Source organism: Microcaecilia unicolor, unplaced genomic scaffold (assembly GCF_901765095.1).
Source record: "Microcaecilia unicolor unplaced genomic scaffold, aMicUni1.1, whole genome shotgun sequence".
Taxonomy (NCBI): Eukaryota; Metazoa; Chordata; class Amphibia; order Gymnophiona; family Siphonopidae; genus Microcaecilia; species Microcaecilia unicolor.
In genome coordinates, this window is record NW_021963685.1 from 354 (window position 1) to 63,368 (window position 63,015).

At 45.8% G+C, this 63,015-nt stretch overlaps 1 protein-coding gene across 1 annotated transcript; it reads left to right on the forward strand.

Annotated features, from left to right (window-relative positions):
• The first annotated feature begins 22,004 nt into the window (after positions 1 to 22,004).
• Positions 22,005 to 60,601, forward strand: LOC115459566 (atlastin-2-like). Its single transcript, XM_030189377.1, has 3 exons — positions 22,005 to 22,253; positions 28,802 to 29,233; positions 60,479 to 60,601. Exons 1-3 carry the CDS (start codon positions 22,005 to 22,007, stop codon positions 60,596 to 60,598), a joined length of 801 nt encoding a protein of 266 aa, XP_030045237.1. The 3' UTR covers positions 60,599 to 60,601.
• Positions 60,602 to 63,015: the final 2,414 nt, after the last annotated feature.

Genomic DNA, 63,015 nt, shown 5'->3' on the forward strand with positions numbered 1-63,015 from the left:
GGTTGTTTCCAAGCCGCTGCTAATACCAGCTTGCCTGCCACGAACAGTTGTCCAGCAAACTGATGTATTGGTTTTGGAACTCCTTCGGGTTTAAAATGTAGCAAACAGTAATCCATCTTCATTGGGTAGGTTATCCCAGTGACCTCAGTCAGAAATTTCAAAAGCATTGTTCAGTATGTCTGAGCGTGTGTGCAGGCCCACCAGATGTGGAACATGTCCCCTATTCCATCGCACTGTCGCCAGCATGTAGCTGAGCATCCTCTAAACATCTTTGCAATGCGATGCGGGGTATAGTACCAGCAGTATAATATCTTATGTCCATTCTCAATCATAGAGCTAGAAATCGAGACCTTAAGCAGAGATTTAAATGCTAATTTCCATTGTTGAAAAGTATATGTTTCCTTCAAGGCTTCATTCCATATAGCTAAATAATGTTCTACGGGGTTGGAGTATAGAAGCAATGCTTCATAGAGTCTTGATATGCTCCCCTTACCTCCCCCTTTCATCATACACATTTCTATCTTAGTTTCTGATAAGTTAAGCTCATCTCTTGCCCTTCGCTTTACAAAGTCCTGTACTTGGTAATATTGGAAAGCCTGTAAGGAGGATAAACCATGTTCCCTGCAGAGCTCTTCAAACGCTATTGTCGTATTCTCTTCCCACATTTGGCCCAACGTACACAGACCCATATCTTCCCAGCCACAGTAGGCCGTGGTATGCCTTCCCGGTGTAAAGTGCGGAGCAAATCTAAGGTACATGTGCCGAAAAAACTTACGTCCTGGAAAAAACTGCTCTCACACCCCACTCCAGGTGTGCAAGGGCCACTGCATCAGCGGCGGACATCCCTTGATGAGTTCATCCAACTCCTGTTTAGCTAGCCATGGAATAGCCCTAAGCGGGAAGGGGCCCACCCAGCCCTGCTCCATCCTGACACTTAATTTTTCTGTGTCTGTGAACCAAGCCGCTATTGTTCTAAGATGTGCCGCCTGGTAATATAGGGTGATAGAGGGGACCCCCATCCCTCCCTGCTGCCTTGGTTGGTACATAACTTCTCTTCTAACTCGCGGTGGTCTTTTTTTCCAGATAAATGAGAAGATGTCCCTCTGGAGGCCTCGTAAAAAGCTATCTGGGATGGAAATTGGTAATGCCATAAAAAGATACAGTATCCTTGGGAGTACTACCATTTTTACTGCACTTATCCTCCCAACCCAGGACAACTGTAGACCCCCCCATCTTTGCAAGTCTTGCAGCAAACGCTTCGCTATCTCGGGGAAATTAACCTGGTATAACTCCTTGATGTCTCTGGGAATATTAACCCCCAGGTATCGAATGTATCGCGATGCCCATCGGAACGGAGTTGCCTGCTGTAGACGGGATTTTTGTTCAATGGGAATATTTATGTCAAGCACTTCAGATTTGTCTAGATTAATCTTAAACCCCGAGACTTTCCCGTATGCATTTAGCATCTCTAGTATTTTCAGAAAGGAGGTCTCAGGATCTTTTAGCATCAGCAAGACGTCATCTGCAAAGAGAAGCGTCCGCGTTTCGATTCTGCCCAATCGTGGCCCCTTTACTTCTGGATGTGCCCTAAGCCTAACCGCCAACGGCTCCATTACAATGGCAAAAAGCAGGGGGGACATTGCACATCCCTGCCTTGTTCCTCTATATAAATTGAAGGGCTCTGTCAGTCTGCCATTTATTCTAATGGAGGCCTGAGGGGTTTTATAGATTAGACGAAGCCAGTGGAGGAAACGCCCAGTGAATCCCATTTTATCTAGCACTCCAAACAAGAAGGACCAGCTCACTCTGTCAAACGCCTTTTCGGCATCTAGTGACAGAATGCATAATGGAGACCGCGTGTCCTGTGCATGGTATACCAAATGTAGTGCTCTACGTATATTATCGAGTGTCTGTCTCCCATGCACGAAGCCTGCCTGATCCTCATGAACTAGAAAGGGTAAATGTTTTTGCAGTCGTGTTGCCAAAATCTTTGTGAAGATCTTAGTCTATCCCTAACAGTGAGATAGGCCTATAAGATCCACAGAGCTGTGGGTCCTTCCCTGGCTTGTGGATGACCATAATATTAGCCAAATTCCAGGTTGGGGGGAGCCCCGGACTGTCCTCTAGGGAATTAAACACTTGCAATAGCAATGGGGCCAGGAGCTTCCCAAATGTTTTATAGAATTTGCCAGTGAAGCCATCAGGTCCCGGAGCCTTACCTGCCGGGAGCTCCTTAATAGCGTGAATAACCTCTTCCATTTCAATGGGGTGCTCTAGCATCTGAGTGGCACTAGATGTCAGTCTTGGAAGCTCTAACCCCTCTAAGTAATCTGTTATCTCTATGTGATCTGTCTCCTCGCCTCTGGTGTATAACTTCTCATAAAAGTCTTTGAATGCTAACTCTATATAATCAGAGTCTGTGTGGGTGTCCCCTCCCTCATCCCTTAGGCTCGCAATTATGTTTCGGTTCGCTTGCTGTTTTAGCCTATAGGCCAGAAGACGGCTAGCCTTATTGCCAAATTCGTAGTGAGTCTGTTGAGCCTTCTGAAGACTCTCGGAGATATCCGCTAGCTCCAAATCACAGATTTGATCCCGCAGCCGGCGAGCCCTATCTAAGCTCGCCTGCTTATGTTCCGATCCACCACTATGAAGCCTGGCTTCTTCCTGTTCTAGTTGTTTCCGGAGAGTCGCCTCTTTTGACATTCGCTGTTTCCTAGTGTGTGCCTTCAGCGCTATGAGGTGACCCCGCATGACTGCTTTAAATCCCTCCCAGACTATTATCGGTGAAACTGTCCCATTATCATTGAATTGGATATATTCTTTGATATTGGTTTCGATGCTAACTAGATTAGCCGGATCCTGCAAAAGAGCATCATCCAGACGCCAGCTTTTCTGTCTCCCTCGCGTATTGGGTAATGTCAGCTGCATCAGAACCGGAGAGTGGTCTGACCAGGTTCTAGGTAAAATCTGCTGTGTCCCTGTCAATCCTGCTATCGCTGCTTCTCCTAGCCAGTAGTCAATCCTGGAGGATGACTTGTGTACTGCAGAGTAGTAGGTATAGCTACGCTCTCTTGGGTGTACTTGCCGCCACAAGTCTATTAGGTGCCAATGATTCACAAATTCATGCAATTTTGCTCTATCTCTTCGGCCATATTGTATGCTACTCGAGGAGTTGTCTAGATGAGCCTGCATGGTAAGGTTAAAATCCCCCCCCACCAATAGGGAGCCCTCTACATGTTTCTGGAGCAGTTGGTCCAACTCTGAGAAAAAACCTTCTTGCTGTGCATTCGGCCCATATACGTTTACTATAGTAAAGATCTGTCCTAATAGCGACAACACTACCAGGAGGTATCTTCCCCCCTTATCTCTGGTCACTTTAAGTATGTTCCAGGGTTTATCACCCACAAATGCCATCATTACCCCTTTACTCTTTGTGTTGTCGCTATTGGACGCAAAATATATATGGGGATATTTCTTATGGTGGCACAAATATTCATGTCTGGATAGTAAGTGGGTCTCCTGCACCAGGACCACATCTGCTCGCAAACGGAGCATTTCTCTAAACAGGAGTTGTCGCTTTCTCGGGATATTCAACCCTCTGGCATTAATCAGTAGTAGGTTAATATCTGCCATGAGATGTCATAATAAGTTGCTCTATTGCCTGCTAATCTCTGAGTCATTATGCTTCTTTGCCTATTTCCTATTGGTTTCCTCTGATGAGCCCTCCCCTTAGCATCCTGATAGGCCTCTTTCTTGTCCCTATCCCAGGGTTTCCCTCCCTCCCCCCTCCCCCCTCCCCTCATTAGAAAGCTGCCCCTGTATATCACTAAGGGCATTCTAGAAGGAAGTGTAAGCTGTTCAGTCCATATTTCCGCGGAGGCTCCTGCATCTTTGAATAAAGCCTTGTCTCTTTGCAATTTTAACCTTTCTATAAAATTAAGTGACAACAGAACAACATAACAGGTGTTTGCATAGTATTAACAAAACAAAATACATCACCCAATCACTTCCTAAGGTCCAACTTTTTTTTTTTGCATCATTGCCACTGAGCGCACGTTCAATCAACTTCTGTCTTTTTGCTGATTCAACAGTTGCTCCTTAACCGAGGCTTCCCAGTGAAGTGCTTCTCATTCAGGTCACTTTTGTTGCCGACTGTTGACGTTTTAGGCGTCGCTGACCATTGCCTACTCGTTGCCATTTAGGCGGTATCACCCGGGATGGGCCTCTCTTTGTTGCTGTCGTCGGGGTTGATGTCTCCATCTCGACTTCCTCCGGTAGCACTTCTTTCGCCTCTGCAAGTGTTCTTATGTGCTGCATTTTACCCTCTTTATAGAATACTAGCGCAAATGGATGCCTCCACTTGTACCGGATCCCCAGTTCTTGAAGTCTTCTAGTGACTGGTTTGAGTTCCGCTCTGCGCTTCAGTGTAGTGGCTGCCAGATCTTGATACACTTCAACTGTGTATGTATCCCACTTAAAATTTGGGGTCTGTCGTGCCGCTTTTGCCACCTGCTCCTTCATCTTAAAGTCTCTAAAGCACACTATTATGTCCTTAAGCAGATTGGCTCGTGGAGAGCTGAATGCCCGGTGAGCTCTCTCAATGAGGATCGCGGTTGGTTCTATTGCTGTACCTCCAGCTGTTAGCAGATCACTCGTCAGCCTTTGTATAGTATCCTCACAGTCAATGTAGGCAGGGGACTCCGGCAGGCCACGAAACCGCAAATTGCATCTGCGACTACGGTTCTCCAGATCCTCTAACTTGTCGAGGACCTGCTGATGGGCTAGCTGGCTTTCCGTGGTTCGCTGATCTAAGGTCTCGAGTGCGTCTGACTGGGCATCAAGCCGATTTTCTGCCTCCTCCAGGCGAGAACCTAGCTCTCTTATTTCACCTTTGAGATCTGCCCCCATATTCACCAGCTCATTTCGCATTGCCTTCAGGTCTGCCCGAATCTCCTGCAGCCACTTCTGCCACTCCGGACCCATTTCTTCTTCGGGCTCCTCCTGGTCCTTATTGGTGTGTGTTTCCCCTGAGGGTGCTGATTCTGCAAGTTCCGCTGCCGCGATCGCCCGTTCCGGGCGGTTCAATGTTGCGGCCGCCATTTTGTTTTCTCCGCGCGCCAACGATGTAAATGCGAAGCGGGAGAAATTCACTCTCTCCGTCTCCGTCTGCATCGGGAGTTTAATCCCGCTGTGTTACGCTCTCCTCTGCTCGCGTTTTGCAATAATTTCTTCGCTTGAAACAGGCTTTTTAGCTTGTAGATCTCCGCGGGTTATACGGAGCTCAGCTAGCATGCAGCCATGCCGTTTCGTGACGTCACTTCCTCTAGGTAGAGTAAAGTTGCAAAGCATTTTCTTAATCAGAAAAAAAATCTGTGGCAACAATTCTATAAATTGCACCTCCTTTTTGGTCCCCTAATGTTGTTAGAATTGGTGCTCCTTGTGTTGGCTAGTGCACCCTGATACTATTAAAAATTTCGAGCACAAGCACACATTGGTGTGTCAAAAAAAGGTGTGCCCGCTGTCACCACTAGGGGCACCCTAAGGTGCAGGTCCCGGAACTGACGGCTTGTTAAGGTGTGTGAGCAGTCTGACTAAGTCTTGCAGACTTACACGGTCTGTGCCCTGAAAAGGACAGGTACAAATCAAGGTAAGGTATACACAAAAAGTAGCACATATGAGTTTATCTTGTAGGGCAGACTGGATGGACCATGCAGGTCTTTTTCTGCCGTCATTTACTATGAACTGGTGGGTTGTATCCACCTACCAGCAGGTGGAGATGGAGAACACTGAAAGAAGGCAGTGATCCTGGATGTCCAGCCCCTCAGCCCTTCAGTATATCTCCTGCAGGTGGTGGATGGATTCCTTCCAGCTCCTGGATTCTCCTGGGGGGGTGGGGGGGAGGCTCCTGGGCTAGGTTGGCCAGTTGAACTTGAGGGTTTATGGCCAGAGGAGCTAGGTTTGAGGGCATAATTGGTCTCCAGGTCCCTGCGTTACCCCGCAGTTTCCCTCCTCCCAGGACTTTCTAAGTGTTTCCTTACCGTACTGCTCTGACCTTCCTCACAAAAAAAAAAAAACAAACACCATATAGGAACCCTGTATTTGACAAGAATTCCTTTGGAGAGCTGTAAGTGCCGTTTAGACTCCTGGGAGGCCCCGTGGTGAACGGAGGGCTATGGAGGTCCGGTGGTGAGTGCTACCTTTTGTTTGGCAGTCGCCATGTGTCACGCTTTTTCTGGCAGCACAAGTGCTACAGAGGTAGCGTAACACTGTTCCCGCTGCAGGAGTAATCACTCCGCAGCAGGTATTTGCAGTGCTCGTTGCACTTTTGTGTTTCCTGACGGTGGGATTTCCTGCATGGATATTTTTGGCATGTGCACCATTTTTCCTGCCACCACAGATTTTCTCCCTCCCCTAAGCTGTTGTCTGGGATTTTGATGCACTTTGCTGGCTCATTGAGTGACAGCGTTGGTGAGGGCTCTGTGGCCTCGGGGGGCCTGATAACTGTGGGTTCAGAGTTGACTGGAGAGGTTTTATTTGGGTTTTTTTTTTTTTTAATCTCCAGATTTTCTTTTGTTTATGTTTCTAGCTTTTGAAGTGGTCTCCTTGCAGCAGCCAGCTGTCTTGCCAAAAACCTCATGGGCTGCTTCTGAGGCACTTGGATAGCTCTCTTGGACCATTGAGGTGGTTCCCGCGCTCTTGAACAGGCACTTTGAAGCCACGTCTGAGGTGGAGCCGTCGAATCCCCTTTCCCTCCCTCTCCTTTTCACTACTGGCAGGTTCAGGGAGTCCTCTAGGCTGGAGGAAGTGGAGGAGGGTGAGCTCCAGGTGGAACTGGATGTCCCCATGACCGTCCGGTTTGTTCACCAGGACGAGCAGCTGCCAACGTTTCAGGGGACTTGGAGATGTTTGATTTTTTTTTTTTTTTTTTTTGGACCCAAGACACAAGTGTCTTATGCTTTCAATCCTATAATGGCGAGCATTCGGAGGCCATCTAGCCTTCCGGTACATGAAGCCAACCAACCTATATTTTGGTGCTGTAGTCTTATCCTTGTGAGCCTTTAGTTAGTGAATGCTATGGATCGCTTTTTACCAGTCTTTTTGGCGCTTTTTCTTTTCCCTAAGTCAACGCTTTGGTGATGGCGGTCAACAAGAACTACTACTACTACTATTTAACATTTCTAAAACGCTACTAGGGTTACGCAGCGCTGTACAATTTAACATAGAGGGACAGTCCCTGCTCAAAGAGCTTACAATCTAAAAGACAAGTGAACAGTCAGTCTGATAGGGGCAGTCAAATTGGGGCAGTCTGGATTTCCTGAACGGTAAGAGTTAGGTGCCGAACGCAGCATTGAAGAGGTGGGCTTTAAGCAAAGAGTTGAAGATGGGCAGGGAGGGGGCTTGGCATAAGGGCTCAGGAAGGTTGTTCCAAGCATAGGGTGAGGCGAGGCAGAATGAGCGGAGCCTGGAGTTGGCGGTGGTGGAGAAGGGTACTGAGAGAGGGATTTGTCCTGTGAACGGAGGTTTCGGGCAGGAACATAAGGGGAGATGAGGGTAGAGAGGTAGTGAGGAGCAGCAGACTGAGTGCATTTGTAGGTAAGAAGGAGAAGTTTGAATTGAATGCGGTATCTGATTGGAAGCCAGTGAAGTGACCTGAGGAGAGGAGTGGTATGAGTATATCGGTTCTGGCGGAATATAAGACGTGCAGCAGAGTTCTGAACAGATTGAAGGGGGGATAGATGACTAAGTGGGAGGCCAGTGAGGAGTAAGTTGCAGTAGTCAAGGCGAGAGGTAATGAGAGCGTGGACGAGAGTTCGGGTGGTGTGTTCAGAGAGGAAAGGGCGAATTTTGCTGATGTTAAAGAGGAAGAAGCGACAGGTCTTGGCTATCTGCTGGATGTGCGCAGAGAAGGAGAGGGAGGAGTCAAAGATGACTCCAAGGTTGCGGGCAGATGAGACGGGGAGGATGAGGGTGTTATCAACTGAGATAGAAAGTGGAGGAAGAGGAGAAGTGGGTTTTGGTGGAAAGACGATGAGATCGGTCTTGGACATGTTCAGTTTCAGGTGGTGGTTGGACATGCATGCAGCAATGTCGGATAAGCAGGCCGATACCTTGGCCTGGGTCTCTGCGGTGATGTCTGGTGTGGAGAGATACAGCTGGGTGTCATCAGGATAGAGATGATACTGGAAACCATGAGATGAGATCAGGGAGCCCAGGGAGGAGGTGTAGATTGAGAAGAGAAGGGGTCCAAGGACAGATCCCTGGGGGACACCGACAGATAGCGGGATGGAGGTGGAGGAAGATCCATGAGAGTGAACTCTGAAGGTGCGGTGGGAGAGATAGGAGGAGAACCAGGAGAGGACAGAGCCCTGGAACCCAAATGAGGACAGTGTGGCAAGAAGTAAATCATGATAGTGTCAAAAGCAGCGGATAGATCGAGGAGGATGAGGATGGAGTAGTGGCCTCTGGATTTGGCAAGGAACAAGTCATTACAGACTTTAGAGAGTGCTGTTTCTGTCGAGTGTAGAGGGCGAAAACTGGATTGAAGTGGATCGAGGATGGCATGAGAGGAGAGAAAGTCGAGGCAGCGGCTGTGAACAAACGCGCTCAAGTATCTTGGAGAGGAAGGGTAGGAGGGAGATGGGGCGGTAGTTGGAGGGACAGGTAGGGTCAAGTGATGGTTTTTTGAGGAGAGGTGTGACTACGGCGTGCTTGAAGGTGTCAGGGACAGTTGCAGTGGAGAGAGAGAGGTTGAGGATATGACAGATTGGGGGGGGGGGGGTGACAGTATGAGAGATGATGTTAAGTAAGTTGGTGGGGATGGGATCAGAAGAGCAGGTGGTGCATTTCGAGGAGGAAAGAAGGCGAGCGGTTTCCTCCTCGGTGATGTCAGGAAAGGAGGAGAAAGAGGCCTGGGTTGGTTGGTTGAGGGAGAGGGTTGAAGGGTGAAGAGGAGGAGATGGCTTGGAAGTGTACTCAAGGTTGATCTTTTGCACCTTGTCGTGGAAGTAATCGGCCAGTGATTGAGGAGAGAGCTAAGGGGGTGGGAGCGGAGGACACTTTGAGGAGGGAGTTAAGGGTGGCGAAGAGACGACGGGGGTTGGAGCTGAGAGAATTGGTCAATTGGGTATAATAGTCCTGTTTGGCAAGGAATAGGGAGGAGTGGAAGGAGGATAGCATGAATTTGTAGTGAAGGAAGTCAGAATGGGTGCGACATTTCCTCCAGAGGTGTTCAGCAGATCGGGCGCAGGAGCGAAGGTAATGGATGCAAGGGGTCAGCCAAGGCTGGGGATTAGTACGTTTTGTGGGATGGGAGATGGATGGTGCGAGGGTGTCCAGAGCAGAGGAGAGAGTGGCATTGTAAGCGGAGACAGCCTTGTCGACAGACTCGGAGGACATGATGGAGGGGAGGAGATTAGAAATACTAGAGGATAGGGTGGGAGGGTCAATAGCCTGGAGATTCTTGGACGTAGTGGTTAAAGTTGGACGGGGCTGAGGGGGGGGGTGAAGAAGTGTGAAGGTGATCAGGTGATGATCTGAGAGAGGAAGAGCTGAGGCGTGGAAATTGGAGGGAGAGCCGGAAGAGGAGAGGACGAGGTCAAGACAATGGCCGTCTCGGTGAGTAGGGGTGGTGGAGCATAGCTGGAGGTTGAAGGAGGATGTTAGAGTGAGGAACTGAGAAGCGTGAGGGTCGGATTGGTCATCAACGTGTATGTTAGTCTCCAAGAATGAGGGACGGAGATGAGGGTTCAAGAAAAACGGAAAGCCAGGCATCGAAGTAGGTGAGGAAGGAAGAGAGGGATTTATTAGGGGGGCGGTAAATGACTGCCACTCTGAGTGGCAATGGGTAGAATAGCCGGATGGAGTGTGCTTCAAAGGACGAGAAGCAGTGAGACTGCGGTAGGAGGAGGGGTTGGAAACTACAGGAGGGCGAGAGTAATAGCCCGACGCCTCCACCGTGGCCAGCTGTGCGGGGAGTGTGGGAGAAGAGAGAACCTCCATGACAAAGGGCAGTGACTGAGGCAGAGTCATCAGGGGAGAGCCAGGTTTCAGTTAGGGCGAGCAGTTGAAGGGAACAAGAGATGAAGAGATCGTGGGTGAAGGGCAGTTTGTTGCAGACCGAGTGGGCATTCCACAGGGCACATGAGAAGGGGAGGGAAGGTGGGGGAGGAGGGGAATGGAGACGAGATTGGAGACATCACGGAATCGTTTGCATGGATAGGAGGAGGACAGGTGAGGGGGGCCTGGATTAGGATTAATGTCTCCCACGGATAGCAGGAGGAGGAGCAAGAGAGTGCGGAGGAGGGTGGGGGAGGTCGGGCGACGAAGACGGGATGCACTTAGGAGAAATGGTGATGGGTTAATAGCAGGAAGGAAGTGTTGAAGGTTAAGAGCTAGGAAGGAGGAGGGGGACAAGAGAGGTGGTGAGGGATGGGGGTGAATAGGGTATTGCCGAAGCGAGCAGAACGGGAGGGGACATGGGTGGGCAATGAGTTCCAGCAGTAGATAGCAGTAGGGGAGGGGGGAAAAGATTAGGAAGGGACAGGGCAAGGAAGAGACTGTGGACGGGGGCCATAAGTAATTGTTACAAGAAATGATTTATCTTGGGGGAAAGAGCTCTAGAGCACTCGCTACTGTTTATAATTTAAGAGCAGGCGCTGTATTTATAAGTTTTAGGATATTAATTTCTCCACCAATCACCAAAGGTGATAATTGCAATAAATTAAATAAATTAAGTATATATATAAGATACCATATACTCAGAACACAAAGAGACCGTATTTTTAGCTTCAAAAAGGTTGATTTAATATACAATTGCACACGAGAGGTAGGTTTTTAAAAGGATCTTAGAACAGAGAATTTGTGCATAAAATAGAACAAAGTAGCAGGTAGGTTAACTTACAAGTCCTTGTTACAAGCATGCTGTGGTCCAGCTGATTGATGAGCACATGTTTCAGGAGCAAGGCATCAGCAGACCCCAAAGAGAGCAGCAGGTCCCAAGAGGAGGCAGGTTCCAAGAGAGCGAGCTGGGCTGTTTCCAGGCCTTTTATAATGTTAGCAGAGAAGCATGGTGTGTGCATGTCATGGATATTTTGCAAGGCATTATGGTTAATGTAGTCTGTTCACATGACCACATAAGTCCTTCCTTTCTGCACATGTCTGAAAGCTGATGGGAGGGGCAGGTATACCTTTGACAAGCAAATGTCCTGTTTATGGTTTCCCCTCTGAAGTCTTTGGCTTCAATGGGTTTCTCCAGACTTTCGGTCTCTTGGGTCTTTGGTTTTCAGAGATGTCCTGATGAGCGTCCAGGTACCCGCCTTAGTCATGCTTTTGTTCAGTCCTTTTAGGTGGGAGGGCAGAGAGAGTTATATATCTCTCTTTTGTCTTTAAGTGTTTGTAATTAACTATCCCTGCTATCAGAAGTTCCCAGAAAAAGGGATGGGGAGAGAGGGGCTTGAAATGAAACTATTCTCTCTGCTGCAGTGTCAAATATATATATTTAAAAGCTGCACAAATATATTGGTGTATATATATGTATCTGATAATAAACTGATACCATTACATAATGATTGCGGTGTAACAGGTGTATGTGTAGTGACTGAGGTGATAAGCAGATAGAGCGGAAAAGCTGGATTGGAGGCTTGGAATTGGTGGAATTGATGGACTGGAGAGCAGGTAGGTCAATGGCTGACAAGTTAGCAAGCAGACAAGTAAGGCAATGGCTGCCAAGCTAGCAGGCGGGCTGGAGCAAGCTGGTGCAGATGGACAGGAACGAGCAGGGAGAAGCTGGAGAGCAGGTAAGTCGATGGCTGACAAGTTAGCAGGCAAGTAAGTCAATGGCTAACAAGCTAGCAGGTGGGCTGGAACAAGCTGGTGCAGATGGACAGGAACGAGCAGGGAGAAGCTGGATCAGGCGGGAACAAGATGGTGCAAATGGACTGGAACGAGCAGGGAGAAGCTGGATCTGACGGACTGCGGCAGGCTGGAGCAGGTAGCTGGAACAAGCAGGGAGAGGCTGGATTAGGCGGGCTGGAACAAGCTGGAGCAGATGACTGGAACAGGCAGGGATAAGCAGGATCCGATGGACTGGGACACGCTGGAGCAGGTAGCTGGAACAGGCAGGGAGAGGCTGGACGAACTGGATCATGCGGGCTGGAACAAGCTGGAGCAGATGACTGGAACAGGCAGGGATAAGCAGGATCCGATGGACTGAGACACGCTGGAGCAGGTAGCTGTGGTCAAAGAGGCTCAAATCCTATGTATTGTTTTAATATGAGGGGTTCAGAGACCCCCAAGAAGGCTGGAGTGACCTTAAATCTGACTCCATCTCTAAATAGCACTAGTACTGGGGTAATCAAGGAGTTGTGAAGTTCTAAAAGGAATTGCCACTAAGAGAGATGTTAGGTCTAAGGAAAAGATACCAGCCTTATGACAAACTGGATTTAGATTACAAGTTATACAATGCAGCGAAAGATAGCCTGATACAGCAAAAGCATTTATACTTACAGCCTTTCATCATAAAGTGAAGCCCACAAATCATCATTTGGAATGAGTTTATTTGCCAAGGTACAAGTCAAATCAGTGATTGACAACAGGCACGTACAATCAATTAATTATAGGAATATAATCAGCTGCAAACAGGTGTTAATTAGTTCCTAATCTTTTATAATTTCTTTTACCAATTAAAGGTTTTACAAGGGAAAGCAATTAGGTAATTTGTCAATTCTGCTGGACACATTGGTTTCCCTTGGAGAGAGAGAGTGGCAACCCTTCTCTCTAGCTCAAACCAGGAAATACTCTGATTTTTATAGGTGCCCTCAGGATAAGGATAATATGACAATAGATATACCTGATTGGATCTATGCTAATGTCATGGTTGTCACTGATTGGGGCTGGAGTTTGGGAGGCGGGGATAGGGCTGGGCAGACTTATACGGTCTGTGCCAGAGCCGGTGGTGGGAAGCGGGACTGGTGGTTGGGAGGCGGGGATAGTGCTGAACAGACTTGTACGGTCTGTGCCAGAGCCGGGGTTGGGAGGCAGGGCTGGGGAGGTGAGGATAGTGCTGGGCAGACTTATACGGTCTGTGCCTGTGCCAGAGCCGGTGGTTGGGAGGTGGGGCTGGTGGTTGGGAGGCGGGGATAGTGCAGGGCAGACTTATACGGTCTGTGCCCTGAAGAGCATAGGTACAAATCAAAGTAGGGTATACACAAAAAGCAGCACATATGAGTTATCTTGTTGGGCAGACTGGATGGACCGTGCAGGTCTTTTTCTGCCGTCATCTACTATGTTACTATGTTACATGCTAATGAGCAGCTTTTATCTTGCTAACATGGTTTTGTCTCTAGCTCGCTTGACCATAAATCTTAAGCAAGACCCTGCATCCAGCTACACCTTTCCTTTCTCACACCATAGCTGACCACAATCCTGCTCACAGGAAAGTCTCCCTCCCCTCTTGGACAGCTAGTTCCCTATTTTCTTTGCACCTGGCATGACTCACTCATTTCTCAACTTGTTTTTCTAACTTACATTAGAGAAAATTCCACTTTGTAACAGATACGGTTTCCATTTTGTGCTGAAATCCTCCATTTTGTTTCCATATCTATTGTCCTAACTTTTCCTAATTTAGCTTATTTAGGCCTCAATCCGGGCTACAAACTAGGCCATACTTTTCCAGTAAGCTCCCAGTTATGTCAGCCATCAGATTTCTGACTCAGCCAAAGTCTGTAATGGCCTGAGCTCTATGACTGGGCCCGCCACCATTCCAGTGGGGGGGTCTCTGGCTGTACCATAATTATATAGTATTCATCATTCGGAATAATGGGTGAGATTACCTTTATTCAAGCGCTAGAAGACTCGTGCCGGATGAGCAGACGGGAGTTCCTCGCCTCCTCCTCTCTGTCCGTCCGGGTGCAGTGATCTGGATCGGCCTCTGCACTCGGGGCAGCAACAGCGTTCATTCAGCTGGCTGAGCACTCGGCGCGTGGAGTGCAAACGGGAATTCCACCTCCTTGCTTCTAACCGTCCGAGCGTTGTGATCTGCTCCCACTCTCATGGCAGTAACAGGCGTTCACTCACCTAGTCGATTGCGCGGCACATGGGGTGCAGCAGAGTGATGGTCTCTTGTTTTCAGTGGCCCGCAAAGGAGAGTGCGTCAGAGTTGCTGGCGGGTTCACGGGTGTGCAGTTTCGCGGGTATGCAGCCTCGCGCTTCCCTCCCTAGTGGTCCGCTGGAATCAGGGCCAAGGCCGCTGGCTGCTAGCGGACAGATGGGCCATTCTTCCGGAATAGGGAGGGGTGACAATGAAGGATTGCAAGGAGGCTCCTTTGAAACGTTCATTTGAAGTGTTGACGCTGGCGTTGCAAGCCTCTAATTGTTGCTCGTACGGCCAGAACTTTTCTTAGTTGGCTACAGCAGGCACTAGAGCAGAAACTGGAGTTCCTCGAACCGTTGGCAACTGTAGCACCCCACATGCAGTAGGGTCTGATTTCTCTGGTTGATGCCCTGCATAATTTTGATGTGGGCCTCGGCCTAACACATGGCTTTGACAGTGACTTTGTGCCACTTTTTGTGGCTTCGCATTTGGGCAGCAAACATGGCATCCAAGCTGCATTTTCCTAGGCTACCCTTTAGAGGGATGTTTCTCTTTGGGAAGATCTGGAGAGGATTGTGAAGGATTTGGTGGAATCCAAATTCCAGCAGCTTCCAGAGGACAAGTCCAATTTGGTTGGTAGGGCTGCAGCCTCACTTCGGCGATTCCGGGAGGTTCGGCGGTACTGGCTGGGCCGACTGTCGGTACCTTTTCAGCATCCCAGTTCCTTTCGTAGTGAAATGTTGTCCTCTGGATCAACAGTCGAACTGGGTGCAGCTGGTCACTCCATACTTGATGGGGCGTCGGTCGACTTTTTGGTGTCTCGTGTAAGGGGTCGGCTGACCCTTTTCTATTTGGAGTTGGCTGAGGTGTCTTCATGGATTCTCTATCTTTTCAGAGGTAGGTTCAAGCTAGAGTTCTCCCCTCTCATTACAGAAGGTTGTTTTTTTTTTTTTTTAGTCTCGGTGCGCCATTTCCAGCAAAAGTGTGGCTATCGCCAGCACATTGCGGCCCTCCTCAATATGGGGGCAGTGGAACCTGTTCCACTGTCTGAGGTGTGCTCAGATCAGTTTTCCTTTTACTTTGATGTCCTTCTTTTTGGAGGTTCTTTCAGACCGGTTCTAGAGATCCAGGACGTGAACGAGTCCCTGAGAGTCCAGGTCTTCCGAATTGAACTCCGTAGTGACAACAGTGCAGCTGGGGAAGCTCTTCTCCTTCACTGGACCTGACCAGGCCTATTTGCTCTTCCCTTGCACGTTTTCTGAGGTGATGGTAGTAGTAGCGGTGTTCCTTCGGAGGGAAGGTGTCTCAGTTTCCCCTTTCTCGATAATTGCTTATTTCGACCAAAATTGGATTAAGACAGCCATCTGACCCTTGTCAACATTCTAGCCTTTTTTGCTTTCTTTTGATAGGGTGTTCCTCTTTCCGAACAGTTTTCTCATAGTTTCTTTCCAGACACTAGAGCTTCTGGGGGTGTGCTTCGACAGGAAGGGGTACAGAAGGATTGGACTCCGCTCTCACGTGCAGAGTCTGTTGAGTGTCCTGAGTCCATGGGCCTGGTTTAGTGTGCAGCTGCTAGGATCCATGGCAGCCTCTTTGGAGCTTGTACTGTGGGTGAGAGCTCTTATGCGTCCCTTGCAATTTTTTTCTTGGCTTCATATGGTCTCCACTGTTCCAGCAGTACCAGTGAAGCTTCCCTTGGCTACTTCAGGCGAGGCCCATTGGGCACTGGTGGCTTGACATAAACTACCTCCAGCAGGGAATGCTTTTGGTGTCTCCTGTATATTTTTCGGCTACGTCCATGCCATTAGCCACAGAGGACTGACCTCTGTGAGTAAGGACGAGGAAGTGCCAGGCTGCAAGTTATTCTATACTAACTCCTTTACCTGATAGAATTGTGGATTAAACCCAGCTAATTAGGGAGCTAGATAAGGATAAATAGAGAATGAGAGGCTTTTCTTTTAAAGTTTATTACTTATCAAAAGCAAGCCATACAAGTGGATTATAAGAATATGGACATATTCTTAGGGAGATCCATGGGACAGAGTGACCGGGGTCTGACATGTCCTGGACTTCTCCATTTGCATATGAGCTGTCAGTTTTGGTGTATTCATTCTTCCCTGGATAGTGGACATACCACTAGGCAGAGATGAATGAAGCACCACAGGATATGAGAAATTAGCTCCCAAGTTTATTACAGAATATTTTTACATGAAATTATTTCTATATCTGAGACTCCAAAGAATATACAAGTAGCATGTACAGTCAATTAGTTATGGGAATATAGCACCCCAGCTATACACAGGTGTTTTCTGGGCCTGAGTCTTTTATATTTTACCACTTAAAATTATTCATGAGAAAGCAATTGGGGTTATTTGCCAATTCAGATGCACTAGCTTGGTTTCCCATGGAGAGAGCCATGGCTGTCTCTCTAGCTTGAAGTAGGAAGTACACTCATTTTTATATCTCTACTCAGGATACGGATAATATGACAGTAAGCACACCTGATTGGATCTATGTTAATGTCATAGTTAACACTGGCTATGGTATTGAGTGTTTACTAGAAAAGCTAGCAAAAGACCACCCCTTACTGGAAGACTAAGTCATGTTCTTGCAAGACCCCTCATTTCTACATTTTTGACCACATCTTCCTTAAAACACTTTCTGTGACACCTGGTCATCTTCCCATGAAGCCATCTTTGTTGTTTTTCAAGACCATCTGTTACCACCATATTGCTACATCCATGCAACTCTGTCAGACCCCCACCCATGTGGTTTTCTGTTTGTTCTGCAGTGTCCCAAAGGATTGTGCCTTTGAGCAACACTGAAGTTCAAGTCAGAGACACAGGCCTGCAAGTTTTTATCTCATTTTAAATCCTGACCCAAAGTCAGGCCTGGGACCCAATAATAATATTATTCACTCCGCAGGGGGGGGCGGGTAATTGTCACGGATGCTGGCCTCACAGGATGATGAGCTCTTCATCTCCACCGGTATGCGCTGGGGCATTGGTAGTGATGGAAGCAGCATGGCCCTTCCATCTCCTAGAGCTGCGGACGGTTGTGTTTGCATTGCGGGCCTTTCGGATCATTCTGATAGGTTGAGTGGTACGCCTTCTCTCACACAGCATGACGGCAGTGGCCTCTTCTACTGTCAGTGTGGTACACAGAGCTTTGCACTGGCTGTGGACGTTATCAGTCTGATGGATTGGACGGAGATCCATATTACTTTTCTGTCTGCAGTGCACGTTGCAGGTCAGAGCACTGATCAGGTGGATTTTCTTAGTTGTCATCTCCTTGATCCAGCAGAAGTGGAGTTGGCGTTTCTTCTGCTGTGTCAGAAGTGTGGCTTGCCGGAGATCGACCTCATTGGTACCAAGGAGAATTTCGAGGTGAACAAATTCTTCAGCGGATGAAGAGAGCTCAGGTCTGCAGAGTTGAGCGTCCTGCTGCTGCTTTAACCGGACTTACCGCTCCTTTATATATTTCTACTGTGGCCTTTTCAGGCGGGTCTTCCTCAGGGTAGGGTGCCACCTGGGACCAGGTATTCGAGTGGCACCTGATTAGCTGTGCCATCCTTTGTACGCGAACTCGGGGCATCTGTTGGTGGAGGTGCCCTTTCGGATTCCGGTGGTGCTGGAGCTTATGGAGGATTCCTTCCGTTTTTGGTTTTCTGACCTAGTTCTTGAGCAGTCAGGATTTAAAAAAGGGGGGGGGGGGGCTATTCAAACGTGGTGGTGATGGTCTCTTTACATTGGGCACACTATCGGTCTTTTACCACGGTGTATGCCCGAGTATGGAGAACTGTCTGAGGCATGGTGCAGGATTCATGCGTAGTCACCTTTGAAGGTGTCGGTAATGCAAAATTTGACCTTTCTTCTTTAAGGTTTGCAGAAGGGTTTGACCTAAATCTCCCTCCGGCTTCCAGTTGCAGCAGTGGCCTGTTCCGGGGGCGAATATCAGGTTTGTCCCTGACTGTACATTCTGATGTGGCACGATTTTGGAGAGGCAAGCTTCTTCTCCAGCCGCTGTTCCTGCCCGCCTGGGATCTTGGACTTGGTTCTGGGTGCTTTCCAGAAAGCGCTGTTCGAGCAGTTCTGTCTCACATCTGTTTATGGTCTTTCCCTGAAGACGCTGGCTAGTGGCAGTGTCTTCCGCTCATCAAGTATCTGAGTTTCATGCTCTGTCATGCAGGGATCGGTTTCTTCTATACTCAGATGCAGGCGTGCCTTGTAGACAGTGCCGTCCTCTCTGTCGAAGGTTCTTTTGGCATTTATGTTAACCAGTCTCTGTTTCTTCCCTCATTTTGGAAGGATGGTTTTCTGAAGGATTTTGCTGGTGGGTGTTTGTTGAGTTCTGCTCACATATTTACGGATTTCTATGACTTCAGTAGTTCGGATCCTCTTCATCCTGTCTGGACCCCGGTGGGGCTTGGCTGCGTCTTCAGCAGCTATAGCTTGGTGGTTGAGGAGGCTGTGGTCCCACAGTTCCCAGAAAGCACTCACAGACCCAACATACAAACCACCAGGATTCTTAGCAGTCCAGACAAGCAGAGCGAACAAAAAATTTTGTTCTCATAAATTGAACAGTGGAACAAAATAGTGCAAATAGGTAAACAATAACAGGTTGGTAACTGAAATATGGATCAATTATAACACACTAAGTAAACATTTGTATACTGGTAAAACAGTACTTGGGAAGATCAGGACATCACCGAGCCTCAGCAAAGAGATCTCTCTCTCTTTCTGGCTAAGACTGAAAGCAAAATCAGTACATTCTAAAGGAAATGAGCTCTTGGGCCAATCAAAGCCCAGTCAACAAGATTTGAAAGTATACTGCTGCTTGCTTCCTGCTTGAGTTAAAGAAAAAGAACATTCAGTTCCCTATAACTGATTAACAGCAAAGAAACACCACCTGCTGGCCAAATAGAAGAAATACACTTCAGGACATAATTAAAATAGGAAAATATCTAATAGATTTTACTGGCTGAAAACACACTATTTCTTCACACTGGGGTTCAGCCTACTGTTTTGCAGAGATCTTAGCTTTGGCCATGAAAGAACACTGCATGCTTCACTGTCATCTTTGTTGGCAGAAAGGCATTAAATCAGGGGTGTCAAACTCCTTTCAGTGTCGAGCCACGTTGGGATAAGAAGTTTAAGTGGACCATCCAGAAGAGGAGGGTTCCATCTTAATGCAGACCATAGGAGGATACATTTAATGATAAATTATATGAATCTTAATTTTGCTTTAGTAAATGGTCATTTTGCTGACTTGTGTGTCCAGTTAATTTATATGGTCTCTTTTTGGGGCAGGAAATGGTCTTAGTGATCTATATTGGGAAGGGTGGACAGGAATTGAGCCCATACTTTGCACAGAAACTAGTTATCATTGAACTTGATGCAGAAGCAAGAGGTGCTGAGTCAAATGGACCATAGTGTCATGTGAAGATGGACTATACTATTTAACACTCTTATGGCCTCCCTAGGCTTTTTATGGAAAAGGAGATGGTAAACTGCTTCGCTTATGCTGCAGTGGGACTTTTCCTTTGATAAGGAAAAGGATGATGTTAACCAAATGATATCTCATGGTGTCACCCTAGTGGAGAAATGGGTGTCGAATTTACGTCTCAAACTAAACTGCAACAATTGTTACGGCACCCAACAGTGGTATTTCAAACTTACATGTACACATCAATGGAGCTCCCATTAAAATAGATACAGAGTTGAGAATATTGAGCCTGCAAAGAGGTGGGAAAATGTGGGATACAAATGCAATAAATAAATTAAGAATTATTGTGAATAGACAACGCTGGAAAACCACTGTCAAAAAAGGTTGTCAAAAAGACGTTTGTCATGTGAAAGTTAAGGCAAGTACGTCACTGTTTCAGTGTCGACAACTTCAGACTACTGGTAACAATACCTCATTTTAACACATCGATTTTTAAATGTATTATATGTAGGCTGCTGCATGCTAATAAGAAAAAGACTGCAATCAGTGCAAAATGTAGCTGCAAAATTAATATTCTCAGACTAAATTTGAAAGTTTCCCCACTACTTATCACATTACATCATGGCTTTCGTTGGAGTCAAGAGGAATCTTCAAACTTTGTACAATGATTTATCTTACACTGTATGGCGATTTACCTAAATATGTAAATTAATGGGTACTACTACCTAAACAAAGGAATAGGAGACCAGCCGGTAATTTCTTGGAGCTGTCATATCCCTCACCTAAAGGTATTAGATTCAAATCCCTACACTCACTAACACTACCTTGTTTAGCCGCAAAATACTGGAACAATTTACTGGTGCAGATAAGGTCCATGACTCAATTTGCAGCATTCCGTAAACTTCTGAAAGCCTATCTGTTTGAAAGACAAGTCTTAAGAAATTTTCAATAACTAATGTTCGCCAGTAACTAAGCTCATCAGACAACCTTCAACCTCTACCACCTCCTACTGTAACAAAAAAAAAAGTACTTTGTTTCTTGATGTAAGTTGCAGTGAAGTCTTTATGGGAATATTGGCGACTAATAAGAAATAAAGTAAAGTATCGGACAGAAGCACTCACCTGAGTCCAAGCAACTTTGGAGGTGCTTTTACACATAATTTATAAGGACTTATCCTTGATTCAGACATTGAACATAACACTTTTCTAGTTGTAACAACATACATCCAATTCAAGTGACTCTGTGGGCCAAAACACAGCTTGTGTCAAGTCCTGGATATTCAATAAAGTGGAATTTTCTACATCATCTGCTGTCCCACCCGATTTTTTTGTCGCCCTTGTTGTGACTGTTTTGTCGCCCTTGTTGTGACTGTTTTGTTTGCACGGCTACAAGGGTTACTGTTCTGTATGTTGGAAGTTCCCAGAAGTTTCAAGTGCTGTACCTGTTGCAGTCGGACCATCTCTGGCAAGGACACCCATTCTTGGTGTCTTCAGTGTTAGCTCTGCTAACTTATCTTTGTATGAAAAAGCAGACCCAGATTGCCAGAGGCTGAACACAAGGATTTTTGAAGCCGGTCCAATGCATCTGCATCAAGGTCAGTATAAACGTTGAGTACTGCACCAGTATTAGGAACATTGGTATGTATGGCTGCTACTAAACCTGTAGACACTGGAAGCAGTGGTGCACTGAGTGGGTCTCCACCTGTCTCAATGCCAACTGCTATGCAGGACCCCCGGTACCAGCCAGCATCAGACCTGACCCCAAGGCGATTCGAGGATTCAATGTCTGCACTGAGGAGCCTCGATGACTGGCTTCGGGCGAAGCCAAGAAGCATCAATATTGATCAGCCTCAACACACAGTGCTGGGAGCTCCAGGGCGTCGAGGGATTTGGCACCCGAGAAGCGTCAGTACTGGGAGGACCACTCCCCTTCCATGAGGTGCCAGTGCATGTCTGTCTGTCTCTTCTAGCAGCCAAGACCAGGCTCCTGTGTCAACTCCAGCAGCTCTTGTCAGCCCTCAGTGAGTGCATCCAAGCCTTGCTGCCTGAGCTGCTGGATGGCCTCTTGCAAAGGTGTGCATCTGCATAGGGGGTGCCTCCCATTTTGACCCCACTTGGCTCTCAGCCTGCTGCACGATCTCAGATACCAGCATCACTTGCGACCCTGGTGTTGACTGCCACCCAAATCTGTACACCCTCAACGTCTGTAGAGGAAGCTTCATCAGTGTCAAGGCGGGAATAGACTCCTCGACACCCTTCTCGAGGACATGAGTAAGTTGTGGCAGGCCCAGTCTCAGCCCTCCCATGAGGAGCTCTTGATTGACACCGATGAGGTGCACTCATGGGAGTCAGAGGAGGATCCTGTGTATTTTTCGGAGGATGAATCCTATGGCATCCCCTCTGAGCCTCTCCCCTCCACTAGAAAGGCCAAAATCTGCACCTGAGAGCCTTTTCATTCTTTTGTGAAGAAAATGGCAGCTGCTATTCCATTTCCTTTGGAGGTGGAGGACGATCTGTGGGCCAAGATGCTCGAGGTCCTGGACTACAAATTTCCTAGGAAGGCTGTGACTGTCCCTCTGCACGAGATCCTTAAGGACATTCTCATGCAGAACTGGGAGTCCCCTCTGTCTGTTCCAGTACTGCCCAAGAAGATTGATTCCATGTACCGGATTCACAGCACACCTGGATTTGGTAAGCCTCAGCTGCCTCATCATTCCATGGTGGTGGAATTTACTCTCAAAAGAGCCAGGAGTTCTAGAGACTATGCTTCTGCGCCCCCAGGCAGAGAAGTTAGGACGTTGGACTCTTGGGAGGAAGATGTTTCAGGCCTCTATGTTAGTGTCCCATATACAGTCTTGCCAGCTCTTCACGAGTGTTTACTTGTGGGACTCCATGCATAAATTGCTCGGCAGACACTCTCTCCCATTGATGCAGGCCGAGTTGGTTCACCAGTTGACCAAGCAGCAGAAGGCATGTCATAAGTTCTTGACCAGGGGCGTCTGACACTATTGAGGTGGCATCCAAAGTATGTGAAGAATCTCATGGCTGCGTGTTTCTGATTTGGAACAGTCTGTTCAGCAGAAGTTGGTGGATTCCCCTTGCCGGTGGCATAACCTTTTTGGAGAGAAGATTGAGGAGTTCACTTACCAAATCAAGAAGCTTACTGATGCCATCTCTTCTCTCCCCTGCTGGGTGCCTTCTGCATCTGCCTCCTCATCCAGGAGGCCTTTTGGCAAGTTGAGTAGAGGTGCCTTTATTATTCTGAGGCATAGGTACGTCACCTCCTGTCACCAGCCTTCTCAGGCTCAATCCCAGCGCACTCATCAATAGCATGCGCCCAAGGCCCCTGCTTCTCCCCAGTCAGACAGCAACAAGCTTTTGACTGGCTCCAGCAGAACATAGCCTCTGTCAGTGTCTGTCTCGGACAACTTGCTGGTCGGGGGGAGGCTGAAGTTTTCCCATGAATGGTGGCCCCTTTTAACCTCTGACCGGTGGGTTCTTCAAATAGTCTGTCTCGGATACGCCCTAAATTGGCATCAGAAACCTCCAAATTGCCCACTGAGAGCTCATTACCTCAGCTCTCCACATGAGCCGGTACTTGCAGAGGAACTCTCCACTCTTTTGAAGGTCCATGTAGTCAAGCCTGTTCCACCAGTGGAAGAAGGGCATGGATTCTATTCCAGGTACTTCCTCATGCAAAAGAAAACAGGGGAGGTGCATCCCATCCTAGATCTAAGGGCCCTGAACAAATTCCTGGCTTAAGAAAAGTTCAGGATGGTTTTCCTGGACAAGCTTTTATGCATGATTCAGAAAAATGATTTTCTATGCTTTCTGGACTTCATGGACTTAATGGATGCATGTACACATAGCACACCAGAAGTATCTATGATTTCGGCTGGGAACACATCACTACCAGTACCATGTGTTGCCCTTTGGTCTCGCGTCAGCTCCCAGGGTATTTACCAAATGTCTAGCGGTAGTCGCAGCATTGCTACACAGACTTTGGGAATCCATGTGTTCCCTTATCTTGACAATTGGCTTGTGAAGAGCACGTAGGAGGATGGTGCTCAGGAGTCCATGCAGAGGACTGTTTGGGTGTGAGAGCTACTAGGGTTTGTGTTAAACTACCCCAAGTCCCATCGTCGCCCTGCCTAGCAGTTGCAATTCATTGGAGCACTGCTCGATACATAGAAGGTTTGAGCCTTTCTCCCGGGGCCACACTGGCTTCTCAGGTTTGAGCCTCTCAGCGGGTCGCAGCTCGGCAGACGTTGAGGTTGTTGGGCCACATGGGGTCCACAGTTTATGTAACCAAATAAAGGAAGGGCCACACAACTTCCACAGAGGAACCAAGCAGGGGTGGTCGGAAGATGTTCCAAAACGCTAAGGCAAAATGAAAAACGTCTATTGGTCAAATTCCACATATAATAATCTATAGTCATTGAAGAGGTTACCACATGGCTATACTGAGGCATGTGAGGCTCAAAGAAACAGTCAAGCCCTCGACAGCAAAGGAGGAGAAAGATGTGGCCCAATGTGCAGCTGTGTACCATCACCTCCTTGCAGCATCATTGGGTAAAAAGGTCATGGATTTGATATACCACCTTTCTGTGGTACAACCAAAGCAGTTTACATTATATGGAGGTACTTTCTCTGTCTAGTGGGTTCACAATCTGTTTGGGGGTTTTTTTTTTCCTTTTTTTGCCCAAAGTCACAAGAAGCTGCAGTGGGACTTGAACCCAGTTCCCCATGTTCTCAGCCCACTGCACTAATAATTAAGCTACTCTTCTACTCATTTTGAGGGAGAGAGTGGGCAGGAGTAGCCTAATTAGTGCAGTGGGCTCAGAATCTGTGGAACTGGGTTCCAGTTAGAATTGCACGGGGACAGAAATGTGACCCGTCCCCACCGGAATCAAACCCATCCCCACCAGAATCTAACCCGTCCCCATAAAAAAAAGGAAGTATAAAGTACTGAGTGCAGTGGACAGGGGGCACACAATGCGGAGTAATACATTTAAAACGAATCAGAGAAAATATTTCTTCACTCAGTAATATACTGAATCTTAGAAAAAATGCAATAAATACATAAAACAAACAAGTTTTTTCCACACTAAAATAGAATTATTGGTCACCCAAAAAGCCCAATGCCCTCAACAAAAGAAACAAGTGGGTATGCTAATGCTTTAGCTGCAGTAAAACAGCTCACAAACAGCCAGTTCCCACCATGAGAGAAATAAACTGACTATACATATATAAAAAATAAAAGTAGTCAGCTGAGCTCACCTCTGTGCAGTTCTCTTCTGTGGTTACCGAGGTCTGGCAGTGCCTGGAAGACTCACTACATACAACTTGAGCAAATCTCCTGCACGTGTTGAACTTGAGTTGACAGAGAGACCTGGGTGAAAAAGTGCAAGTGCTCGTCAGGGACGTCCTTTTTTTTTTTTTTTTTTTAGATTATGGATGAAGGACGTCTAAGTGTTAGGCACTCAAGTCCCACCTTCGCTATGCCTCCAATACCCCTTTGAAGTTTGGCCATCCCTGCAATGGAGCAGTTAAGGACGGCCAAAATGGACGTTTCTCTGAGGACATCCACGCGCCTTTGCTATGCCCGACTCCCCCCTTGAAATTTGGCCCAGTTGAGGGCGTCCTTCTTTTCCCACTGGAGGAGAGCTTGGTGTCTCTGCCCACTAAAAGAAGGGGCGATTGGCGAACCAGCACTGCAGCATGATTGATGCGATAGGGGCACACAGATCAGCAGAAAAGCAGCGGCTCTCACACGCGCGTCCCCATGGGAATCCCACCAGAATATCCTCCATCCCCACGGGATTCCCGCATGTTTGTTTCCGTCCCCACGGCACTCCCGCTAACCCGGAGGGTATTCCCGCGGGATTCCTGTGGACTCTGCGGGATCCCCGCAAACCCTGTTCCTGTGCAGACCTCTAGTTCAAGTCCCACTGCAGCGTCTTGTGACTCTGGGCAAAAAAAAAAAAAACAAAAAACAAACTTAGATTGTGAGCCCAATATGGACAGAGAAAATACCTCCATATAAATGTAAACCACTTTGGCTGCACCATAGAAAGGCAGTATATGAAATCCATGACCCTTTACCTAGTGATGCAGCAAGAGATGGTGGTGCACAGTTGCACATTGGGCCACATCTTCCTCCTCCTTTGCTGTCCCTGGGTCTGACTGATCCTTTGAGCACATATGCCACAGTATAGCCTTGTGGTTTAAAGAAACGGCCAGACTCAGGACATCAAAGGAGGCTGCCCAGTGTACACCCCTTGATTATGGGAGGGGGAGGAAGGGAAACGGAACTCAGCTCTGCCACTCTGCCTAGTCATTACAGCTGCCTGCACGGAATTCTGCACAGGTGAGGAATTCTACACAAATTTTGCATTGTTAAACTGTTCACAATTCCTCCAGGAGTAATATTGTGAAACAGAGAGCATTCTTATTTTCAAACTGCCTCTTCCTTTTCTCTACTGCCCCTACACTATTCAACTGTCCCCAGCTTAAACTCTACTCACAAAAATAACCCCAAATTATCACCTCCCCCACTCTAACTTTGCACCCTCAACTGATCTTACAGCTACCTCTACCCACAAAACTACGTCTTGAAAAACACTGCCCCCTCCTCTCTAAACGGATACAGACAGCACTGCTATACAGACCCAGACAAATGGAGGTATTGGAAAGAATTCCCTTAGCCATATTCTATATGTTTTGCCTACTTGTTAAAAGAAACTGAGGCACAGACTAGATGGCCTCAGATTATGCTGATAGTCTGGATCTGACACCTTTGTACAGAAATCACATGAGATGTTGGAAACGCTTTCAAACGGCTTGAATCTTTAGTGTTTGATCCTGATAGAGACTGGCTGCTTAAACTGTATTTTAGGCAATGTGATGCCCAGTGCCTTACAATGAAAGATCAAGATATTATGTGATGTATCAGAGTACACAGTAAAAATGCAGACAGTTTCTGTTAGTGGTCCAAATTACTTCTGTTGGGACAGACTTTTCTTTTCTTTTTTCTTCTTTATTTAAGTAAATACTAAGGGGTAGATGCACTAACAAAACGTTAGCCCTTCCCTTACCGATTCCTTAGCGAATTGGTAAGAAACGGGTATGCATCAAGGAAATCGCATGCAAATGAGGTGCTCGTTGCTAGTTCATTTGCATGCGATTTCCTTCCAAGCCAGTCGGCCAGCTGAGCATGCGCAGAGCAGCCAAGCATTATACTGGCTGCTCTGCGCATGCCAAGGATGTCATTTATGGATGTCCTTCACTCAAAAAACAACAAAAAAGGACATCCCTGACAAGCAGGACGGGCTTTTCTTCAGACTCAAGGGTACCCGAAATGACCACCGCCGGAGAGAATCGGGGATCGGGGCATGTGAGGACGTCCAAATAAAAACTATTTGGACGTCCCTTTCGATTATGCCCTGATCTCTCAGCTGAGAGAGAGATCGAGGCATAATCGAAAGGGACGTCCAAATAGTTTTTTTTGGATGTCCTCACGCCCCGATTCTCTCCGGTGGTGGTCATTTCGGGCAACCTTGAGTCTGAAGAAAAGCTCATCCTCATCAGGGACGTCCTTTCTTTTTGTTTGTTTTGGTTTTTTTGAGTGAAGGACATCCATAAAGGACGTCCCTGACAAGCACTTGGACGTTGTTTTTTTTTTGTTTTTAATTTATAGAAGTCTTTAGAGGCGAATAAATCCCTCGCAGCCCCAACAAGAGGTGCTGACCTAACGTTAGGTTTTCCACGGTGCTGGGGTCGGAAAACGGCTGTGTATCTCCTAATTACCGTATTTTTCGGACTATAAGACGCACTTTTTTCCCCCCACATTTGGGAGGAAAATGGGGGGTGCATCTTATATTCCGAAGGTAGAGATTTGGCAGGCCGCCCACCCGCCCTCCCTCCGAGTTCGAGATCGCCCTCCCTCCGAGTTCGGGATCGTCCTCCCTAGGGTTACCTCCCCTCCCCCCAGCCCTGTCACCACCTCTCTCCTTACTCACGCGATCTTCCCTGGTGGTCTAGTGATGTCGGGGCAGGAAAGAGCCCCCTCTTTCCTGCCCAGCGCGCTGCTCTGCATCCTCCTGTATGCTGCCTATGATGACGGTCTCGGCGAGATTCAAAATGGCCGCCGAGAATTGAAGTCTTTTTGAATCTCGCCGAGACCGTCATCACAGGCAGCATACAGGAGGATGCAGAGCAGCGCGCTGGGCAGGAAAGAGAGGGCTCTTTCCTGCCCCAACGTCACTAGACCACCAGGGAAGATCGCGTGAGTAAGGGGAGAGGTGGTGACGGGGGGGGGGGGGGGGAGGAGGTAACCCTAGGGAGGGCGATCCCGAACTTGGAGGGAGGGATTCGGACAAGACGCACCAGAGCACTCTAGGTTTTAGAGGAGGGAAAAAGTGTGTCTTATAGTCCAAATTTTTTTTTCCCTATTTCCCTCCTCTAAAACCTAGGTGCGTCTTATAGTCCGAAAAATATGGTAGCTCATTATAATAACCTGTAGATCATTTGCATTCTGTTTTAGTTAGCTGCTACCGTGACAGGAAAATGGCTTGGAGAACCCTTTTGTGCATGTTCTGGTTTGCTTGGAACAAAGCATTGCAATAATCTAAATGTCCTAAAACTAATGAATGAAATATAATAGTGTGTTTTTTATTAAAGCACAACCTGAGCGTTTTTCCTCCAGTTGAAAAAGGTGACTTTTTTTTTTTTTTTTTTTAAACAGTGGATGAGATGTGCAGTTGAAATTCCAAGCCCAAGAATTTGAATTTGCACTCCATAAATTAATAACAGCCTTTGCAGTATTACATCCGATTTTGTGTGAAAAAAAAAACAGAGCATTGATCTTGACACAATTTAATTTTAACCTGTGGAAGTGTGGCCAATCTGCAATGGTATCCAACTTTTTATTCAGGGCTGAAACTGCTTGAAGAAAAGAAGCTGAATGTTGTCTGCATAAATGAAGTCATTTCTAATGTTTGTATCAATGTTGCTAAGGAAGACATGCCAAATTGACCCGTGTGAAATCCCATAGATGGGTTAAGAAACTGTATATATGTGTATATATATAATCTCTCTCTCTCTCTCTCTCTCTCTCTCTCTCTCTCTCTCTCTCTCTCTCTCTCTCCGCCAGTGACAGATTTAATATCACAGTTACCATTTTATAAACATAAGTATTTTTTGTGGTTTGTGTATAGTAATCAATTATATTGAATTTCTTTTATAATAAGAGTTATCGTTTTAACAGATATGTGGTGGAGATAAGCCTTATATTGCACCTTCAGACCTAGAACGAAAACATCAGGATCTCAAAGAGTCTTCTATCAAACAGTTCAGATCCGTGAAAAAGATGGGAGGAGAAGAGTTCTGCCATCGCTATCAGGATCAGTTGGAAGTGGAGATAGAAGAAATCTATGCAAACTTTGTAAAGCACAACGATGGCAAAAATATCTTCTATGCTGCTCGTACCCCTGCAACACTATTTGCTGTTATGTTTGCCATGTACATAATCTCAGGGCTGACTGGTTTCATTGGCCTGAACTCAATAGCTTCCTTATGTAACCTCATAATGGGGGTAGCACTTTTATCCCTCTGTACTTGGGCATACGTTAAGTATTCAGGAGAGTTCAGAGAAATTGGAACAATCATTGATCAAGTTGCGGAAACACTATGGGAACAGGTTGGTATCCTTATGTTTTTTTTCCCTCTCCTCCCCTGTCCTTTTCTTAAATACTTTGTGATCCTGAATTGAATAGATGCCAGTGAAAGGTGAAAGTATGGAAACTCAAATGAAGCCACTGTGGTTGAGAACTTCCATGTGCAAAAATGTTTTACACATTGTTTCAGCCTGGTCTGTGGAGTCTCAGTAGCAAATGTGTGCTGTTGAATCACATGCTGGTGGCTGGTTAAGACAACATTTAACTGGAAAGATTTTATTCTGTTCATCAGAGGGTGTATATATGCTGCAACTTGGGAAGAGGAGAATGAAAGTGAAGCAACTAGTCCCAGTGGTGGCCCTACCATTCGGCTACCTGAGACGGGGGCCTCAAGCGGCACGCTCCAGGGAGCAGCACTCTCACCATCCCTCCTCAACCTTCTTCCCTAAAGTTACCTTTATTTCTTTTGTTTCCAAAAGGCGGCAGTGGCAGCGATTTCCATAGGCTTCCCTGCCGCCGGCAATGGCCTCTTCTCCCTACTGCGGCCCACTTCTTGACGTAATTTCCTGTTTCCTCAGAGGCAGTACACACAGTAAAGAGGCCAGTGCTGGTGGCACCATGACAGCGCAGCCTATGGGAATCATTTCATTCCGCCTTTTGGAAAAGAAGAAAATAAGGTAAATGGCATGGGGCAGAGGGTTGAGGAGGGAAGGAGGAAGATGCCAGAGCGGGCAGGGGCAGCATCTCATCCCTGCGTTGGGCAGCAGATTGCCTTGGGCCACCCCGACTAGTCCTTAATGACAATGTACATATCCTAGAGTGCACCTACACTTCTGAGTCTGTAAGAATTTATCAAATAGGCCTGATTTCATCCAAGTTGAAAGCCTTCTTTGAGAGGGATATCTATAGAGATGACATGGAAGTTACCGTATATACTCGTCTAAGTTGATCTCATGTATTAGTGAAGGGCAGTTTTAGGATTAAAATTGGCCAAAAATGCAGTGACTGTGTAAAGTCCAAGCTGGTTCCCACATTGCTTCCTTTCTCTCCCTCCCCCACCTCCAGGTCCAACATTGTTTCCTCTCTCTCCCTTCTCTCCTGCATCTCCCCTGCCTTTCCCAAACCCCCCATCCCCCATAGCACACAGCTTCACAGATTTCAACAGGGTCAGAACAGACAAAGCCAGAAGGAAATGGCTAAATGATCAGACTTCAGTATTTGAAAGTTATATATTTATCCCTCACTTGATAAGTCTCTCGCTGATAAACTTTGGCAAGTTCGCTAAAGCAAAATGTATTTCCTTGTCATCTATACCAGACCAGTCCAGACTAATGGGTTGTGTCCAGTGGTGTGCTGGAGCCGACTTGCAGGACTGCGAGAATAAACCTGCTGTTTGGATACACATTTGGTCTACCCCTTACTTCTCTTTTTTTTTTTTTGGGGGGGGGGGGGGGGGGGGGAAAGAAGATACTACATGAGCTTTCTGAAACTACATGCTGTAGTGTATGTATTAGAACAATTTGGTTAGTCACTGATTTCTGAAGGCCTTTAAAGCAATCAAGTTAGTTGCTTTCTACCTGATCAGGCCATCTTTGTGTGGAGAAGTATAGAACTAGGCTTTCTGTCATGCATCAAACTTAAGAGTAACATATCCGGAAAAAGAACATCCTTTTAGACATATTTGGTCAGGTTTAGACCCTTCTATTGGTTTCTGGATCAGGATGTGGCAAACAAGATATATCTTAGAAACAGAGAGAATGTCAGCATAAAAGACATGTTCTGGACAACCCAGTCTGCACACTTGTACCTCCCTGCTGTTTTGTCACAGGTCTTACTAATTTTGTTGTCATTCCCTTGCATTGTTACTTAGGTTCCTATCAGGCTCATTTTCGAAAGAGAAGGACGCCCATCTTTCTACACAAATCGGAAGATGGGCGTCCTTCTCACAGGGTCGCCCAAGTCGGCATAATTGAAAGCCAAGTTTGGGTGCCCCCAACTGCTTTCCGTTGCGGGGATGACCAAAGTTCACGGGGGCGTCAGAGGCGTTACGAAGGCAGGACTTGGGCGTGCCTAACATTTGGGCATCCTCGACCCATAATGGAAAAAAAAAGGGCGTCCCCGATGAGCACTTGGGCGACTTTACCTGGTCCTGTTTTTCTTACGACCAAGCCACAAAAAGGTGCCTGAACTGACCAGATGAATCGGGGATGACCTCCCCTTACTCCCCCAGTGGTCACTAACCCCCTCCCACCCTCAAAAAACCTCTAAAAATATTTTGTGCCAGCCTCTATGCCAGCCTCAGATGTCATACTCTGGTCCATCACAGCAGTATGCAGGTCCCTGGAGCAGTTTTAGTGGGTGCAGTGCACTAAAGGCAGGCGGACCCAGGCCCATCCCCTCCCCCCCCCCCCCACCTGTTACACTTGTGGTGGTAAATGTGAGCCCTCCACAAACCCACTGTACCCACATGTAGGTGTCCCCCTTCACCCGTAAGGGCTGTTGTAGTGGTGTACAGTTGTGGGTAGTGGGTTTTGGGGGGCTCAGCACACAAGGTAAGAGAGCTATGTACCTGGGAGCAATTTGTGAAGTCCACTGCAGTGCCTGGTTGGTGTCCTGGCATGTCAGGGGGACCAGTGCACTACAAATGCTGGCTCCTCCCACGACCAAAGTGCTTGCATTTGGTCGTTTCTGAGATGGTTGTCCTTGGTTTCCATTATCGCCGAAAATTGGAAACGACCAAGTCTAAGGATGACCTAAATTTCAAGATTTGAGCGTCCCCGACCGTGTTATCGAAGCGAAAGATGGATGTCCATCTTGTTGCCCCTCCACCAGGACATTTTGCGAGGACGTCTTCAGCAAAGCTTGGGCGTCCCTTTCGATTATGCCACTCAATGTCTATTCCATATATGCTTGAACTCTCCAATGCTTTGGATCTTAGAACCTTCACTTTCTCACTAAAGAGGGTAGTGGATATCTATTTTCTCACATTTGTTTCCCACTCTTAGTTTCATACGATCCCTCATTCTTGAACTGTCCATTCTATGGGGTAAAAAAACACCCTGAAATTTTGATGCCTGCTAGATATTCGAATGTCTATTTTATGTCACCTCTTTCCCTTTTTACTTCCCAAATATACATTTTATTTACCCCCCCCTAACATGCCTTCTCTGGAAGCAGCTTTCATTTCTGTGAAAGGGACTATTTCTCTCCCTCCCCCCCCCCCCCCCCCCCCCCCAACCTTCTAATCTTTCCCCTATGTTGCTTAAAGATATTGAAGTGGCTTTGGCCCAGCAAAATCCCTGGCACTCCATTGGTTTCCTTCTCTTGACCATTGACTTCCACTTTAAGTTCTGTTACTCAACCAATTTCTCACCCCGCTTTGTTGGCAAGTTGAAAGAAAATTACAATCAAGGTGAACTGTGTTAGGGACTTTAATGAAGTCCAGATTTGCCACATTTACAGCTATCATTTCTATGATCCTATAAGTCACTCACATCGAGGTTCTGCATGGTGCCTTCCTTCAGTAATGTTTGCATTACTTTACCTACCATCAGTGTTGAGCTAACATCTTCAGCCCTGTAGTGTAGCACCACATATCCAGTCTGCTGGAACATCTGTTCCAAGAGATAGGTTGAACAAAGATATAAGATGTGTGGTCAGAATCTCCAAAGTCTACTTCTGTATTCTAGGATAAACCCCATTGTGTTTCAAGGTGTGGTTTACTTTCAGTTTTGCCAGCATGTTGAATTCTGCCAGATAAGTGAACAGCAATACGTTCACCTCACAGTCTTAAGTCCTTGTCTTTGGCTCATCCTCCTCTTGTAGTGTGAATACAGAGTACAAATTTAAAATATCTTTATTGTGATTCTATTCTTTACTAATCCCATTCTCCTGTTCTATTCTTTTCTTAACTGTTTGACACTCTTTGTACATACGTATCTAAGGATAGGTAAAGTCTTGTGTCTTTGCACTCCCTTCTCTTCTTGTATTTCTACAACTTTATATTTGACTTTTAATACTACTTTTAGGCCCCTGTTTGCAAAGCCATGCTAGCGGCACTTTGTGTGGGCATTGTTGGCATTGCCACGCAGTAACTGCTAGTGCAGCTTTGTAAACGGGAGTTAGTATTTTATAATTTTACAGTTGCTACCTGGTGTGTTTCTCTAGATCCATGATATTCCCCTTTTTAGTTTATTTTATATTGTAAACTGCTTAGATGTGTTTGCAGTATATCAAAGTCAAAGTTGATGAAAATATTTCTCTGTTCAAGCTTTTGCTTTCCTTTACTACTACTACTACTACTACTATTTAGCATTTCTATAGCGCTACAAGGCGTATGCAGCGCTGCACAAACATAGAAGAAAGACAGTCCCTGCTCAAAGAGCTTACAATCTAATAGACAAAAAATAAATAAAGTAAGCAAATCAAATCATTCCTCAGCGACCCTCCAGACCTGTCAAGACGTGTGGGTTATGTACTCCTACCAGCAGAGGGAGACTGAGAAAACACTGAGCTTTGAACACTGACTATATAACCTGTGCAGTACATACAGTAGCCAGTATTTTCTCAGTCTCAGCAGAGGTAGGACAGCCTGTGCAGTCTTCAATAGTCTGGTGAGGTAGCTTTGATTTTAGGGATTAAGGATTTTGGGTTTCTTTCAAAAGATTTCTATCCTTTAAGTACCCTGTACGTGGTTTGCCAAAAAAAAAAAGTGCTTCGGGACCCTGAGTCCGGTGGGGCCCAGTAGTTCCCCCTAGGGTGTCACACCTGCTTTGTCGGGTCCCTCCCCCTGTGCTGCTCTCCAGTACTGTGTTACTGGCAGCTTTGTGCCTCGGCTGCTTTCTGTGTACTGTAGCCTTGAGAGCCTTAAAATTTTCAGCTGCCAGAATTGTCTTCTGTCTCTTTAAGGGAGATATATTTATTTATTTGGTGCGGAACGAACGGGAGTTCATTTCCGTCCTAGGAGCGAGAGAGCAGTGCTTTTGGGGCTTGCCTGACCTTGGGGCCGGGACGGGGTAGCGCTGCCTTTACCTTTGAAGTTATGGTGGGCAAACTCCTCCGTTGTTGCGCGTGCTCGCGCCGGGGCATCGAATCGCCGGGCGGTCAGTGTCGTCTTTGCGGAGAACCTAAACGTTTGGAGGCAGTTCCCCCAGAGTTATCGGCGGCCCCTTTGTCAGCGGCAACTCAGTCAGGCCCGGCGGGGGCGCTTTCAGTTTCGGCGGGAACGGCCGCCATTTTGAATTCAGCGTGTTCTGCAGATGCTGCTGTGGTTATAAGTACATAAGTAATGCCATACTGGGAAAAGACCAAGGGTCCATCGAGCCCAGCATCTTGTCCATGACAGCGGCCAATCCAGGCCAAGGGCACCTGGCAAGCTTCCCAAACGTACAAACATTCTATACATGTTATTCCTGGGATTTTGGATTTTTCCAAGTCCGTTTAGTAGCGGTTTATGGACTTGTCCTTTAGGAAACCGTCCAACCCTTTTTAAACTCTGCTAAGCTAACCGCCTTCACCACATTTTCCGGCAATGAATTCCAGAGTTTAATTACACGTTGGGTGAAGAAAACTTTTCTCCGATTTGTTTTAAATTTACTACACTGTAGTTTAATCGCATGCCCCCTAGTCCTAGTATTTTTGGAAAGCGTGAACAGACGCTTCACATCCACCTGTTCCACTCCACTCATTATTTTATATACCTCTATCATGTCTCCCCTCAGCCGTCTCTTCTCCAAGCTGAATAGCCCTAGCCTCCTTAGTCTTTCTTCATAGGGAAGTTGTCCCATCCCCGCTGTCATTTTAGTCGCCCTTCGCTGCACCTTTTCCAATTCTACTATATTTTTCTTGAGATGCGGCGACCAGAATTGAACACAATACTCAAGGTGCGGTCGCACCATGGGAGCGATACAATGGCATTATAACATCCTCACACCTGTTTTCCATACCTTTCCTAATAATACCCAACATTCTATTCGCTTTCTTAGCCGCAGCAGCACACTGAGCAGAAGGTTTCAGTGTGTTATCGACGATGACACCCAGAACCCTTTCTTGGTCCGTAACTCCTAACATGGAACCTTGCATGACGTAGCTATAATTCGGGTTCTTTTTTCCCACATGCATCACCTTGCACTTGCTCACATTAAACGTCATCTGCCATTTAGCCGCCCAGTCTCCCAGTCTCGTAAGGTCCTCTTGTAATTTTTCACAATCCTGTCGCGAGTTAACGACTTTGAATAACTTTGTGTCATCAGCAAATTTAATTACCTCGCTAGTTACTCCCATCTCTAAATCATTTATAAATATATTAAAAAGCAGCGGTCCTAGCACAGACCCCTGAAGAACCCCACTAACTACCCTTCTCCATTGTGAATACTGCCCATTTAACCCCACTCTCTGTTTCCTATCCTTCAACCAGTTTTTAATCCACAATAGGACATTTCCTCCTATCCCATGACCCTCCAATTTCCTCTGTAGCCTTTCATGAGGTACCTTGTCAAACGCCTTTTGAAAATCCAGATACACAATATCAACCAGCTCCCCTTTGTCCACATGTTTGTTTACTCCTTCAAAGAATTGAAGTAAATTGGTCAGGCAAGATTTCCCCACACAAAAGCCGTGCTGACTCGGTCTCAGTAATCCATGTCCTCTGATGTGCTCTGTGATTTTGTTTTTAATAATAGCCTCTACCATTTTCCCCGGCACCGACGTCAGACTCACCAGTCTATAATTTCCCGGATCTCCCCTGGAGCCTTTTTTAAAAATGGGCGTTACATTGGCCACCCTCCAATCTTCCGGTACCACGCTCGATTTTAAGGATAAGTTGCGTATCACTAACAGTAGCTCCGCAAGCTCATTTTTCAGTTCTATCAGTACGCTAGGATGAATACCATCCGGTCCAGGAGATTTGCTACTCTTCAGTTTGCCGAACTGCCCCATTACGTTCTCCAGGTTTACCGTGAAGTCAGTAAGTTTCTCCGACTCGTCCGCTTGAAATACCATTTCCGACACCCAAATCTTCCTCGGTGAAGACCGAAGCAAAGAATTCATTCAGTCTCTCCGCTACATCTTTGTCTTCCTTGATCGCCCCTTTTACCCCTTGGTCATCCAGCGGCCCAACCGATTCTTTTGCCGGCTTCCTGCTTTTAATATACCGAAAAATTTTTTTACTATGGTTTTTTGCCTCTAATGCTATCTTTTTTTTTCGTAATCCCTCTTGGCCTTCTTTATCTGCGCCTTGCATTTGCTTTGACACTCCTTATGCTGCTTCTTGTTATTTTCAGACGGTTCCTTCTTCCATTTTCTGAAGGCATTTCTTTTAGCCCTAATAGCTTCCTTCACCTCACTTTTCAACCAGGCCGGCTGTCTTTTGGAATTCCGTCTTTCTTTTCTAATTCGCGGAATATGTATGGCCTGGGCCTCCAGGATGGTATTTTTGAACAGCGTCCACGCCTGTTGTACAGTTTTTACTCTCTCAGTTGCCCCCCTAAGTTTTATTTTTTTATTTTTATTTTTTACCGTTCTTCTCATTTTATCATAGTCTCCTTTTTTAAAGTTAAACGCTAACGTATTTGACTTTCTGTGTACAGTTACTTCAAGGTCGATATCAAAACTGATCATGTTATGGTCACTGTTATCAAGCGGCCCCAGTACCATAACATCCCTCACCAGATCATGCGCTCCACTAAGGACCAAGTCTAGAATTTTTCCTTCTCTCGTCGGCTCCTGCACCAGTTGCTCCATAAAGCTGTCCTTGATTTCATCAAGGAATTGTATCTCTGTAGCGTGTCCCGATGTTATATTTACCCAGTCTATATTTGGATAATTGAAGTCACCCATTATTATCACATTGCCCATTTTGTTCGCGTCTCTGATTTCTTTTGTCATTTCTGTATCTACCTGCTCATCCTGGCGAGGCGGACGGTAGTACACTCCTATCACCGTTTTTTTTCCCTTTTATACATGGAATTTCAACCCACAATGATTCAAAGGTGTGATTTGTGTCCTGCTGAATTTGTAATCTATCTGAGTCAAGGCTCTCGTTAATATACAATGCTACCCCTCCACCAGTCCGGTCTACCCTATCACTATGATATACTGCGCCACAACGGAGGCAACTGGTTGAGCCAGTTGCCTCCGTTGTGGCGCAGAAAGTGCCTATTGAGGGTCCAGGAGGGGTTGGCTTTCCTCCAGAGTTTGTGTGGACTCTCTTTCAGGCTTGGAAATCGGGCCCCCCCCCCCCCCCCCCCCCCAGGGAGTGGAGGGGGTTAGTCCCATGCTGCCTAAAAGACCCCGGCTAGAGTGGACAGAGGACGAGGAATGTCTGTCTCAGTTGGGCACGGAAGGCCTGTTTAGTGATGGGGGAGGGTTTTGAGGGTCCGGTAGATCCGGTGGACTCCCTTCCTGGGGATGAGCTTTTCATAGGGTCCGGTAGATCCGGTGGACTCCCTTTTCATAGGGATGAGCTTTCGGAGCTCATTGATCAGGTCACATCTACCCTTAAATTTAATCCTGAGGTGGCTTCAGGTGAATCTGGGCAGGATCCTTTGGTGAAAGGAATTCAGCGTAGAGCACGGACCTTTCCTATGAACAAGGATCTCCGGGAGATGATTACCCAGGAATGGGATTCGCCAGATTTGCCGTGTAAGGTTTCTAAGGCAATGGCGAGACTTTATCCCCTGCCGCAGGTAGATAGAGATTCCTTTAATGCTCCTACGGTAGATGCAGTGGTTATAGCGGTTACTAAAGCGACGGCTATTCCAGTAGATGGCGGGGCCGCACTCTGTGAACCCTAGGAAAGGAGGTTGGAAGCATTTCTTAAGCGAAGCTTCGACTTGTCGGCACTAGCTCTCCAGGCCTCGGTTGTGTGGGGGCCTGGTGGCGCGGGCGTGTTTTCGCTGGGCTTGAGAAGCTCCTGGATGATCTCGGGGAGGTTGGGACCTCGGGGTTACAGGATTTAGCCAAGTTGGAGATGGGTTCGTCTTTTTTGTCTGATGCACTGTATGATTTGTTGCTTGCGTCGGCTAAAAATATGGCTATAATAGTGGGAGCGCGTAGGGCTCTCTGGTTATGAGGTTGGGTCGCGGATGTGGCCTCTAAGGCTAAGTTGTGTTCTCTCCCCTTCAAGGGTTCTAGGCTTTTTGGCGAAGAGTTGGATAAGTTAGTGAAAGGCCTTAGTGAGGCTAAGGTGCCTCGACTCCCGGATTTTCGTCCCAAGCTGGGAGTTAGGGGTAATTCCTCTCGAGGCCGACTTAGTGAGGCTCGACGGTATAGGCCTGGTAGGTTTAGTGGGGCTTCTAGAGGTCGGTTCTTCCAGCGCACCCAGTCCTTTCGCGGGAGTCGTCGCGGAGGCCAGGGCTCGTTCGGGGGAGGTCAGACCTCTGGGCGGCTTGCCCATTGAAGGTGTGCGGACCCAGGCTCTGGTGCGTGTAGGGGCTCGGCTGAGTCAGTTTTACCAGAACTGGGTCCACATCACATCAGATCAGTGGGTTCTCGAAGGGGTTCGAGATGGTTATGCCCTGGAGTTCGAGATCTCTCCGCCCGAACGGTTTTCTGGAGTCCCCTTGTCACTCGAGGCTCAAGAGAGCAGCAGTACGAGACACGTTGCGTCGTCTTCTCAGTCTGGGAGCAGTGGTTTCTGTTCCGCCCGCTCAGCAACGCTCGGTGTGTTACTCGATTTACTTTGTGGTGCCAAAGAAGGAGGATGCCTTTCGGCCTATTTTAGATCTAAAGAGTCAATGCGGTGCTCAAAGTTCCCTCTTTTCACATGGAGACGTTGCGGTCGGTCATTGTCGCAGTCCGGCAGGGAGAGTTTCTAACTTCTCTGGACTTGACAGAGGCTTATCTTCACATTCCCATTCGAGCGGCGCACCAGCGTTTTCTTTGCTTTGCAGTTTTAGGGAAGCACTTTCAGTTTTGTGCCCTGCCCTTCGGTCTGGCAACAGCTCCCCGCACCTTTTCCAAAGTCATGGTGGTGGTGGCGGCAGCGTTGCGCCAGCAGGGCATTTTGGTGCACCCGTATCTGGACGATTGGTTGATTCGGGCCAAGTCCCAGGCGGAGAGCGAGGGGGCGACGTCGTGTGTGGTACAGTTTCTCCAGTCGCTGGGCTGGGTGGTGAATTTCAGCAAGAGTCAGTTGGTACCGTCGCAGTCTCTGGAGTATCTGGGCGTTCTCTTCGATACGAGGTCAGGTCAAGTGGTTTTGCTGCCCCCGAGAATCCGCAAGTTGCAAGACCTGATTCGGCGGTTACTTGCACTGACGTCACCGACGGCCCGGTCTTACCTGCAAGTTCTGGGGATGATGGCGGCGACCATAGAAGTAGTTCCTTGGGCCAGGGCGCACATGCGTCAGCTTCAGTTCTCTCTACTCAGTCGGTGGGCTCCCCTGTCGCAGGAGTTGGAGGTGCGTCTGCCGATGTCGGCGGGTTGTGCGCTGCAGCCTCCGTTGGTGGCTCAGAACTTGCAATCTGGAGAAGGGAATGCCGTTGGAGTCCCCTCAGTGGGTGGTTCTTGTCACAGACGCCAGCCTGCTAGGATGGGGAGCGCATTGTCTCGGTCAGGTAGCGCAGGGGCGGTGGTCCCAGGCGGAAGCACGGTGGTCCATCAACCGGTTGGAGACTCGGGCCATTCGGTTGGCACTTCAGTGTTTTCAGTCAATGCTTCTCCACAAGGCAGTCAGAGTGCTCTGTGACAACGCCACAGCCGTGGCCTATGTCAATTGTCAAGGGGGCACAAAGAGTCAGGCGGTCACGGAGGAGGCGGCACTGTTATGCCAATGGGCGGAAGGTCATCTTCAGGCGCTCTCGGCGGCTCATGTGGCCGGGGTGGACAACGTGGACGCAGATGTTTGAGCCGGCATACTCTGGATCCCGGAGAGTGGTCTCTACATCGGTCGGTGTTCGGCCGAATTGTGTCAGTCTGGGGTCTGCCAGTTATGGATCTGATTGCCACAGCGCGCAATGCCCAAGTCCCAAAGTTTTCAGTCGTCGGAGAGATCCGTGAGCGGAGGGTCTCGACGCTCTGCTGTTACCCTGGCCGCAGGGATTGCTGTATGTGTTTCCTCCGTGGCCGTGGTAGGTCGAGTAATCCAGCGCATCGAGCAGCACTCAGGACGTGGTGATTTTGATAGCTCCGAACTGGCCGCGTCAACCGTGGTACGGAGATCTGGTGCGGTTGGCGGTCGCGGAGCCCCTTCAGTTGTCGGAAACAGTACTCTTGTGTCAAGGCCCGATAGTTATGCCAGACCCGGCTCGGTTCTCGCTTATGGCTTGGCTCTGAGAGGCACAGGTTGAGGAAGAAACGGGTTTTCTGCCAGAGTCATTGATACAATGTTGAATTCCCGCAGAACTCCACTTCATTGGCGTATGTTTGGGTTTGGAGATTGTTTTGAGCACTGGTGTGCAGAGCGGACGGTGATGCCTTTCCGTTCCTTGGTGGCGGAGGTCTTGGAATTTTTTGCAGGATGGTTTGGACAGGGGTCTGGCCTGGCTACCTGAAGGTTCAGGTGGGCAGCGTTGTCGTGTTTTCGGGGGGAAGGTTCAGGGGAAGTCTATAGCTTCTATTCCTGAGGTTGTTCGTTTTTTGAAGGGTGTGAAGTTGTTGCGGCCGCCTCGTCGGCGGTTGGTTCCCCCCGTGGGATTTGAATCTCGTTTTTAGATGCCTTAGTCAGACCTCCATTTGAACCTTTGGTTGCGGCTTCGTGCAAAGATCTTTTCCTTGAAGGCAGTCTTTTTGGTAGCTATTACCTCAGTCGGAGCGTCTCGGAATTGCAGGCTTTGTCGTGTAGAGAGCCCTTTCCTTTCCAAGGAAAAGGTGTCTTTGAGGTCGGTGCCTTCCTTTTTGCCCAAGGTGGTTTCAGAGTTTTCATGTTAATCAGGTCATTTCGTTGCCTGTTTTTTAGGTAACTTGGCGGGAGATTCGGAGCAGCGTTGGCTGGCAAAGTTAGATGTTCGGCGCATCTTGCAGTGTCATCTGTCTAGAACGCCAGGAGTTCAGCGCGTCGATCGTTCGTGCTCATGGTGGCCCTAAAAAGGGTTGCAGCGGCATCCAAGGCGACGATAGCAAGATGGTTGAAGGAGGCGATTGCGTCGTCCTATTTGGTGAAGGGCCGTGAGGTTCCTAATGTGTTTTTCTGCTCCTTCTACCAGAGCGGTTGCGGCCTCTTGGGCGGAGAATAGTATGATTCCCCATTCAGATATTTGTCGGGCGGCGGTTTGGTCTTCGTTGCATTCGGTTTGTGAAGATTATAGGATTTGACTGTGCATGCGAAGGAAAGAGGCGAGTTTTGGAGCAGCAGTGTTGACCTCTGGCCTTCGTAGGTCCCGCCATAAGGTGTTTACTGCTTTGGTACGTCCCACGCGTCTTGACCGGTCTGGAGGGTCGCTGAGGAAGGTGGAATTAGATCTTACCTGATACTTTTCTTTCCCTCTAGACCCTCCAGACGGTCAAGGGACCCGCCCAGGTATACTGTAGGTCAGGAGGTAGGTTTCTGTTGACATCTCTTGGCAGCTGATGATTGTCATAATATCAGACTCTTGTTACCAGTTTTTGGTTGTGTGTGGGTCTGGTGCAGGTGTGGCGTTGCAGGAAGTCCACCTGTGGAAGCACGAAAATGGACCAGTCTGTTACAATGCCAATGAAAGGAACAGTGAATGTTCTTGCAGTTGGCGGAAGCCATGTACAGGGTTGCTGGTTTAAGTTTAACGTTGTGTTTTTTTTGTTGCTCTGCTTTGTGAGTGTTATACTGGCTACTGTATGTTACTGCACAGGTTATATAGTCAGTGTTCAAAGCTCAGTTGTTTTCTCAGTCTCCCTCTGCTGGTAGGAGTGCATAACCCATGCGTCTTGACCGGTCTGGAGGGTCTAGAGGAAGAAAATTAGCAGGTAAGATCTAATTCACCATTAATGTGAACGGGAAGGAAGAGAGGAGGGTAGGTGGAGGCGAGTGGTTACGAGTCAAAAGCCATGTTAAAGAGGTGGGCTTTCAGTCTAGATTTAAAGGTGGCCAATGATGGGGTAAGACGTAGGGGCTCAGGAAGTTTATTCCAGGAGTAGGGTGCAGCGAGACAGAAGGCGGCGAAGTCTGGAGTTGGCAGTAGTGGAGAAGGGAACAGATAAGAAGGATTTATCCATGGAGAGGAGTGCCCGGGAAGGGGTGTAGGAAAGGACGAGTGTGGAGAGATACTGGGGAGCAGCAGAGTGAGTACATTATAAGGTTAGTAGAAGAAGTTTGAACAGGATGTGAAATGGATAGGGAGCCAGTGAAGGGTCTGAGGGGAAGGGGGTATGAGTAAAGTGACCCTGGCGGAAGCGAGACGGGCAGCAGAGTTTTGAACTGACTGGAGCGGGGAAGAGGGGACTAGTGGGAGGCCAGCAAGAAGGAGATTGCAGTAGTCTAAACGAGAGGTGACAAGGGTGTGGATGAGGGTTTTTGGTAGAGTGCTCGGAAAGAAAGGGGCGGATTTACGGATGTTGTAAAGAAAAAAAAGACAGGTCTTGGTGATCTGCTGGATATGAGCAGAGAAGGAGAGAGAAGAGTCCAAGATGACCCCCAAGGTTTCGAGCTGAGGAGACAGGGAGAATGAGAGAGCCATCAACAGAAATAGAAAACGGGGGGAGCGGGGAGGTGGGTTTGGGGGGGGAAATGAGAAGCTCGGTTTTGGTATATTAATTCAGGTGGCATTGAGACATTCCAGACCGCAATGTCAGACAAGCACGCATGCCATTCCTTCCTCCTTTCCTTTTTTTTTTTTCATCCTGGTAGTTTGCCTAGCCTCTCCTTCTAGAGTTGCATGGGGACAGAAATCTTACCCATCCCTGCCTGTCCCACTGAATCTTACCCGTCCTCACCTATCCCCTCAAGAATTTAACCTGTCCCCACCCAGTCCTGCAAGAATTTAATGGTACATAGTTCCAATTGACTCTCACTGGTTTTCGAGCCACAGCACTGCAGGCAAGGAAGGAACCAAAGTTGGAACTTGGAACACTCTGATGCACACACGTAAGACTTGTCTCTGATTCACTGGCACGTGTGTGCTGAGAGGTCGCAGAATGCATGCGCCAGTAGGTCAGTGACATCTGATGCTCGTGCTGTGTCAGAGCTGAGGGTCTGCACATTAGCCCATGAGCAGAGAGGATTAATAGTAACATAGTAAGTGAACAGTCCATCAATCTGCTTAATAGTCACACTCTATCAGTTCATGAACAGTGAATGTGATATTTTAGACCTTGATTATGATCTTTCTTCAGCGTTTCTAGGACATAGACTGTAGAAGTCCCTCGGCCCTATCCTTATGTTCCAACTGCTAGAGTTGCCATTGCAGTCCACTCCAGCTTAGTCATCTTCTCATTTGTGGACACAGACCGTTAAAAGTCTGCCCAGCATTGTTCTCATGTTCCAGCCACTGAAGTGCTGTCTAAGCCCTTTCCGGCCCATCCTAGATTTCCCTATAAGAGACGCAGACCATACAAGTTTGCCCGGTATCTGCCCTAATTCATCACAGCCGGATCGCCATCTAAGCGTCACTCGACACATCCACATTCATGCAGCCATTTAAGGTTTAGGTTTTTTTATAACTTCCATTTTCTACCTTTTTGAATTCTGTCACCATTTGTGTGTCTACCACCTCCTTAGTGGGAGACTTTCAGCATCTGTGCTGTTAATTTGAGGAGGAGGAGGAGGAGACAGCACTCAAAGAACTTGGTAATCGGTAGGTGAGCTGGCGCAGGTGCAGCTTACATTTCCATGGGAACCCTGCAGTAATTGTTTCAGTCCCCATGGGAACCCCACAGGACTGCTTCTGTTCCTGCGGGAACTACTACTACTTAACATTTCTAGAGCGCTACTAGGGTTACGCAGCGCTGTACAAATCAACAAAGAAGGACGGTCCCTGCTCAGAGGAGCTTACAGTCTAAAGGACGAAATATCAAGTTGATGCAGTCTAGATTTCTTGAGTAGAGGTGTGTGTGGTTAGGTGGCCGAAGGCGACATTGAAGAGGTGGGCTGTTGAGCAATGATTTGAAGATGGGCAGGGAGGGGCCTGGCGTATGGCTCAGGGAGTTTGTTCCATGCATGGGGTGAGGCGAGGCAGAAAGGGCGGAGCCTGAGTTGGCGGTGGTGAAGAAGGGTACTGAAAGGATTGGCTTTGTTCTTGAGAGCGGAGGTTACGGGTAGGAATGTAAGGGGAGATGAGGGTAGAGAGGTAAGGAGGGGCTGTAGATATCGAGTGCATTTGTAGGTTAGTAGGAGAAGTTTGAACCTGTATGCGGTACCTGATCGGAAGCCAGTGAAGTGGACTTGAGGAGAGGAGAGTGATATGAGTATATCTGTCAAGGCGGAAGATAAGACGTGCAGCAGAGTTCTGAATGGACTGAAGGGGGGATAGATGGCTGAGGGGAGGCCAGTGAGGAGTAGGTTGCAGTAGTCAAGGCGAGAGGTAATGAGAGAGTGGATGAGAGTTCGGGTGGTGTGCTCCAAAGAGGAAAGGGCGACTTTTGCTAATGTTATAGAGGAAGAAGCGACAGGTCTTGGCTATCTGCTGGATATGCGCAGAGAAAGAGAGGGAGGAGTCGAAGATGACACTGAGGTTGCGGGCAGATGAGACGGGACGATGAGGTGTTATCAACTGAGATAGAGAGTGGAGGAGAGAAGTGGGTTTGGGTGGGAAAACAGAAGTTCGGTCTTGGCATGTTTCAGTGTCAGGTGGCGGTTGGACATCCAGGCAGCAATGTCGGATAAGCAGGCCAATACTTTGGCCTGTGTTTCCGCAGTGATGGCTGGTGTGGAGAGATAAAGCTGGGTGTCGTCACTAAAGATATAGTGGAAGCCATGAGATGAGATCAGGGATCCCAGGGAAGAGGTGTAGATTGAAAAAGATGGGGTCCAAGGACAGATCCCTGTGGGACTCCAACAGAGAGCGGGATAGGGGGGAGGACGAACCATGAGAGTGCACTCTGAAGGTACGATGGGAGAGATAAGAGGAGAACAAGGAGAGGACAGAGTCCTGGAATCCAATAGAGGACAGTGTGTCAAGAAGTAAGTTATGATTGACAGTGTCAAAAGCGGCGGATAGGTCGAGGATTTGGTGAGGAACAGGTCATTGCAGGGGCGAAAGCCGGATTGAAGCGGATTGAGGATGGCATGAGAGGAGAGAAATCGAGGCAACGGCTGTGAACGGCGAGAGGAAAGGTAGGAGGAAATGGGGCGGTAGTTGGAGGGACAGGTTTTTTTTGAGGAGAGGTGTGACTACAGCATGCTTGGTTTTTTGAGGAGAGGTGGACTACAGCATGCTTGAAGGTGTCCGGGACAGTTGCAGTGGAAAGAGAGAGGTTGAGGATATGACAGGGGGGGGTGATAGTAGGAGAGATGGTGTTAAGTAAGTTGGTGGGGATGGGGTCTGAGGAACAGGTGGTGCATTTCCAGGAGGAGAGGAGATGGGCGGTTTCCTCTTCGGTGATATCAGGAAAAGAGGAGAAGGAGGCCTGGGTTGGTTGGTTGAGGGGTGGGTTATAGGATGAAGAGGAGAAGGTTTAGTGGCGAATTCAAGGTTGATCTTCTGGACCTTGTCACGGAAGTAAGCCAGTGATTGAGGAGAGAGTGAGGGGGGGTGGGAGCGGAGGCACTTTGAGGGGAATTGAGGGTGGCGAAGAGACGACGAGGGTTAGAGCTGAGGGAATTGGTCAATTGGGTGTAATATCCTGTTTGGCGAGGAATAGGAGGACAGCATGAATTTGTAGTGCATGAAATCAGTATGGGTGTCAGATTTCCTCCAGAGGCGTTCAGCCGATCGGTGCAGGAGCGAAGGTATCGGGTGCAGGGGGTCAGCCAGGGCTGGGGATTAGTACGCCTTGTGAGACGGAGACGGATGGTGCAAGGGTGTCTAGGGCCGGAGAGAGTGGCATTGTAAGTGGAGACAGCCTTGTCGACAGATTTGGAGGACATGATGGAAGGAGGAGATCAGAGATAATAGAGGATAAGGTGGGGGGTCCACAGCCTGGAGATTCCTGGAAGTGGTGGTTAGTGTTAGCGGACTGAGGGGGAGGGTGATGAAGTGTAATGTGATCAGAGAGAGGAAGAGCTGATGCACAGAAATTGGATGGTGAGCAGGTAGAAGAGAGGACGAGATCAAGACAGTGACCAGATTGGTGAGTAGGGGTGATGGAGCTCACCTGGAGGTTGAAGGAGGCGGTTAGAGTGAGGAATTGAGAAGCGTATGAGTTGGATGGGTTATCAATGTGTATGTTGAAGTCACCAGGGATGGGGATGAGGGCTCAGAAAAATGGAGAGCCAGGTATCAAAGTCAGGAAGGAAGGAAGGGAGGGACATCGGGGGGGGGGGGGCGGTGGTAATGACTTCAACTCTGAGTGGCAGTGGGTAGAATAGACGGATGGAGTGGACTTCAAAGAATGAGAAGCAGTGAGACTATGGTAGGAGGAGAGGTTGAAAACTGCAGGACGACGAAAGTAGTAGACCAACGCCGCCACCGCGGCCAACTGGGCGGGCGAATGGGAGAAAAGATAACCTCCGTGGCATAGGGCCGCGACTGAGGCAGAGTCGTCAGGGGTGAGCCAGGTTTCGGTTAGGGCGAGCAGTGAAGGGAGTGGGAGATGAAGAGATCGTGGGTGAAGGAGAGTTTGTTGCAGACTGAGTGGGTATTCACAGGGCACACGAGAAGGGGAGGGAGGAGGGGGAATGGAGATGAGATTGGAGATTTGCGGAAACATTTGCATAGATGAGACAGGACAGGTGTGGGGGACCTGGGTTGGGGTTGATGTCTCCCGCGGATAGCAGGAGGAGGAGCAAGAGAGAGCGGAGAAGGGTGGGGGAGGTAGAGCGACGAAGGCGACTAAGACGGGATGCGCTTAGGAGGAATGGGGAAGGGTTCATGGCAGGAAGGAGGTGTTGAAGGTTGAGAGCTAGGAAGGAGAGGAGGACAGTAGGGATGGTGAGGTGGTGGGGGACAGGGTAGTAGTATTGCAGTGGTGAGTAGGACGGGAGAGGACATGGCGGGGCAGTGAGTTCGTGTGGTATACTGCGGTGGGAGGGGAAAATATTAGAGAGGGATAGGGCAAGGAATAGAATGTGAATGGGGGCCATAAGTAGTAACTGAGGTTTAGCCGGGGCAGGTAGCTGGGCTGTGAGACAGGCAGTTGAGGTGAGCAGTCGGGCAGGAGAGTGATGAACTGGCAGAAAGATGGACTGGGAGACAGGCAGGCAGGTGAGCAATTGGGCAGTAGAGTGATGAGCTGGTAGGAAGATGGACTGTGGGGGCAAGCAGGTTTCAGGGTGAGCAGTCAGTCAGGAGGGTGAAGGGCTGGCAAAGTGGCAGGTTGTTGATGGGCAGGTGGTTGGCTAGCAGGCAGGAACAGGTGATTGGGTAGCGGGTAGGCAGGTCGATTGGCTAGCAGTTCGGTAGGCAGGAACAGGTGAGTGCGGTGGAGAGCACAGCAGCAGGACTGGAACAAGCTGGAATGGTTTGGAGCAGAATATAGCTGAGCTGGAAGAGCGGACTGGACAAGCTGGAGCAGAAGGACTGGAGCAAGCAGGGAGAAGCTGGATCAGACAAACTGGAACAGGCTGGATCAGAAGGACTGGAGCAAGCAGGGAGAAGCTGGATCGACACTGGAACAGCTGGATCAGAAGGACTGGAGCAAGCAGGGAGAAGCTGGATCAGACAAACTGGAACAGGCTGGATCAAGGACTGGAGCAGCAGGAGAGCTGGATCGGCGGACTGGAACAGGCTGGATCAGAAGGACTGGAGCAAGCAGGGAGAAGCTGGATCGAGCGACTGGAACAGGCTGGATCAGAGGACTGGAGCAAGCAGAGAAGCTGGATCGAGCGGACTGGAACAAGCTACAGATGGACTGGAACAGCAGGGAGAAGCTGGATCGGGCGGACTGGAACAAGCTGGGACAGATGGACTGGAACAAGCAGAGACGCTGGAACAGTTGGAGCAGATGGACTAGAACGAGCAGGGAGAAGCTGGATCAGGTGGACTGGAACAAGCTGGGGCAGATGGCTGAACAGCAGGGAGAAGCTGGATCAGGCGGACTGAAACAAGCTGGAGCAGATGGACTGGAACACGCAGGAAGAAGCTGGATCAGGCGGACTGGATCAGGGAATCCCACAAACCCATTCCTGTACAGATCTCTACTTCCTTCCCTTTGTATTTTCTGAGTGCTATTGCTTTGCTTTCATTCTTTTCCTACTTACTGAACCATAATGTCTTCTCTCTCTCTCTCTCCCTTGCTAATTTGATGCCTCTCTTTTTTTTTTTTGTACATGGTTTCTCTAACTTTGAGATCTCCTACTCCTGTTCATCTATTTTCCATATTTTTGTCTAACATTTTATAATATAGTTATTTAAAATATATACCACAAATCTGTTATTTCTTAGTGGTTCATAACATTAGCATAAGAAATAATTCCGAGACATAGTATAAAGACCACAATAAATACAACAGTGTTTCTAAAAACCTACTTACGTTGATTTAGAAGGGATACTTTTAATTTGAAATATTATTGATGATGTAATTTCCTGATTGTAGTCTGTTTTTCTTTATGGTGATAGCCTACTCTGAACTCTAGTTTGGGGATAAAGTGAGTTATGAAAACCTAAAGTATCAAGTACACTATCCTTTTAACCCAGTATTTTAAAAGCTTGGGTAAAATAAAACGCTTTAATCTTTTTTTTTTGAAAGTCAAGTTTACCACACATTGGTCACAACAGGTAAGTAGTTCTAAATGTGAGGACTTGAAAATAGTGTCCTATTTAAAATATTCATATCACATATCTGTGAAGGGAGGAATTGCAATTAAACTGCATTCTTGATCTTGGATATTGCAAAGTATTATAAAGAGAAAGAAAGGGCCAAGGACAGGTAGTGACACCCTCAGCCATACAGATTTAAACAGCATAACTACTTTGTAATAGATGCACCATTCTCTTGGTGACCAATGTAAAGAGCCAAGCACAGAAGAAAAGTAATCTCATAACTTTTATACTTGCTGCCAGCTGTGCTGCAAAATTCTGTATAGGCTGCAGTTGTCTAACATAAGCAGAGGGTATTCCCAGGAACAATATAATCCAATGATGAGAGAACAAACAACTGGAATACCATCCTAAAATCTACTATTTCCAAATAACCCTTTAATTTTCTTAGTGAACATAATTAAAAAAAAAAAAACGACCTTGACACTAAATCTCAAACGCACACTTGATATAACTCTTAAGTCCAAAACAATACCAAGATGTCTAACTTCAGGTGAGATCAGAATTTTCTGACCATCAATCTCTTACCTCAGGTGGAATAGTTTCTGTACTATGAATAATCAATATTTGTGTGTTTCAGGTTAAGCATCCCCTGAGTAAGCAACCAGAGGCTACTGTTTTAATGCAGTTGCCCATGTGTTTCAAAGAATTCTCAACTACCTAATATTAGCAAAACTGTTATATTGTTTTCATATAGATGATCAGCATTCAAACATGATAAATCGCATAAAGGATGAATGGAAGTGTTGGAAAGGATAGCTGACCAAGCTGACCCCTGATATAAACTCTTTATTTCTCATTGATTATCTTTGTTTCAAATCTTACCGTTCAATCTAGCACTTCAGTCCCTATCCCTAATGCTGCTAACCAATTCAGTAGAAGTCATAAACCACAGAGTAAAAGGCTGCTGTAGCATCTAAGAATGTCATCAGTACAGAATTCCCCTTAACCAAGATGACCAGCCACCTATCCACTGTTACCACCAAAATAATCTTTGCTATATCAACACAAAATACAAATTATTGATCTAGCACAGAAAGCATTCTGTATATGGCTGTAGTTGATCAAGTACTGCATGTTAATTTTAGAAAAATGAAAATTTGAAGGAGGTCTAGAATTAATAATTTCAGGATCCACATTTTTTTTCAAAATTGGTTGTATAACAGCTTGCTTTAGTATTATATAGGTAGAACATGGGACATTAATGAACTGTTAATAAGATCAACGAAGTTAGAGAGCATTGCCTTACTACAGCTCTTAAGTAACTCAAGGAAATGGATTTGCCCAGTTAACAAATTAACTTAGTTAAATCCTCTTAAGTGAAAATTACCCTCCCTTCAGCCAGTAAATATGTATTCTATTTCACAATGTATATACTTTTTCACATGCAGGTGAAAAGAGTGGGTTTGGAGGAAGATATGGTGGGAAAATATGCACAGGATTTTCAGGTGAAATATCCATGCATACTTTCCCATCCATACTTCCCGCAGTAAAACAGTTGCAAAATCATAAGATACTTTTATATCAATGGTGATCCCTAGTGCATGTTTTTAGAGACACACTGTGTTGGGCTTCATGTTAAATATTAGCTTGGGTATCTATGAATATAGTGTTCTTGCAGACCTACAAACTACCTGAACATTTTTAAAACTGCACTGTTTTCAGTGCATTAACCTTCTGCTTCTTTCAATCTTGTCCCAAAATCAACTCAAGTTCACTTCTGTGTTTAGTGTTTGCTAAAACATGTAGAAGGAAACCCTATATCTGTCCAGCCTTTACTTGTCAGATTTATGGAAGCCTTTCGTGAAGCCAGACTCTTGTGTTTTGGAATCCCAGTGTGGTTCTAACCCAGCTGATTAAAGACCCTTTGAGCCACTGAAATCCTATGGGCTCAAGTATTTGACGTATAATGCAATTTTCTATGGTGATCACTTTAGCTCAGAGTAAATGAGCTCCAGGCTTTAGTAACATATCCACCTTACATTAGGTTTCATTATAAAAGGATGATGGTTCATACTCATTTTGAGTTACTGCCTAAGAGCTACTCTCTTGTTTTTGTTTTTGGTTAATTTTTTTTTTGTTCTTTAACCAGTTGACTGGTTAAGGAGTGATCTTATGCTCATAGAGGCAAACAAGCTTTGCACAGTTTGTATCGTAAGGCAACTGGAGTAGATCAAAGATTACAAAAAGTTTGTTCAATTTTTTTTTTGCCCCCAACAGACCTGAGATTGCAGTAACCAAAAAGACAATTGCTAATTGGTTATGCCCAAAAAGAAAAAAGTTTGAAAATAATGGTACAAGTCACACAAGAACCCCAGGGAATATATGATATAAACATTTAAGTGTTGGTAGATAGAGGATGATTTGCAGTCCCTGTGAAGAAATTGAAGTGGGCTTCAATATGGTAATTGAAAAAGTTAGTGTTATGACAGTAAATTTTCAGAAATGCTTCTTAAGTTAAAGTTTTTGAATATTTTTGTACTGGTATAGAAACATAATTCAGAAAAAACAGAAGATTTCTGAAAAAAGAAGTGGGCTTAAAGGATCAAGTGATATCGCCTTAACATTGGTGTAGCAGTTTAATCTCTGCCCATCTGTGATCTCAAGTAGATTGATGATACTTTCATTTGTTTCAGCTGAGTACTCTTTCCTTTTCCCTGGGCGAATTGGTTATGTCCAGGTAGGTGTAACTCTAGATAGGTATGTCAAGGCTATTGATGATAAAGCCATAGTAGCATCTTGCCTTGTCAAACATTAGTCTCAGTTTGAGAAGATTTACAAAGCAGCAAGACTTCGTACATTTACACACAGTTTCTATTTGGTTTCTTGGACTCGACAACAGTAATTTTAGTCACTTTGCCCTTAAAATTTTATTCAAGGGATAGAATCCAACTTTATCCTCTTAGGGCTATAATTTAAAAAAAAGATTCTCTTCCCTATTGGCAGCTAGCAGCTATCCTGCTTTGGCAACTCCAGTGCTGTAGGTCACTTGTCACATGCTGCAAGTGAAGGTGCTGTGCAGCTCAGGGGCAGGGGAAGACATCTTGACTGTAAGTTGATTACTGTTAGTCTGATGTCGGTACCGGGCAAAATGGTAGAGGCTATAGAATAAAATTACAGAGCACATACAAAAACATGGGCTGATGAGACAGCACGGATTTAGTGAGGGGAACGTCTTGCCTCACTAATCTACTGCATTTTTTGAGGGGGTGAACAAATGTGGACAATGGGAGCTGGTGGATATTGTGTATCTGGATTTTCAGAAGGTTTGACAAAGTGCCTCATGAAAGACCAGAGGAAACTGGAGAGTCATGGGATCGGAGGTAGGGTATTACTATGGATTAAGAGCTGGTTGAAAGGAAGCAGAGTAGGATTGAATGGTCAGTATTCTCAATGGAGAAGGGTAGTTAGTGGGGTCTGTGCTGGGACCGCTGCTTTTTAACATAGTTATAAATGACCTAGAGATGGGAGTAACTAGTGAGGTAATTAAATTTGCAGGTAAAACACAGTTATTCAGGGTTGTCAAGTCGAAGGAGGAGTGTAAGATTACAGGAGTACCTCGCAATACTGGGGGATTGGGCATCCAAGTGGCAGATGAAGTTCAGTGTTGACAAGTGGAAAGTGATGCATGTGGGTAAGAGGAACCAGAGTTAGAGCTGTGTCATGCAAGGTTCCGTGTTAGGAGTCACAGACCTAGAAAGGGATCTTGGAGTCATCGTTGACAAGATTTTGAAAACTTCTGCTCAGTGTGCTGTGCTGCGGCGGCTAAGAAAGCGCACAGAATGTTGAGTAGTATTAGGAAAGGGATGGAAAACAAATACAAGGATGTTATAATGCTGTTGTATCGCTCCATGGTGCGACCACACCTCAAATATTATGTCCAGTTCTGATCGCCGCATCTCAAAAAGATAAAAGGAATTGGAGAAGGTGCAGAGAAGGGCAACGAAAATGATAAAAGGGATGGAACGACTTCCCTATGAGGAAAGGCTAAGAAGGTTAGGGCTCTTCAGCTTGGAGAAAAGGCGGCTGAGGGGTGATATGAAAGAAGTGTACAAGATAATGAGCGGAGTAGAGCGGACAGATGTGAAGCATTTGTTTACACTTTCAAACAATAATAGAACCCATGGGACACAGATGAAGCTATAATATGGTAGATTTAAAACAAATAGGAGAACGTTTTTCTTTATGCAGTGTGTAGTTGGACTCTGGAACTCGTTGCCAGAGAATGTAGTGGCAGCAGCTGGCCTTATGGAGTTTGGGGGGGGGGGGGGGGTTGGACAGATTCTTGAAGGAAAAGTCCATTGAACATTATTCTAAAAAAATTTTTTTTAATGGGTTTTGCCGTGTTCTTGGAGCCTGGATTGGCCGCTGTCGGAGACAGGATGCTGGGCTTGATGGACCCTTGGTCGTTTCCCAGTATGGCGGTGCTTATGTATTTGGGGATGAAATGTGAGTATAGCCAAGACTATATCATGTTTGGCTGCCTATATGGTTGGCAGGGCGGAGACTTCACAACCAACGTTTAAGCATAAATGACTGGGGCCCGCACAAAGTGGCAGGCGTGGGTCTTTGTGCTGTATTTACTATTACTGTGCATTTCTCCCTTTTGTTGAAGACAACCTTCACTAAGGATTCTCATGCATGTGACTAGTCATCCTGCTTAAAAAAAAAAAAATCCTAAAGTTGCGTACCTGTAGCGGGTATTTTCTAAGGACAATAGGATAATGTCACATACATTCCCCCCCCTTCTGAAGTTTTATTTCTATTCTTAAATACCTGTTACAAAAGACAGTTTTTGTTTTCTTTATGGCTAGTGGTGTCTTTCATGGAACAGATTTAGTCAAAAGTTTTGAACATGAGATTTTGAGTCCATGCAAGTCCTTTATTCAGCCAGTCATATAAAGTTATGTTCTTATAACCTAGTGAGACAAGGAGTCTAAGCATCTAAACAGCAGATAAATGTAATGTGGACAAGTGAAAAGTGATGCATATAGATAAAAATAATCCTAACTATATAGGTACATGATACTGAGCTCCATATTAGGACGCGCCATTCAGGGAAAGGAATTTGAAGTCATTGTGGCCAGTACATTGAAATTTTCAGCTGTGTTGTGACAGTCAAAAACGTAAATCAAATGTTAAAGAATTATTCGGAAAGGGATGGAGAATAAAACCTTGCTTATTATAAATGCCTCTTTATCAATCCATGGTGTAATGTGTGAGGTTCTGGTTTCCCTGTTTCAAAAATGATAGAACTCGAAAGCTACAGAGAAGGGCAACCAAAATGTTAAAGGGGATGGGACAGTTGCCCTGTTAAGAGGGTGAAATAGGCTGTGGGGCTCATTTTCAAAGCATTTAGACTTACAAAGTTCCATAAATTGCAATGCAACTTTGTAAGTCTAAGTGCTTTGAAAATACGCCTCTGTGGCTCCTTGGCTTGGAATGCTGAGAAGAGATATGATAGTCTATAAAATCATGAATGGAGTGGAACAGGTGAATAGGGAAAGGTGGTTTACCCTTTCAAAGAGTACTCTAGTGGTTCCCAAACCTGGCCTAGGGAATCCCCAACCAGGCAGGCTTTCATGATATCCACAATGAATCATTGATTATGCAGTCTAAACAATTTTATTATCACCAAATGGAAAATTGAAAAATATACAAAAAAAATGTAGCCCACTCCAAGCTACTGCTGAAGCAATCCATGCTTAAATCTTGCTGTAATATCTTCACTCTATTCATTAAAGCCAAGCCACTGTTTGAACAGTCACTTCACAAGATCGCAATCTTGTAAGCTCACAGTTCACACTTGAGGAGGAAAAATCTTCCTAATCATTCCACATGGTACATACTGTTACTCCATCCTCAAAACCTGTGTTGCATGTGATATTCTAATGGCTTGTCAGAATGCCTCAATCGCAGAAGTTTGACGTTCATCCTCAAACATTCACGAATTCAGCAGCTTAGTCTCAACACTGCTTTGTGTTTCGCCACAATGGCATCTTCAGGAGACTAAACCTAGAACATACATTTCCATAAAATATCCTCAAGTCACACATATCACGTACATTATACCAAAAAATTAAAACATCTACATAACCAAACAGCTTGTATAAATTGATGTACGGCACTGCCCAGATAGAAACCCGGACGTCTACTGCTGGATGATGGGCTCTCAGCAAATGACCCATTATAAACCAGAAACAGCACTGGGAAGACCACAAGGCCTAAACTTGCATCGAATCAATTTCTTCAATCCCCAGTCAATTTATTTGTACAACCCCCAAGGTTCAATTGTATTCCAAATATATTGTGCTGTTCCCTACGTATCAAAATAACCAATATATCCCCTCTTCTCTGTAATACTACCTGTTCCAAGATTACAAACTGTAAATCTGTCCTATATTTAGTTCATCTCCAGTTAAAGGAACATCATCCTTGTTAAGTCTGAGATTGCTCAGATGTTGTGCAAGCCTTTAACTGTTTTGGGGTTTTTTGTCCCAGGTACCATTTATCATACCGGCATCTCTAATCCTATAAATGACTTGATGAGAAGAACAATCTGTATGTTGCTGCTTTAAATTATATCATTTGGTAGTTGATGAATTATTATAGAATCAGTAATTATGGCAAATTTGCAATAAACAGTGTCTGCAAGCTGTGTTTCCCTGTTCTCTCATTAGATCTGGCAACTAAGATTTTTAAATAACTGTCCCAGATTCCTGCCTCTTGTATAGGCAAACCTGGGTTCAATGCTTTTATGAAATATCTGAGCATCCAGCAGCTATATCTTCTGACAAGCCATTAGAATCTTGCATGCAACATAGGTTTTGAGGATGGAGTAACAGCATGTACTATGTAGACTGATCAGGAGATTTTTCCTCTTCAAGTGTGAACTGTGAGCTTACAGTTGGATCCTGTGAATTGGCTCCTCAATGTCTTGGCTTTATGAGTAGAGTGAAGATGATATAGCAAGATTTAAGCATGGATTGCTTCAGTGGGAGCTTGGGTTGGGCTATATTTTAGTTTTTGTATGTTTTCAACTTTGCATTTGGTGTTAAAAATTGTTTTATTTATTTATTGCATTTGTATCCCACATTATCCCACCTCTTTGCAGGCTCAATGTGGCTTACAGTACATCATGGGTACTGGAAATAGGAGTGCATATACATTAGGTTTACAGAAGATGTGTGTTACATAGTGGTGAATTATATAATGGTGTTAATGTTTAGATTGTTGCATTCAATATTATATTAAATCATTGATTTCACATGAACAAATCATTGTATTTGAGATACCTGTTAGTGTAATTAATATGCATGAGAGATGCACATGCCTGACACCTCCATTATATGCAAATCTCTCATGCATATTCATTAGTGATATCCTAAAAACCTGGCTGGTGGTCCCCCAGGACAGGTTTGAGAACCACTGCATTACAGAATATGTAACATTCAGATATGACCTGGATTTTGCTTGAATAGCAATAGACAGCCTGCAAAAAGTGTTCTACACATGGAGGCAGTTCTATAACTGAGTGCCTGATAGAACTCACTCCATAAAGGAAAGTAGGCGCCTACTTTCCTTTCTAGAATACTAGTGTAACAGGTAAGATACACAAGTATAGCTTAATTGCAAGCATTCCAGCCAGAGAGCTGGCATAAGTGTGCCTAAGTTGTAGAGCTGCGCATATAATTTAGCACCCCGCCCAGATTCTGCTTATGCATATGTCTACATGCCTCCGATGAGATGTGTGTATTTATAAAAGTGATTGGGTAGAAATTGTACATATGCATGGCGTATGTGTGCACACATACATATGCCAGTGTTCTAATGGTGTATGCATATATCTGGTTTTAACTGTAAGCACCTTTAAAGAGTTACCCCCTTACTCTCAGGAAATTGGTTGACTGAATATGCTAGCTAGGACAATTGCTAAGTGTAATTCCAAAGGTTTACTAGTATTAGGTCCACAGAATGCAGAGCTGGCAAACAGTTGGATAGTAGTTTTAGGTGGTATTGTGCATATTTTTTTTTTCTTCATACTGTTAAAATTGTGCTGCTTGACTTTTGGAATTTGAAAGACGGTTGTAAACCAGAGAGTTCATAGCTGCTGATGACTCCAAAGGTGCCAGATTCTTTACATGAAATTTATGTTCCAAAGAAAGTAGAAGCAACCATCAATCCATGTAAGGTGATTTATTTAATTTTCTATTCATTATTTCATTTATTTTCCAGGCAGGGCCCAGTATATCTATTCCCCCCCTCCCTGCACACTACAGCCCCCTGAGCCTCATTGTGCCCTCCCCTGGGCGTACTTTGAAGGACCCTGGTGGTCTAGTGGCCTCTTCAGGGGCAGGAAAGAATCCCACTCTTTCCTGCCTGCTGTACTCCGGCATTGCCGCATCTTCAAAATGGCTGCTAGAAGAGGCATTAGACCACCAGGGCCCTTCAAGGTAGGCTCAGAGGGCTGTAGTATACAAAGGAGAGTGCTGGAAACAAAATTAGGGGTGGTGGCAGGGGCCAAATGACATCTTCTGCCCAGGGCCCAGATCACTGTCAGTCTGCCCCTGGGCAGATTACAATAAAACACACACATACACATTATAAAATCAAATATATGCAACATACACATATCAAACTGTGCCTTCCTCAACTGTTGAGGTTGTATGATCGAGGCACTACATTAAAAAAAAAAAAAAAAAAAAAATCATCCCGCATCAAAAAGAAATGTCTTCAAATACTTCTTGAACTGTGGCCTCCCAAAATGTATGTTTAACATCAACATCATTAATTGCTTCATATTATCTAATTGCAGTGAACAAACTGGTCAGTACAACTGTAATGTATGTGATAAATACAAGGGGTAGTTCCATAGAATAATACAAGACCAGATATCAACTCCCAAAAAGTATAAATATTCTACTATTGTGAGACTACAAACTCAAGACTCGCTTCAGGCTTTTAAATAATTTTTTTTAATAATTGAGGAGAAAAAGGAGACTTCAGAGATTCATCAGAACCAACATCGGACACTTAAAAACTCTATTGTGTCAATGCCGGTGTCCAGTTTCTTTCATTAGTCTCCAAAAAAAACTCCATGAATTATAATGGGCGAATTTTAAACTTGATTTTTAAATGGCTTAAATGTTCAAATGGTGACAATGACCTTCAAAAGGTGTGTGAATCAAACTGAAAACAGCACTTAACGTTGGGTTGTCAATATGTACATATGGCAAGGGTGCACAGCTTGGGTGGGGCCCAAAAAAAGTGTTATTTCCCATTCCAGAAGGGAACTTGTGTATAATCTCAGAGAAGGTTAGGATTTACAGCTGCTCTTGGAGATGTCTAGGTTTTGCAAAAGTGGTTTTTGGGCAGCACTGTACAGGAAGGATTAGGGGAGCTCACCCCCTTATTCCCCAACCCACAATAATTTTGCACTAATTAGGAAAATTTAGATGTGTAGGTTTCCAAAATGGTAGATACGAATGTTTTAAGTTTCGGCTTTCAAAAGTGTATGTTCTAAAATACCAACATACACACAAGTGCTGACAGTATTGCTGGATTGCATCATTGATGCTTTAGATGTTCACATATGCAAAATGAGTGCTGTGCCACATGTAGCCGCCCACACACGTTCATTCCTGCATGTATTTTAGAAAATACTATACATAGATTCTTTACTAAGGTGCGCCGATAAATGGGCTGCTCTAATGTAGGCATGTGTTTTGGGTGCATGCAGATTCATTTTCAGCGCACCTGTAAAAAAGGCCTTAAAAAAAACTTTTGCAGAAAATGGATGTGCAGCAAAATAAAAAATTGGCAGATGTCCATTTTGGGTCTAAGACTTTACTGCCAGCCATTGACTTAGCAGTAAGGTCTCGCGCGTTAACTGTGTGTTAATTGTCTACGCGCATAGAATGACAATTACAGCCCGTTTTCTGCTGCGCGCCAGAAAATAAAAATTATTTTCCAGTGCACGTAGCGGATGTCAAAAATGAAATTACCAACAAGCACGCGGTAGCCATGCGGTAACTCAAAATTGACATGTATTGGGCACTCGTAGGCGCCTACGTAGCTTAGTAAAAGGGCCCCTAAAATACTAGTGGCATTTGACACACCTTGACCTGGATGTCTCAATTCCAGTTTCTGCATTCTATTGTGCCTTTAAATGTACTTGGTTGATTCAGTTAGTGGAGGGAAAAAATACCTCACACTTATAAATCTTAGTGAGAGAGAGTATCATGGCTTGCTTAGATCCATACAGATGTTCTTTTAAACCAAGGGTTCTCAGCTCAGTCTTTGGGATACACCAGTCCAATATGGCTTTCAAGATATTTGCAATGAATATGCATGAGATTATTTTGCATGCACTGTTTCTATTGTATGCAAATCTATCTCATGCATATTCATTGAGATTTTGAGAACCTGTCTGATTTGGTGAGGACTGGATTGAGACCCCCTGCTTTAAACTGAGAAAACGGTTTTCCTGCAGGTGTTGCCTTATAAATAATCCGGTTGACCACCTACTGATTTCTTTGCTAATCCTACAGTATAAAGAATCTTTTATACAATGCATTTAATTACTTGCTAATATCTCTTTGAGGAACATTTTAACTTCAATCTGGATTAACTTCAAGTTAATGACTGGGATAGTTAATGCTTTGCTTTGATCTTTTGGTATGAGTTCATGGAATGTATCCTCATAGTACATAGTCTTTGTCAGACTAAGAGAAAATAAATGTTGCAGTTCTGCACCCTTTCGCTTGGAAAAGGAAATCCTGGAAAATGGAAGAGAACTTAAAAGTATGCTTGCATCAAGCAGATTAGTAAGCCTATAAAGCAGAAATGATCAGCACTGTTAGGAATACTTGTGCTAAATTGCTCTCTCTTTCCTTTTTGCTGCGCAGCGGAGTCCCAGGAAGGTGAGATACTACCGGAGGTTGATTAAATGTTCCTTTATCAATCTGCTTCTTTTTCATTTTTTTTCTGTAAGTCTGGGAACTCTCTAACACATCACTCCATGTTTTAGGTGTTTTGCAAACTGTTTGACGTTTGTAGACGTCGGATGACCCGTCGTGCTGTTGCATCAGCGCAGAGGCAGAGACTATCCTCCAACAATAACAAGAAGAAAAATTAGTTTATGTTCATTGTTCTGTTTCTGACGTATTCATACTTATAGGACATTAAGCAGACACTAATATAGGCCAAATTCTGTAAACATTGACTTGATGGTGCCTATAGGGTATGGAATTGCACATCTTTTAGGGACTATAAAGATTTTTGAATTCAATGAACCAGTTTAGAAGTCATATATATCCATCTACTGTGAAGGATTAATCCCATTATTTTGTAGCAGCATAACCTTTTATCTGTTTATTTTACTGTAGTTTAATTTAGTTTTGAGATTTTCAGTTTTGTTTTTTTTATTTTGTATGTTTTTGTTTACCTTACCATTTTCTTTTTTCTTTCTTTTTTTTTCCTTTGGCATGTTTCATATTGCAGGTATTGAAGCCACTGAGTGATAATTTGATGGAGGATAACATAAAACAGACTATGAGAAACTCCATCAAAGCAGGTCTGACTGAGCAAGTGTCACAACATGCCAGATTAAAGACAGACTGACCAATCATCTGTCTTCAGCTGTGCCCTTCTATCCCAGACTTGTGTGCTGTACAATGAGAACTCAGATAAACCAAAGTTTACAATCGGAACTGTAATGTAGTTATAGTGAGACTTCACATGATACTGCCACCAAGTGTGAAGAATATGCTTGTCTGCATTTATATGAGACAAACTAGTGCCATGGAGACTGGCAGATGAATTTTTAATAAAATACAGTAGTGACTGACTTTGCTCATTTTGTGCCAAGTTCAATTATCCTTGTTTTGCTTTATGGTTAATCTTTTGCTCATTAAAAAAAAAATTTGTCTTGTGCAAAGAAGGTATTTCAGGGAAATGATAGCTTTTCTTTTTACAGGAAGTCTGAGGAAATCTTTTGAAAGAACATATCCAGACTTCATGTTTTTGTTTTGATTTAGCATTTTGAGTTTTTAATAAAAATTCTGATTGGATTGTCAGTATTTGTCACTTGCAAAGTCATAATTCAGCCACTAATTGGAAGTTAATATATAACTAGTTTTACACAGTTGCATGTAGCAGTTCCTGTGAAAAAACAAATACAGGGAACTGTTCCAGCTGTGTTGATGGGTTTTTTTTTTTTTTGTTGTTTGGTTTTGTTTTAATTTACAAACTTGCTCTTACAGAGATGCAAATTGAGAAATACATAACTGTCATTTTCTGCAGTTTAGCCTTTGTGTACATAAGACACTTTTCATTGAGGAAAAATTACATCCCAAAACTTACCTGTAGCTAAGATTGTCTGTACAGTATCTTTAATTTTTATTTTCTGTGAAATCACAGCTTAGAGAATGTATGAAGTATAAATATAAATACCAATTTTGTATGGGAAGTTTTGTAGTTTATGGCAAAATCTGGTTCTGTGGTAGGTTAAGTACAGTACCTGTAAAGAAATGTTTGTGGCTCATAACTGTGAATGCACATGCAACTTGCAGTTTTTTTATATATATTTGTGATATTAACTTACCTTGAACACTGCAGTCTTGACCCTCTCCATCCTCAATGGAAAACAATGGGGGGGGGGGGGGTTGTTGTAAAGCTTTTGGTTTGCTATTAAATTTTAAATTTCTTCTGTAACTTATTTTCAATACACAAATTAAAATCAGTTGTATATATAAAACAGTGCTTTCCTCAAGGAACAGAATGTGTGGGCTCCAATATAATTAATTCTATTTGCAAATAGTTCATTCTTAATATGAAACGAACATTGCCCTACCTTAGCCTTGTGCTGATAAATAAATTTTTTTTTTCTTTATAACAATTATGTGAATGTGATCTCCCCTGCCGTGTAGTCATTACTGTTTTGTTTGGAAGGTGATGAATAATGTGGAAATACATTTTTAGGCATTCATATTCATAATACTTTCATGCTGACTACTTTCAGAAATGTTTATTAATCATTTTAACATTGTATATAATTTCCAAATATAAATAATGGCCTCTCCCCCCTCCTTTATTTTAATTAATAGATGTTCCTGCCAGCCATACTTTCACACACTTCTCCCTTGTTTTCTAGTTCTGTAATGGTATATTCTCCGAGGACAAGAAGGCTGCTTGTTCTCACATGTGGGTCTGCGTCCAAGCGGCCCCAGGAACGGAGATTTTTTTCTAGTAAAATCTAAAGAGCTTTGCGACAGCCAGCAAAGTGCGGGACGGACGCACTGCGCATGTGCAGCCATCTTCCCACCCGCGCGTCCGTTCCCTCAGTTTTTTTTCTTTTCCGCGGTGGAGAGTGGCTGCAAGTCGGTCTCTCTCCCTCAGGTCCCAGGAAAAACTTAGGCGCCTTTCGCGTGTTCTTTATCGCTTTCTTTTTGTTTTACATCGCCTCTTTTTTGTTTTTTATTTCCAGTTTAAAAAAAAAAAAGGAAACTTATTTTTTTTTTCTTAGTTTTTGTCCCTTGGTAAGTTTCCTTTCGTTTCCGTTGCGGCCTTCTTGGGCTGCACGTCCGCGATACCCTTTTTTGTGCCCTTAATTGGCACAATTGAGCCGTTTGATTTTGTCGCCGCGATTTTTCCGCTGATGTCATCGAAGCCTCCCAGCGCTTCAAGAAGTGTGCTCGGTGCCAGCGGTCGATCTCTGGCACTGATCCGCACTCCTGGTGCATCCAGTGCCTTGGGCCCGACCATCGCCAGACGCAAGTTGTGTCTGAGCTTGAAGAAGCGGACACAGGCGTCGAGAAGAGCTCTTTGGAGCTCCGACTGATTCCTCGGTCGACGTCGACTGCGGTACTGAGGTCGGTGTCATCGATATCGGCACCGGGGATGGCATCGACATTGGGAACGCAGGTAACGGCTGTCCAAACTTCATCTTTAGCTGGGAGCAGTGAACCGTCGAGTGGGTCTCCACCTCTCTTGAAGACTCCTGCTGTGCAGGCCCACCCCCGAGGAGGCGTGTGGATTCC

What these genes read in the sequence shown, in the direction of transcription:
- LOC115459566 (XM_030189377.1), top strand. Translation starts at nt 22,005, where the DNA reads ATGGCAGCTGCTATTCCATTTCCTTTGGAGGTGGAGGACGATCTGTGG. An exon ending in AGCTGCCTCATCATTCCATG is followed by an intron (nt 22,254 to 28,801) that starts GTGGTGGAATTT and finishes TCGTTTTAACAG; the next exon opens with ATATGTGGTGGAGATAAGCC. An exon ending in CGGAAACACTATGGGAACAG is followed by an intron (nt 29,234 to 60,478) that starts GTTGGTATCCTT and finishes TTCATATTGCAG; the next exon opens with GTATTGAAGCCACTGAGTGA.